This window comes from Vulpes lagopus, chromosome 1 (assembly GCF_018345385.1).
Source record: "Vulpes lagopus strain Blue_001 chromosome 1, ASM1834538v1, whole genome shotgun sequence".
Taxonomy (NCBI): domain Eukaryota; kingdom Metazoa; phylum Chordata; class Mammalia; order Carnivora; family Canidae; genus Vulpes; species Vulpes lagopus.
In genome coordinates this window covers 117,689,111-117,761,199 of record NC_054824.1, presented here as the reverse complement: position 1 = coordinate 117,761,199, position 72,089 = coordinate 117,689,111, and positions in this window count along the sequence as shown.

The following is a 72,089-nucleotide window of genomic DNA, read 5'->3' as shown; positions in this document are numbered from 1 at the left end:
TGGCTTTCATCTGGTGCAGGCTTTCTTGCTCTCTCTCTTTTGGACCACTTGTCCTGGGATAAGAAAACTGCCATGTTGTGAGAAGTGCTGTGAAGAATTGAAGGAAAACTGAAGGTAATTTCCATCAGGGAGAACGTTAGGCTTCCACGTGAGTTGTTTGGAAGCCCCTGTTGAGCTGTGAGATTACTCAGCCTTGGATAGCAGCTTGATTGCAATCTCCGAAGAGGTTCTGGCCAGAATCACCAGATGTTTCTTCATTCCTGACCTTCAGAAACTGCCTAATGTAATAAATATGTGTTGTCTTAAGATGCTTAGTTTTGGAGTAATTTGTTAAGCAGTAGTGGTTAACTAATATACCTGCCTCTGGAGGATCCTGGTTAATAAATATCTCAAATTAAAAGTGCTCTGTTCTGGTTTCTGGTAGTGATAGTTGTATAAGTATAATATCCATAGAGTCCATAAAAATTATAATTTGTAAGTTTTAGATTAATAGTATACTTACAAACTGCTAGCTCAAGAATGTTTTAATATGAGTATCAAAGTTTATAAATTTAAAGTGAATCTATGGATACATTAGTACAACTTGATAATTTTAGTTAAAAATATATCTTTTCCTTTATTTTTATCAGTTGAAAATACTAAATAGAGCACATTTTATTATTTTTAAAATGAGATCTTTAGGGATGTCTGGGTGGCTCAGAGGTTGAGTGTCTGCCTTTGGCTCAGGGCATGATCCCGGACACCCAGGATTGATTCCTGCATCAGGCTCCTTGCATGGAGCCTGCTTCTCCCTCTGCCTATGTCTCTGCCAATCTCTCTCTGTGTCTCTCATGGGTAAATATATAAAATCTTTAAAAAATAATAAAATAAAATAATAAAGATTTTTATTTATTTTTTCAAAAAGAAAATAGTTCATTTGAATTTTCTCAACTACTTACACTGGCTTATTGATAAAATTAGTAAACAGTAATCTTATATAACATTTAAAACTATAAAAATATAAATTTGTGCCCAACTAAATTGAATGATAATTCTGAGAAATTTTTATAACAAAACTAATTATTTTTTCTATACAGCAGCTTGATCTTTTCCAAAAACTGTTAAATATTTTAAAATCTTAAAATCTTAAATTGAGTTAATTAATGACTAATCATTTGATACCTGGTTTCTAAGTAATGTTTCTGAATACAGAAACATTGATTACCGAGTAACATAATGTTTATAAATGTTAGCTCCTTTTTTATATTTGAGTAGACGATTGGAACATGTTAACAAATGGTTCATTTTTGTAAAGCAACATGTTTGGCTCTAGAAAATTGTGAGTCTTAATAGTCTTCTAAAACACTGGTGTATGAAAATTTTAATTACTAGGTTTCCAGTTTTTTTGTGAAATATTACTTTTGTTAAAATTTATAACTAATATGAGTATTTGAAACTAAGAGTGATATTGATAGAACATTACATTCTCAGATAGACAGATGAGACTTTGTTTTTCAGGGAATCAGAAAGTAGGTTTATTGCCCTAGGATATGAAACATCATAGTAAAAGACAAAATATGACTATTTCTTCCAAGTTTTAAAGGATATGAAGGAAAGAAATGGGATTTTCCTTGGTTTATAATATCCATATCCAAAAAAGAAAACTAAAAGATATGTTAAAAACTTGGCAACATTTTCTCAGTTTGATGGAGATATTTTCAGATAATTATTATTTTTTAAGTTGGGAGAGAGAGTCTCCTTAAAATCTTTACTGCTAAATATTGACACAAAACTGAATTTTGTTTTTTCTTTAAGATGAGGAATTGATGTGCCTTCGTGGGGTTAAGTCTCTGCTTTTAGCTCAGGTCATGATCTCTGGGTCCTGGGATCGAGCCCTCAAATTGGACTTCCTGCTCAGTGGGGAGTCTGCTTCTTCCTCTGCCTCTGCCTCTGCCCCTTCCCCTACTTGTCCTCTCTCTCTTTCAAAGAAAGAAAGAAAGAAAGGAAGGAAGGAAGGAAGGAAGGAAGGAAGGAAGGAAGGAAGAAAGAAAGAAAGAAAGAAAGAAAGAAAGAAAGAAAGAAAGAAAGAAAGAAAGAAAGAATTGGTTTAAAGCCATTAACAAAGGTAGCGTCTCATTATTCTTTACCAAAACATCGGTATAATAACAAAGTTTCCATATCTCACTAGAATAATTTTCTTTACTTTGAATTGCCTTTGAAATATTTTGATTGTTTCAAGATATGTTTCCTCAGTTGTGAAGAAGCCAGTATTCCTTACAACCATATAATAGTCTTCTACATCTTTTTTTTTTTTTTTTTTTTTTTTTTATTCATGAGAGGCAGAGAGAGAGAGAGAGAGAGGCAGAGACACAGGCAGAGAGAGAGGCAAGCTCCATGCAGGGAGCCCAATGTGGGACCGGATCCCTGGACTCCAGGACCATGCCCTGGGCGGAAGGCAGGCACTAAACCGCTGAGCCATCCAGGGATCCCTAACATCTTATTTTTAAATAACACTGATTAAAATAAGTAACTATTGATCATATTGCAATTAATACCCAAATCTCATTTGGTAATTCTTTTGAATTCCAAAACTAGTCCCTAAAATCAGAAAAAAATATTCAAAATGTCTTTGACACCTAAGATACCTTTGAAATTTCTTAAAGGTTCCCTGGAAGATAGTATCAATCTCATTTTTTAAAGCAAGATGCTATAAATGATGAAGTGTGCTGGGTATGTTTCAAGTTTTGTAATTGGTTCAACATTACTATAATACCTGTATATGAACAGTTGTCAAATTAAAAGAGATATTCAACCTTCTGTAGGATAAGATTTTGTAGATATAGTATTACACAAAATGTACAATTTTCAAATATTCAAACTGAATATTTGAAAGTTTATCATGAATATACTCACATGAGATTTATATTTATTTTTTTAAAGATTTTATTTATTTCAAAGAGAGTGCATGGGAGCACAAGCATGAGCAGAGAGGGAGGAGCATACTCCCCACTTAGCAAGGAGCCCTACCTGAGGCTCTATCCCAAGACCCTGGGATCATGACTTGAGCTACAGACAGACCCCTAATCAACTGAGCTATCCACACCCCAAGGTTTATATTTAAAAGCAAAGGCTATGGGGACACCTGAGTAAGCTCAGTGATTGAGTGTCTGCCTTCAGCTCAGGGCATGATCCCCGGGTGTCAGAATTGAGTCCCACGTCCTGCTTCCTGCATGGAGCCTGCTTCTCCCTCTGCCTATGTCTCTGCCTCTGTTTGTGTGTGTGTGTGTCTCTCATGAATAAATAAATAAAATCTAAATAAATAAATAAATAAATAAATAAATAAATAAATAAATAAATGCAAAGGCTATGGTGCAGAGGTGCAGTGAGAGTAAAGGTTGTAAACAACCATCAGAGGTCCAGGAACCATTTTACAACTCAGAAAGTTGCCCGGGGCCCTTCTGTGATCAGACAGGACTACTGAGGCTCTGATTTGCACTGTGAAGATCTATGCGAGGATTCTTGATTTCAGTAGGCTGAAAAAGTTCTCAGTGACTTCTGAAGTAGTGAAGCTAGTTTGTCAAACCATTTAGGTCAGTGGCAAATCATCAGTAAAGAAGCTAACTTTGGGGTCGGGGGGTTTGGAACCCCAATCCGGATATGAAAACTGCTCTTGGCATTGTCAGACACTAACAGAGAAAAGTACAACTTTTCTAAACCAGTTGCAAATTAAATCTATCTCCAAATAAAATATTATTCAAATAAAATTTGTGTTTGTATGTTTTTGGGGAAGGCCATGGAGATTTGTCAATGATCTTCGTGCCTGTCGTTATTACTCTTAGGAAACTATTGCTCAGAACTTTAAGAGATAGTCCGTTCCTGAATCCTAATAAGGAATTCTAATTTCTTCTATTCTGATATGATTGATTACTTAATAAATTATCTGTAGACACTCAGTCTCAATCTTGCAGAGGTTTCTACTTCCCTCTGCAGCTTGCTGAAGGCTTTGCCATAAGTGACAAGCTAGAATTTTTGTCTTCAACAAAGATGCACAGCCTAAGAGCCTCATGACAGGACTAGTTACTCTGAGCTATTCATATCTGTAGGAATAGTTCTTGAGTACCAGTTTCCTAATTGACACCATTTAAGCCAACTTCTGATTGTTACCAGTGGATCAGGTCAGGATTTCTGGGCTCTTTTCAGTCCTAAAGCAGACGTGTTGGATTAAAGGTTGGATTAAATTTATGACTCAAGATTGGGCAGAAGAAGAATTAATTAAACTGAACTGGATGAACAGATAGAAATTTTATTGTAGTCATTTGTTCAGAATAGTGTTGACTTCCAAAGGTTTATTGTTATGCTTACATGAGGAAGACTTGCCTTTCTTAAGCTATCTCTAGCTTTTAATTTTTTTCCTTTTGTTTTTGCAAAACAAAAAGAAACAATTTTAATGAAATTTAATTCTCATTGACATCTCTCCCTCATGCCATGAACTTAGAAACAAATACTTTATCCAGTTCCCTTCCTTACGTGTAATATATTATTTGTATAGGTTCCATAACAAATGTTCTCCCTTTAATTGGAATAAAATTGGAAAAAATTAATTATGTAATTGAGGCCATACCTAAAGGATCATACTTGCAGATCATAACTGTGTGGTACCACACTATTTACAATTGGTAAAATATTCTCACCAACTAGACAAGAAACTCTCTTGGATATGAAGGAGAAATTGAATGATGCTATAAAAGTGCTCCATAATGTCTGAGAAGTTTATAGAAGGATGAATTAGTGGAAACAAATATCCCTCAATCTCTCTTTCACATCCTTCACAGTGTAACGTGGATCAATGACATTTTCTGTAAAGGGCCAGACAACATAGATCTTAAATTTTGAGGATCGCTGCTGTTTCTGTTGCGTATTCTTCTCAGTGTTTCTTACATTCTTTAAAAATTCAAAAAACATTCTTGGCTCACAAGTTACACAAAAACAAGATGCAGCATATTGTTTGTGAATCCTTGCTATAACTTGCACAGTTTAAGGATTTGCCAGAGTTTGAGTATTCTATGCAATAGTGTTAGCCAGTTGATTAGCTAACTATTTTTATTTTCATTTTTATATTCTAGGACTATCTTACAGGTTATGTGGACTATCAAAAATGATTTGTTCTAAATGACTAGGTTTTCTTAAAAAAATTACACATTCAATTAGCTGATATTATAGATGTTCCTACTTAGAAATATGAAGATTACATAATCTGATTAACTCTTTAATGGAAGGGCAAACCTGAGAGTTGTTAGGTTTTCGACTGTATGGACAGAAATGTTAATTGATTGTTTGATTCACTGCCCATATGATCAATTTGAAAGCCATGGAATAGTCTTTCAGGAAGCCAATCTTTCTTTCTTAATGCTTCTGCAGTTAACTCTAAATTTAAATCTGATAATGTTACTTGCATGTGTGAAAACTATCAGTGACTATCACATTCTCATATGATCATTTAAAAAATCTTCAGTAGAGCATTCTAATTTCTTTATAACATGACCCAGTATTCATTTTGAGGACAATATTCGGCATATTACTGTATTTTAACCAAGGTAAATCTTTACCACTGTTCCATTATGCTAAGTTCTCTCTGTAGTGATGATTTCTTTGTTCATGGTATTTCTTCACTTTAGAGTGCTCTTTCTTCTTACCATAAATTTGTAACACACAAATATTCATGATTCAATTATGTCCTCATCAGTAAGTAAGTACATTGAATATGTGATATTGTTTTTCTTCTACAATAGAAAAAATTTCCAGATATTATTAATATACCAGACTGTGGTGAAATGGCTGAGTTAGCCATCTGGGTTATGTGCTCTAAGAGAACTATTAAACAAAATGCCAGCTCATCTGTTCTAGTGCTTGTTAGCTTCCCCATTAGATTCAGTTCATTGGATTGTGATTTTTGTCAAATTTACCATACAATAAAATTTGTATTTGTTTTGTAGAAGGCCCTACTTGAAAACACTGTGATTGTTTTCAATTCAATGGTTGATTGTTACTCATGAACATCAACTATTTTTACAAATTAATTAGTTGTCACCTAGCAATTGATAAGACACCATTGCATTTTAAGGGTGGTAATTCAGGAAATACCAGGAGTTTGACGGTATATTGCTCCATGGGAAAAGATCCAGAAGGCCCTTCATCATGGGAACTGGAAGTGGGAGGGGGTCATGGTGTACTGAAGGGAGGACAGGCAAGAAAGAGTTTTCAGTTGACTCTTGTATCATAATCAAAATATGCATTTCTGATTCTTTAATATGTAGTTACACAAGTAAATGAGTCTTAAGTTCAATGAAGATAATGGTTTAAGAGTAAATTTTCATTGTTATATCAAAGTATTGAAAATTTCAAGTTGGCAGATCTGGCTTTGGGGAGGGCTGGTGAAGAAGAGTTACTTGCAAACTAATAAGGAAAGTGAATTCAATTGAAAAGAGCCATCCTCATTTCTCTTCTTAAAATCTATAGTTTTTTCAATTAAAGCCTGCAGAAAATGTTTCTTCTTCTGCTTTATCTGTTCTTTGTAGTGAGATAAAAGACCTCACATGATAGTTGAGAGAATATAGAGATCTGAAGGCTACTGGCTGTGTCATTAATGGGGAAAACAGAATAAGGATTTGTAGTTCAGTTATATCATTTTCCACCATCCACAACTTCAAACACATCACAGAGAACAGTGGCTATGAGTAATCACACTCTTAATAATGCTTTTTGTACTAAAATAAGAAGTCTTACCAGAGGTTTTAACCTAAGTTTCATTATGTATCTCTAGATGTCATGTATATTTTCCTAATTTGTTACTTTCCATAAGAAAATGATAATATGAGTTATTCTGAAACCAAATTTCTCACTCTGTTTTGCTAGGAAAAGTGAAAAAGAAATCAGATTACTAACATTTGTCTGTGGAAGATCTATATATAAATGCTCTGTGTAAATGCCTTAGATACTGAGTAGATGTCAGTAAATATAATACATTTGTTGATTAGAGTTGGCATAGGATTATGGTATTAATACCATAACCTCCATGTTCTATTAATAGAATTATTTTCTAATTTTAATTTGGTTTTCTAAATAAATTGAGAAACCTCCATATTCTATTACTTAGAATGAATACATTCTGAAATTAAAAATTTATTTAAAACAATGCAATATTGTTTCTCTTAGGAATACAGCACAGGTCAAACATGCTTAACAATATTTTCACAGTACTTGGTCTTGAAATTTTATATAAACATATAAGAGAATTCATAGAATTTATATTTTACATAAATATAATCTGAAGTACATTAGATATATAGAACATTTTAAAGTGTGTAAACATTTTCCATGACATTAATTATTTATTTATTTTATTTTATTTTTAAAGAGGTTTTATTTATTTATTCATGAGAGACATAGAGTGAGACAGGCAGAGACACAGGCAGAGGGAGAAGCAGCCTCCATGCAGGGAGCCTAATGTGGGACTCGATCCTGGATCTCCAGGATCACACCCTGGGCTGAAGGCGGAGCTAAACCGCTGGGCCACCTGGGCTGCCCGAAATTAATTTTTTAACAAATAGACTTGCCATAGATAAGTCTCAAGTTTTACATGTACAACTTAATAAAATATTTTTTCAGAATAAATACCTTAAAAAGATAAACATTATATTATCCAGTTCAAAAAAGCAGGGATTTTCTCTCCTATAAAATATGAGTGGGCTACTCTCACTTTTCCCCAAATTTAGAAATTTTTTTAGATTGTAGGAGGCAACTGACATACTAAATAGACCAAAGGAGTTAATATTAAAGAGACCAAGGGAGGAAACTACAAGTTTCTCTTTTTCCTCAATTTAGGTTTTTTAAACAAATTTAAGTTGTCATGCTTCAGTTGGGTCAAGACTAAAACATTAACTGATCTGGAAATTTATGAGCTCTTTGTGTCACCTAATTTGGAAAGTTCTCAGGGCAGAAATGTGGCTATGCAGAGGTCATTCCCTGAAAATATTGAAAGGTAAATGGACAACATGCTTCTACCTGGGGTTAATGGTAATAATAATAACAATTATTATTATTATAATGATAATAGTAATAATAATAGTATTGTTGGGACAAACAATAAACACACCAAAAGCTTGAGAGAGAGATTCTTTGAAGAATTTAGGCATTGAAAACCTCCTGTGCATACAAGGGAATTTAGAAAGCCAGATTCATGCCCAAAGCAGGGTGCAAGTTTAGAAAATTACTGAGAAGACACTAATCTTTGACTTCTGGCTGACTGTTAATTCTAGTGCAAGCAGAAAATGAAGGCTAAAACAGAGTTGTAAATGGCTTTGGCTAAGTATTGAAAGAATGTCCTCAGAGCCAATCTGCAAAGACTAGTTGAGTTTTACTTTGTCTTTCCCCCATCCCATTTATTTGATTCTAGTTATTCAAGAAAATTTCTATAAAAACATTAGTTTATCACAAGCTAAAAGGATAACAATTTTGAATATCATGCACAAAGTAGGCGGTCTCTACAAAAAATTTTTACATAAGTCATTAAATGAACATTACTACTCATAATATACAAACAAGCAAACAAATAAACTCCAAGTCCTGAGGATGAAAAAGAATCTGATTTCTAGAATTACTACATTATAATATTCAAATTGTCTAGTTTTCAATAGAAAATTATAGAGCATGCAAAGAAGAAAGAAAATATAGCCATTTTACAAGGGAAATGAAAAGAAACAACCCCTAAGGAAACAGACATTAGACTTACTAAATGAAGAATTTAAATTAACTTTCTTGGAGCACCTGGGTGCCTCAGTCAGTTAAGTGTCCAACACTTGATTTTGGTTCAGGTGATAATCTCACAGTTGTGAGATCAAGCCTTGCATTAGGCTCTGTACTGGGTGTGGAGCCTACTTAAGATTCTCTTTCTCTTCCTCTTCTCCCTGTCCCCTGCCCCAGCCCCAACGGCTCACACTCTATCTTCTCTCTCTCTCTAAAAAAACGAAGCAAAAAAAATGAATTGACTTTCTTAAATATGCTGAAAGAACAAAATAAATCCAATCATGAACAAAAAACAAAAGGAAATCAGAGGAATAATGCATGAATGGATAGAAAATATCAATAAAGAGATAAAAATTATTTAAAAAGAACAAAAATGTGGAGCTGAAAAGTATATTAAATGAAACGAAATATTTACTAGGGGTTTCAATGGCAGATTTGAGCAGACAAAAAGAAGAATCAGGGGACTTGAAAATAGTTCAGTTGAAATTATCTGTATCTGATAGACATAGAAAGAAAAAGAATGTGGAAAGATAAAGCCTACCACACCTGTGGGATGCCATCAAGGAACCACATCCATAATGGGAAGAGGAGGGAGAGAACAGAGAAGAAAGAATATTTGAATAAATAATGTCAAAAACTTCAATAATTTGATGAAAGTTATTTAAAAAAGAAAGATAAAGTAGAAGAAATTCATAACAAGACATATTATTTTTTTTTAATTTTTTATTTATTTATGATAGTCACAGAGAGAGAGAGAGAGGCAGAGAAACAGGCGGAGGGAGAAGCAGGCTCCATGCACCGGGAGCCCGATGTGAGATTCGATCCCAGGTCTCCAGGATCGCGCCCTGGGCCAAAGGCAGGCGCCAAACCGCTGCGCCACCCAGGGATCCCAACAAGACATATTATAATCAAATTGTCAAAGATACAGAATCTTGAAGAGAACAACAACAATAAAAGCAATTTGTCACTGGAAGAGATCTTTAATAAGAATATTCATCAATCTCTCCTCAGAAACCATGGACACTAGAAGGCAACAGATGATGTACTTAAAATGCTCAAAGAGAAAAACTCAACCAAAAATTCTATGTCTGACAAAACTATCTTTCAAAAATGGGAGACACTGAAACATTCTTAAATTAAAGAAATTGAAGGAGTTTGTTGCTAGTAGACCTGCCCTATAAGAAATGTGACAAGGAGTCCTTTAGATAGAAATGAAAGAACACTCGAAAGCAACTTAAAACTATATGATGAAATAAAGAACATTGTTAGTTAACTAGATAGGTAAATATAAAGGCCAATGTTATTTTATTTTTGATTTGTAAATCTGTTTTTTAACTCTAAGATTTAAAATACAGATATAGAAAATAATTATACATCCATGCTAATAGGTAGACAAGGTATAAAGATTTACTTTCTGACAATAATAATGTAAAGAAAGGTATGGAACTATATAGGAGCAGTTTTTTAATACAGTTGAAGCTAAGTTGGTATTCATTTAAATTTGTTTGTCATAAGTTCAAAAGATTAATTCTAGTATCCAAAGTAATCACTGAGATTGACTAAAATATGTAAACAAAAGGAATAGGAAACCAAAATGATAAATTATGTAAAAAGCAGTTAAACATTAAAGAAGGCAATAAAGGGGAAACTGAGGAACAAAAAAAGAAATGACCTATAGAAACAAATTGCAAATTTCAAAGATAAGCTTTTTCTTATCATTAATTAATTTAATGCATCCAAGAGACTTGTGAACAAGTTCACAAGACACAAATAGGTTGAATGTAGAAGAGTGAGACAGATATTTCATGCAAATAATAACCAAAAGAATGCAGGAGTGACTATGCTAATATTAGAAAAAAAAATAGACTAAGTAAAAAACTGTTACAGGAAACCAAGAAGGATATTATATGTTGATAAAAGAGACAATCCATCAAGAGTATGTAACTATTATTTGGTTGAGGGGACAGACAATAAGAATTATATAGTAATCCAAGCAGTGATAAGGTTATGAGGAAAAATAAAGTATGGTAAGGGAGCAAAGATTGTGTAGTGGTGTGTTATTTTAGACAGTATAGTCAAGGTAAGGCTCCTAGTAGCTGGTAACATTTGATCAGAGATCTCTAAGCCATACATATATCAGGAGGAAGAACTGTTCAGACAGAGATAACAGTAGGTACAAATGCCAAATTCTTGCCAGTGTGAAAAGCAGCAAAGAGGTCAATGGCTGGAGAAGCTATCTTGTTTGAGAATAGATGAGGTCAGAGAAAGCCAGAGTACAGTTCAGTCAAGACTTGGTATCATAACTACTTTGACATCAACAACTTTGGATTTGTGATGGAGGAAGACACTAAATGAAATGATACTGAATGCATTCACTGCCTCATAAAATAGTAATATCTACTAAAATATTTTCTTTTAATAATATTTTGGAAATATTCCAGGGTCTTCTGTAGTTTCAAAAAAATATTGTGAATTTGTTTTTCATTATGCCAAACTGATTATCTACCAAAGATCTTTTACTGTATCTCATCCTCCACACAAATTTTTTGTTTTTGTTTCATTTTGCTTATGTTTTATGACTTGGAATTCATCCTAATCCATGTATACTCAATTTATTTTCCTGCTGTTATAGAAAAGGTTTCCAGAATTAAAATGGCATTAAGAGAATTCCATTTAAAAGTCATTTTGAGTTTAAAAGGAAGTAATCTCATCTTCCTGGCTAGAAAAACAATGAACTCATAGTAATAGATTATTCAGTTCATATAAATTTTTCAATTATCTAATATCATTTGGTAGATATTTACCAAAGGACATACAGCAACATCAGGTCACAGACATTTTGAATACAATATTCATCTATAAACAACTACTGAATTTGTTCTCTGGAACCTGAGAAATTGTCTCTGAGCACTGCCATCACCATCCATTTCAGAAAGTAGATAGGAATCACCCACTCTTTTTTTTTTTTTTGCAGGTTTTTATTTAATTTCCAGTTAGTTAGCATACAGTGTAATATCAATTTCAAGTCACTATAATATAGTGACTCAAACTTCCATTCAATACCTCATGCTCATTGAAAGCACACTCCTTAAAGTACATCTCCATCTCCTTTTTTCACCCCTGCCCCCACCTGCCTTCCCTACTCTTTGAGAAGAGCATTGTAAAGTGAAAGAAGCAAAGGAGCCAAATATTTGACTCAAATTTTAAAACAGCAGGAAAATATATACTTTTAGGGCAAGCTTTTCCCATGTGGGAAAAATAAAAAAGATAAAAAACCAAAATACACTCCATACTTTGGAGGTGGTGGAGCTTGGAGACTGGAGGAATCATATATAACTGAAGGGAAGATTCAGAGGGAGATAGACCTTTCACTGGGATAAGCAATGTGATTGCATCTCAGCTGCCAGTAAGCATAGGAACCGAGTCAGCTCTTAGGTCACCCTGTCTCCAAGACTGTAAACTCTATATATTATCTTAATCAAGGTGCTTTCTTGGCTATCTCTCATTTTAACCCCACTGTTAATCACTTTGCACACTTCTCAACTCTTGGCCGGACATACATTCAGACAGACATGTATTAAACCAATCTCAGAACTGTGATCAGGACCTCTGCAGAGCATAGGGCCCTGGAATCTCAAGGCTGGGCAGAGACCTTTTCCAGGTAATGTTGGATAAGATATAACCAGTTTGGGATCTCCCTCTAGGCAAGAACAGTGTGGTAATCCACTCTACTCTCAATACTGGTAGGGCTGTTAGTACTTTGAAATAGAAGATTGATGAAAACTCTGGAAACGCTTTCATTAAAATATTGCTAATGCAGTGAAATTTGCATTAGCAAACCCCAAAATATGTCTCTTTGGCATAATGATTATTTTAGGCTGATTATTTTTTTAAGAACCTGCAAACACCAGAGAAGCTCTGAAAACCAAGTACAAGTTACCCTTATGTCAGAGTCATTTACACATACAGTTGACCCCTCAACAACATGAGTTTTGACTGTGGGGGTCCATTTATACGCAGATTTTGTTCAATAAATACAGCACAGTACTGAAATGTATTTTCTCTTCTTATGATTTCTGTACTAGCATTTCTTTTTCTAGCTTCTTTTATAGAAGAATACACTGTACATACAATATACAAAATATATTGTTAACAGTGTTAATCAACTGTTTATGTTATTGGCAAGGCTACCAATAAATAGTAGGTTATTAGTAGTTAAGTTTTGAGGACAAAGTTATAAATGGATTTCCAAATGAGAGAAATCTCCATGTGTAGGGATGTCTTTCTCGCTGTGCCAGGAAGAGGGGCATGCATGACTACTCTAGAAACTCAACAGGTAACACAACTTAAATTTGCATAATAGTCTTACCCTTGTTTAAATACTTCTGCTGACAACTTCCCTTAACTGACTCACCATATTAACATATTCTTTTATCCTTAGCTGAAGGTGATAATTAAGGTGATGCCTTTGGCCATTTTTGATAGTTACTAAGTTTGGGGGGCAGTGTGTATCTTCCAAGTATACATGTCAATAAACTGTTGTTTGTTTTTCTCCTGTCTGTCTTCTATCAATTTATTAGACCAGCCAAAGAACCTAGAAGGGATGAAAGGAAAACTTTCCCTCCTCCATGTTACTTTATTATAGTCTGATTGTTTCTTGTGAAGTCTTTTCAATGTCAGTAGACTATATATAGACATTGAGTAAAAGAAGAAACTGAGATTCAAATTATTCACTTTTTTTCTTCCTTTTATTGGGAAGTGACTGATTTCATGCTACTCTTACTTCTTTTTTTTTTTTTTTTTTTTTTTGCTACTCTTACTTCTAAGGCAACTATTTGTGGAGGCCGAGAAAATTAAGGCCATTCCACTTTAAGTTCAGCGTTATCACAAGTACAACCATGCCAGGCCCCTGTGAATAAGAGCTGAACTTTACCTTACTTCAGTTACAGGAAGAAAACATCTTACAGCTTAACATCCTAGAAAGTCCCATATTAGAATAAAAACAGAGCCCAAGCCAAGGGCAGGAAGCCCCTATTAGAATGAGAACAGAGCCCAAGCCAGTGGCAGGAAGCCCCTATTAAAATAAAAACAGAGCTCAATGCCCTTGAAGGCCCCATATCAAAATGTAAACAGAACTTGAGGAATTGCTCCACCCCTTCTGGAGGTCCCCCAAACCAGTCTTTAAAACTAAACTGAAACCCACCTCCCTGCTCCGCTGTGTCGGGTATACTTGGACCCAAGCTCGAGCTTGTAAATAAACCCTCGTGTGTTTGCATGGGTGTGTCGGCTCCTTGGTGGTCTCTCGGATTCTTGATCTTGGGCACAACACTATTATTACAATCTTAAAAAGTAAATCACAAATCCAAAATGGAGTCATTTATGTTAAGACCCCGCATCAGCAATCCGAGACTTAGTACTTAACCTAACTGCAGTTTTAACCACCCCAGGAATGTAACCTTTAACCAGTCAACATGACATTTCCCGGTCAGCACTAGGTTATTTACTGGTAGACACCTTCTGTTCCACTTAGGAAGGTGACCTTGTCTAAAACAATGAATTCTTTGCTAATAATTTCATTTTCTCCACTCCCTCTCTACTGTTAAAAAGTAAAATTTCAACTGAATAAATTTTAAAGATCTCATTAGCTTTATTAAACAATTTATGAATTGGGCAGCATCCTATCTAGCAAACAGAGGAGAGCTCTGAAGAGTTATACAAAATGGAAGGTTTTTATAGAAAGGAGGATGGGGTAAAAAAAAGTTATAAGCAAAAGAAAAGACAAAATTGTTTCAGGCCTGATCACCTTCCCCTAGAGGGAAGGGTGGGGAGTATTATTATGCAGATTACCTCATCTTTCTTTGGGGGATGGAGGAAGCCCATCCAAAAGATTACCTCATTGGTGCTTATCAGAAAACTCCTAACTCTTTACTTAAGACATTTCTGGAGGAGGTTGAAACTGAAATTAGGTTTGGTATTAAGCCCTGGTTTACTGACTAGCAGTAACCAAAGTGATGCCACTTGGGGCCCTTGGTTTTCTTTTTAACACTATATTTAAAAACATTTCCTTTTCTTCAGCTCAGGGGAGCTCCATCTTATTTATTAGATCAGATGCTGCATGATTTATGAATCATTCAATAAAGCTAGTTTGATCTTTTAAGCCACTCAGTTGAAGTTTTGTTGTTTAACAATAACTATCAGTTACTACTATTTGAAATTAATAACTTATTCACTTGTTGTTTGCTACTTTCCCACGTTAGAAAGCCAGCACTATAAAAGGATAGACCTTTTCCGTCATGTTCATCACTCTGAGACTGAGAATTGGTACATTCTAGTAGCTAAATGGTGGGACCTGGAGTCACATTATCTGGTTTTGTACTCCAGCTTTGTCACATCCATAAACATTTTGTTTTAGATTTTTTTTCTATTGTACTTGTGGGTTGTAATAGTCCATACATTGTGGGTTGTTGTTGTGAGATATTAAAGTGACTCGTATATATAAGCACTAGATTGGTGTTTATTAGATAGATGGTATCCCTAGCACCTAGAATAAGACCAGCACTTGCATCTAATAAATACTGTAATATAATTAACAGATGAATAAATGGGCACTTTCAGAAAATGCAGATGAACATTTGATAGGATGAAAAACTATTAAAAAGGGAACCAATTAAATAATCAGCACACATTTTTCCTTACCATGTGGTAGAAAGAAAGTAAAGCATTAAGTCAGAATGAAGCACAAGTGAAAGAGGATGGAAATTGTATGGAACAGATCACAAAAGGTTTAGACCTGGGTTTTATTTCTAGCTCTCTAGGGTCTGTAGTAGTGTGAGGTTTTGAGCTTGTGAGTACTCTGAATAAATTGGATGGTTGATACATGCCTGGCGCTTAGTTCAGTGCTCTGTACTTCCTGAATGCCATGAAAACATAGTCCTAACTATATGTAGTATTAGTGCCCTAAGAATACCTCTGAATTGGATGGTTGATTTGATGTCTACCTTTCTACATCTGATTAGATACTTATTCCTGTTCTTAAAGACTTACAGTCACATTAAAATAGAAATGCCTTTAGGAATTATTACATTACACTTTTAACCTTATTAGTCATTTGCAGTTCACTTCAGTGGTGGATACATTTATGATATATTTTTTGATAACATAATTTGAGAAACATTCAGATTGGAGAAATAAAATTTGATTCTTTATTGGACTCTAGGAATGATGAAAACTTGCGATACCAACAAATTGAACTTACTTCAAAAAACGGTAAAGGATAGCACTAGTTAACAACTTTCAGGTCCTCTGTGTCTAGATATTAGGCTAGAATACATATGATGTCAGAGATTGAGGAATGTTTATTGGGTTCATGGGACATTTTAAAGTATTTTCATGTTAAGTAACCAGGATATATGCTTTCTGTTGCAGCTTTTATTTCTGTCCTTGCAACTCAATGACCCTGTGAATCACTAGACAGAATGTAAATAATAAAGCTGCTCTAGTGGGCTGCTTACTTGATTCTTTTATTTATCCCCCAGCAAAAAAGCAAGAAGTCATATATATTTTACTCATTATGGAATCCATGGATGAGGTGGTAAATGACCTTGAAAAATATACAATCAAAGTACACTGGCAATGAATCCTTCCTGTCCTGTTGAAGAAGTGTGTAACAGCTCTGGTTCTGTTTGCCCAGATCACAGATCAATACAATTTCTCTAAAAGAATTTGATTTCACCAAATCAGTAGACAACACATGTAATGGCCATGTGCTGGTTCTAAATAAAGGTGCTTATAGAGAAAACTCATTATATGGAGGTTTGATTTCAGCAACTGTTCCCAAGCAAAATGGTTATTAATTTAATATGATTACTTAGATTTCAAGACCCTTAGTTTACATTTTCCTCACTATTACCTTTAACTCTTTTTTTTTTTTTTTAGATTTTATTTATTTATTCATGAAAGACACAGAGGGAGAGACAGAGACATAGGCAGAGGGAGAAGCAGGATCCTTACAGGGAGCCTGATGTGGGACTTGATCCCAGGAGCCCGGGATCATGACCTGAGCTGAAGGCAGATGCTCAACCACTGGGCCACCCAGGTACCCTTACCTTTAACTTTTGTAGGGGAGAAGATTTTGCCACCCCAAATTGTGTCCCTTTAGTATATTGATTAATTTAAGGTAGTTATTTTTAAGGAACTACAGACACAAGGTGTGGCACAGCCAACTCCCACTCTCAACATCTTTTGTTTAGCTGAAGATATTATTTAAGATGATAGCTTTGGCCATTTGGGGAAGTTACTTAGTTTTCCTGGATGTGTATAGGAGATAATACATGTTAATAAATTTTGTTTGTTTTTCTTTTGTAAAATTGCTTTGTATCAGTGTAATTATTAGACCAGGCACAAAACCTAAAAGGAAAGAAAGGAAAACTTCTTTCTCCACACTCTTAAGATTATGTTTTTATATCTATATTTCCCTGATCATCATTCTATAGACCCAAATAACACCAATACTATTCGTTATGGCTTGTACTCTCTTACTTTGGATCCAGGAAAAATTTCCAAGTTACAGAAACAAGTGCTTTGTGTAAAGTCAGAAATATACTTTTTATTCCTATGGCATCTACTTCTGAACTTTTTTAAAAACTGATTTTATTCATGTATTTGAGAGAGAGAGACAAAGAGAAGTTGAGGGGAGGATAAGAGGGAGAGGGAGAAGCAGACTCCTCACTGGACAGGGAACCCAATGCGGAGCTGTATCCCAGGATCCTGAGATTATGACATGAGTCAAAGTCAGACACTTAAAAGACAAAGCCACCCAGAAACCCCTCTGCTTCTGGACTTCTAAATTTAAATAGCAGTAAGTAAAAAAATAAAAATACACAAAATATTTTTATATTTTAAAATATAAAAACTTATTTATACACAAGAAATAAGCCTACCTAATTAATCTTTATGTGGAATAGAAAAAGACACAAAACAACCAGCATAATACTGAAGAACAGAGTTGGAAGATTAATGCTACCATACTTCAAGACAGAATATAAAACTATAGTAATAAAGCAAAGTGGTGTTGGCCAAATGAGAAACAAGAGAATAAATTGAATAGAATCAAGACACACAAATTTAGTTAATCTATCTTTGACAGAAATAACAAGGCTTTTCAGTGGGCAAAGGGGAGTCTTTTCAACGAATGGTGCTGCAACAATTGGCCATTTAAATGTAAAGTCAATCAATCAATCTAGACAGAAATTACACCTTTTTTCAAAAATTAATTCAAAATGGTCCACATTCTAATTACAAAGCCTAATACTATAAAACTTCTAGAGTCAAACATAGGAGAAAATCATTGTAACTTTAGGTTTGGAGCATGAGTTTTTAGGTACAACACCAAAAGCATGACCCATGGAGGAAAAAAACTTGATGTTAGATTTTATTATAATTAAAATTTTCTGTTTTGTGAAACATACTGTTAAGAGAATGAAATTATAGCTATAAACTAAGAAAAGCTATTTTTTAAAAACACATATCTGGTAAAGTACCCAAAGTATATAAAGAAGACTTAAAATTCAACAAGGAAACAAATAATTTATTTAAGTGGGCAAAAATCTGAAGAGACACTTCACCAAAGAAGATATACAGACGGCAAACAAACATTAAAAGATACTCAGCATTATTTGCTAATAGAGAATTGTGAATTAAAAGGACAATGAGTGGGGTGCCTGGGTGGTGCAGTTGGTTAAATGTATAGTTCTTGATTTCAGCCCAGTTTGTGATCTTAGGGTCATGAGATCAAGCTGCACATTGGGCTTAGTGGGGAGTCTACTTAAGTTTTTCTCTCTCTCTCTAAAAATAAATAAATTTATGTAAAAAATATAAGGTCAATGAGTTACCACCACCCATCTATTACAATAGCTAAAATCCAAAAAACTGGTATTGCCAAATCCTGGTGAGGACACAGGGCAACAGGCATTCCTCTTGGGAATGTCACATGGTACTACCATTGTAAGAGACAGTTTGGTAGTTTCTTACAAAGCTGAATATAGTCTTACTGTTGAAGAACCCCCCCTCCCCCCTCCCCCCTCCCCCTCCCTCCCCCCCTCCCCCCCCCTTCCCCATGAGTAGGACCAGCCTTAATCCGGAGGCAGCCCATCCAGGTGCCTTCCTGGAATTTTAGCAACAAAAAGCATTCTGTTTGTCCAGGATAAGAAAACCATTTCCCCCCACGCCCTGATTGAAATGTCCCTGAATAGGTTCATGTTGACCTTCTGAGAAATCAATAACCTGAATGCTATGTGACTCCCACGATTCTTTTGTCTTTAAGCGGTTTTTTTGCCTTTAAAAGATACCTGTAATTGCTAATCGGGGCTCTCTTCCTCCTCAGAGGCGGAGAGCCCGTTTGCGCAAACGTTCAATAAACCCTATTGCTAATTGCATCTGCCTGTCTGGGGTCTGAGTCTCTGGGGCGTCCACCGGGACACGTTGGCACCCGTGAGCCAGGGTCCATCACTGTAAAATCCAGCAGGTAGCTGATTGGTGTTTACTTGATTCACTTAAAACGTATCCATACAAAACCCTGCCCTTGAATATTTTTATAAGCTCTATTCATTAATCACCCCAAACTGGAAGCAGCTAAGATGTCCTTCAATAGGTGAAGAGATAAACCAAATTATAGAATGCCCAGAAAATAGAATACTATTCAGTGATTTAAAAATGAGCTATCGGGATCCCTGGGTGGCACAGTGGTTTGGCACCTGACTTTGGCCCAGGGCGCGATCCTGGAGACCCGGGATCAAATCCCACATCGGGCTCCCAGTGCATGGAGCCTGCTTCTCCCTCTGCCTATGTCTCTGCCTCTCTCTCTCCCTCTCTGTGACTATCATAAATAAATAAAAATTAAAAAAAAAAGAGCTATCAAGCTATGAAAAATATAATGGATATTTCTAAGTAAAAAAAAAATCAGTTTGGAAAGACTACTTCTCCATAATTCAATTATATGACATTTTGGAAGATAAGTTATAAAAAAATTTAAAAGGTCAGCACTGACAGGGGTTTGGAGGGGGGAAAGGGGATCGAATAGATAAAGCACAGTGGAGTTTTAAGGCAGTAAAACTATTTTCTATGACAGTTTAATAATGGATACATAACATAATGCTTTTGTCAAAACCCAGCATGTTTTAGTACAATTTCTCTTAAATGATACCAATTCAAGAAATTATTTGGGAGGTTAGGGGATTCCAGGAAGGAATGCAGAGTAAGACAAAATAATCTAACTGTATTACAAATATAAGAAGCAACTTCATTGAAAAGAATGGCAGGATAAAGTGCTGAACTAAGTAACTCTGGAAATGAGAGGAATCTGTAAAACTAATGGGAAAGGAACTGTGCAAATTGTTAATAAAGTTTTTTTTCCACGGTGGTGCAGGTTAGCAATTCTGGTACTACTATATGTGTATATGAGAAATAGACAACTAAGTAAACAGATTGCAGATGGTGGGAGCTTGGTATCTCATTGTTAGGGTGGGACCTTACAGATAAGCAAGAGAAGGAAGTTAGAATGATTTATATGGTAATTGATTAAAGTCAGAAACATCAGTAGCTCAAGTTTAGCTAAATATTGATACAATTGGTTTTATATAGAAATATTGGTAGATGTACACGTATATGAGTTAGTATACACATATTTCCTTGTTCTGTTAGCTGACAAGAATGAGGCTTGTCTTTTCTTAAAAGAGTAACACTTTAGTGACAGCAAATTAGCCAAGTGCACAGGCTTTGGTTTTAATGTGTCCTCTTATTAAAGAGGAACCAGGGCTCTTTGGAGAGATGGTTGATTCTAGGACTGGAGCAGGTAATATACAATGTGACTATGGAACACATTTTAGTGCCAGAAAGCAAAGAAGTGCTACAAAAATTGATGACATGAAGGTGTGTCAAAGAGCACAGGAACCAATGTAAAAATTACCCAATGTCTATAACTGGAACAATTTGAGCAAAAGAATCAATATTGTACTGGATTATAACTTAAGTATAACATAAAGATCCATATTGGTAGAAATAAATGATTAAATAAATAGGGAGAAAAGACAAATCTCTTGCACCACATAATTCTAAATAATTTATATACTCTGTTCTCAAAGGGAGTATTCCTCCCCGCTCCTTAAACACATTGTGATTTCCTTCCTAAGAGACTGTATGCAGAAGAAAAAATAATAATTCTATAATAGAGAAGCTTGACAAGCACTGACAGCCAGTCATAAATTGTGTTGATTGTATTTACACTTGATATGATGTGATGACAGTGGCAATTTACCTCTGTGATCTTCCTCCCAAGAACCCATTCCGTCACTAATTATGAGAAAATATCAGATTTATTGCAATACAAGGATTTTCTACAAAATACCTGATTGGTACTTCTCAAAACTATCAAGGCCTCCAAAACAAGGAAAGTCTAAGGAACTCTCACCGCTAAGAGGTACCTAATGATACACAGTAACTAGAATATGTTGTGCCCAAGATTGCAAATCCGAGAAACCACCAAAGAGCCAACACCGATGCAAACACACGAGGGTTTATTTATGAGCTCGAGCTTGGGTCCAAGGATATCCGACACAGCGGAGCAGGGACTTGGACCTCGAAGTGGGTTACAGCTGGGTTTTTTATAGGCTGGTCTAGGGGATTTTCAGAAGGGGTGGAAGAATTTCTCCAAGTTCTGTTTACATTCTGATGTGGGGCTTTCGAGGGCATTGAGCTCTGTTCTCATTCTAATATGAGACTTTCTACCATGGGCGTGGGCTCTTTTGTCTTTTTGATATGGGATTACCTGCCAAGGACATTGAGGACATTCTGCAGTTTTCCCCATAAAGTTCAGCTCTTATTCACAGGGGCCTAAGATGGCTGTACTTGTGCTAATGCTAAACTTTAGGTGGAATGGCCTTAATTTTTCTCGGCCTCCACAGAATACATGGTATTGTGGATAGACTCCTGGAACAGAAAAAAAGACATTAGGTAAAACTAAATAAAACTCAATAAACTGACTTAAATTTATAATAATATTTCAATATTGGTTAATTATTTAAAAAATATACCATAGTACTCTAAGTTGTTAATAATAAGGGAAACTGGGTGCATGGTATATGGGAAATCTCCAAGCGATCGTCTCAATTTCCTATAAATTTAAAACCGTACTAAGAAAAAGTAAAGTCTATTTAAAAAAATAGAGATAAAACAAAAACAAATGGGACACTAGGTGTGAATCAATGAACAGTGTTTTGGGCAAACTGAGGTATATGATCAACTTACTAAAAATATCATTAGCTAGAAACTCAAAGCACACTAAACCATTATTATAAGGATTATTGTGAAATAGGTCAGGAAAACAATTATATAACAAAATATTCTGATATTCTCAAGTAGTGAGAATATCTACTCACAGTGTAGATCCTCTCATGTTAAACTTTCTCTAGATTGTTTTGGCTATCCTTATATACATTTTTATATTTATTTATGTATTTTATTTATTTATTTATTTGAGAATGTACAGTCAAGGGGTAAGGAGCTGAGGTAGAGGGAGACAGAAAATCTTAAGCAGGCTCCATTCCATGCTCAGTGTGGAGCACAGTACAGGGCTTGATCTCACCACCCTGAGATCATGACCTGAGCCAAAATCAAGAGTTGACTCCTTAGCTGACAGACATCCACACACCCTGATGCTTATGTGCATTTCTAAATAAGCTTGTCAATTTCCATAAAGAAATAATCTTTTAAAGCATAGTGTTTGTATGTTGAATCCATAAATTATTACAGGAAGAATTTACATCTTGATATTATCTATCAATGAACATTAATTTAGGTCTAAATTTTACACTGAAATATTTTGTAGTGCCTTATCAGCAGTATGATTTATAAATACTTTCTACAAGCATGTCTTCTGTCTTTTTTTTTTAAATTTTTTAATTATTTATTTATTTATGATAGTCACAGAGAGAGAGAGGGAGAGAGAGAGAGAGAGAGAGAGAGAGAGGCAGAGACACAGGCAGAGGGAGAAGCAGGCTCCATGCACCAGGAGCCCTATGTGGGATTCGATCCCGGGTCTCCGGGATCGCGCCCTGGGCCAAAGGCAGGCGCCAAACCGTTGTGCCACCCAGGGATCCCTCTTCTGTCTTTTCAAGTTGTAATGGTGTCTTCTGAAAGCAAACCATTTAATTTTGACAAAATCCAACTTTTATTTTTTCCCTATTATCACTTGTGTTTTTGGTGTCATATTTATGAATCTTTGCCTAACTCTAAATCATGAAGATTCATTCCTATGCTTTTGTCTTAGATTTTTATCATTTTTGTGCTTATATTTAGGTTTATGATATATTTTAAATTACTTTTTATGCATGGCATAGGAGAGCAAAATTGCCACCCCAAAATGCATCTCTTTGGCATATGGATTATTTTCAGCTGATTATTTTTAAGAAACAGAAGGCTCACAAAGTTTTCTTTTTTGCCTCCTATCTAACTGCCTAAAAGAATTTAGACAGAGGACCACAGGGGTAGCTATCACTATAAGTAACTATAATATGAACTAGGTATGGTAGACAGGGAACAATGTAGAAAGGTCTCTGATCAAAATCCTATGTCTCATTGGTTCTGGATGGCCCAGTAAACATTCGTTTACCAAATATCTACTCTTTTCATTATTTCTGTAAATTGTCTTCCTTCTCTTTGAAGCCTCAGATTCCTACCCTCTTCTCCTTAGTCCAAAATGATATATGTACCTCATTTTTCCTGTCTTTGGAATATCTCATGTGGATTCCTTATATATACATAATTAAATCAAATTTAATTATGTAAATTTGATTTTCTCCTGCTAATCTGTCTCATGTCAATTTAATTTTCAGACCAACTGAAAGCAATCTTGAAGAGTAAAAGAAAATTTTTCTTCCTCAACAATGGTGTGAGGTAATGTCTTATTTCATAGTTTTGCAAGTGAATCTTTATTCTTGATTTGTTTAATGTTAAGCTAATGGCATATTACTACAATAACTTCCACTTGATATATTACAGATGCTATTAATATAGATATATAGATAGGCAGAGATTTAGATAGATAGAAGCTATATATTATATATTATAATTATAGAAAATGTATAATTATATTAATGTATATATTGTATATATTTCCTTATAATTTGGTAAGTACTTTTTATGTTTATGAGAGTATTAATTTATAATGTTCTTTTCTTGTAATGTTTTTTGCAGGTTTTATTATAAGAATTCTTACATATCAGTCAAAGTTTTCTTTAGTCCTTGACTTTTATTTAATTTTTTAAAAAGATTTTATTTATTTATTCATGAGAGACACAGAGAGAGAGGCAGAGACACAGGCAGAGGGAGAAGCAGGCTTCATGCAGGGAGCCCGATGTGGGACTCCATCCTGGGACTCCAGGATCACGCTCTGAGGTAAAGGCAGACACTCAACGACTGAACTACCCAGGCGTCCCTATTCCTTGACTTTTAAAAAAAGTTTGTATGAGTTTATATTATTTTTTCCTTATATATTTGTTTTGTTTTGTTTTTTGTTTTTTTTTCCCTTTTTTTTTTCCTTATATATTTGAAAAAATTTACAAGTAAGCTATTTTGGTCTGGGTTGGAATTTTTCATGGGAAATTTTAAATTTTTTTTTTTAATTTTTATTTATTTATGATAGTCACACAGAGAGAGAGAGAGAGAGGCAGAGACACAGGCAGAGGGAGAAGCAGGCTCCATGCACCGGGAGCCCGATGTGGGATTCGATCCCGGGTCTCCAGGATCGCGCCCTGGGCCAAAGGCAGGCGCCAAACCGCTGTGCCACCCAGGGATCCCTTCATGGGAAATTTTAAATTACGAATTTGATTTCCATAATTGCTAAAAGGATATTCAAATTTTCTCTTTCTTCTTAAGTCTACTTTGGTAATATTTTCTAAGACCTATATTCATTTCTTCTAATTTGTCAAGATTATCAATATAATGTATAAAATATTTCCTTGTTTTACTGTAGATGTATATAAAATCTGTAGTAATATTCTCTCTGAATCCTGGTGCCAACATTTTTCCTCCTTTTCTTTGATTAGTTTTGGTAAGTATTTACTAATTTGGTAATCTTCTCAAAGAACCAACTTTTTGTTTTCCTAAATGTCTTTATTATTTATATTCTTTTTGTTGTTTACCTAGTTCATTGATTTCTTTCTAAACTATATTTAGTGTTTATATACTTATAGCTTTTTGAGGTATATGATTAAATACTTTATTTGTAGTTTTTCTTTCTATGCAAAATAAGCATGTACAGTTTTACATTTCCTCCAAGTACTGTGTTAGTTCAATTCATACATGCTGTTTCTGTTTTTTCCTTTTGTTACTCATTTGAAAGATTGTTTACTTTCTTTCTCATTCTTTTCTTTTTTGGAGCTATTCTAAATTTTATTTTTATTTGTTTTAAAGATTTTATTTACTTATTCATGAGAGACACAGAGAGAGAGGCAGAGACATAGGCAGAGGAGAAGAAGGTTGCATGCAGGGAGCCTGATGTGGGACTTGACCCTGGGGACTCTAGGATCACACCCTGAGTCAAAGGCAGATGTCCTGCTAAGCCATCCAGGTGTCCTTATTTTTAATTTTAATATTTAATTACCTTTCAATATTTAATTACCATATTCTATTATGGATAAAGAATATACTCTGTAAGATTTTAATGTTTGAAAATGATGATGTATACATGTGACCAAACTATGGTCTATCTTGATGAACATTCCATGTGTACTTGATAAAGGTGTTTATTCTAAAGTTATTTAGTCTCATGTTTTGAAAACATAAATGTTAATGAAGTCAAAGTGATTTATAAGTTCACTCAGATCATCTATATCTTTATTGATTATTTTCCCAATATCTAATATCTCAATGACTGTGCATTAATTATATCTCCTATTTGTTTCATCAGGTTTTTCTTCTTGTGCTTGGAAGCTCAGATATAAGATGTATGCACATTATATCATTGCATCATTTTAATGAATTGGCTGTTTTATCATTCTTAAAATAACCCTTTGCATAGCTGATTGTGTACCTTCTGTCAAAAGGCATTTTGTCTTATATTAAAATATCCCCTTCAATATTTTATTATTCAAGTTTGCATAGTATAGTTTTTCCATCCTTTTTGTTTTGCAACCTATTTTTGTCTGTATAACTAAAATATTTCTTTTGTAGATAGTGTATAGATTTGTCATTTTATATATTTGATCAGGCAGTCTCTAACTTAGGGGAATGGAGTCTACTTTCATTTAATGTAATTCTTTATATTTGTATCCTATTTGTAGTTATAAGTTTTTTTCTCCTTTATTCCTTTTGTATCAAGCATGTTTTTCTTCCTATTTATTTATTTATTTGTTTATTCCATTGGCTTTTAGCTATCCCTCTTTGCATTTTTTAGTGATTGCTATAGGTTTTACAATATGTACCTTTAAATTATAAAAGTGAACTTATAGTTAATATTGTGCTACTTTATATAAAATATGAGAAACTTTTAAATGGTTTATCATTTTATTGTGGTATTGTATATATATACACCTTATAAATGTTACAATATGCTGCTCTAAATTTTTTTTTAAAGATTTTATTTATTTATTCACGAGAGGCACAGAGAAAGAGAGAGAGAGAGAGGCAGAGACATAGGCAGAGGAAGAAGCCGGATTCATGCAGGGAGCCCAATGTGGGACTCGATCCTGGGTCTCCAGGGTCACTTCCAGGGATGAAGGCGGCACTAAACCGCTGAGCCACCTGGGCTGCCCTAAATGTTTTATTTAATAACAATATTTATTTTGAAGAAATTATATATATATATATATATATATATATATATAATATATTTGATATATGTTTTCTCATATAGATTCAAGTTACTATCTAATGTCATTTAAATTAATCTAGAAAAATGTATGTTAGTGTCCACACTAACAGTGTATTACTGGCAATTGATTCTTAAGGTTTCTAAGTATTCTTTAAAGGACAGTTTCACTGGGTATAGAATTCTGAACTGACTTAAACAAAAATCATCTGATTAACAGCTGAGCTTCACAATTTTTGATAAAAAGGAAATGATAATTTTTAATCACCCCTTTTTAATATAATTTGTCAGGAAATCTACTCATAGTCCTAAATGAATAAGTTGGTTGAATAAACTTTTTAGCCATGATAAAATAAAAAAAACTAGAAAATTGAACTAGAGAACACAGCAATTTTAGACAATAAACTGGAAACAAAGACAGCTATCTCTGAGGGTAGTAAAGTAATTTTGATGTGTCCTACCATCTCCAGGCTTTCTGTATCTTGGAAAATGGATTAAGGAGGGGAAATAGAAATAGCCTTTAAAGTCTGTTAAGGAGAGGATACTGCATCAGAGTGTGGGAAGGCCAAATTGGCTGGGAACTGTGAAACAGAATACCACAAAAGAGGGAGCTGCACGAAAAAAGAAATCCAGAAATTAGGATAGGATATCCATGAGGTTTTGCCTAAATATCCATGTATAGATTTAGAGAGTGAAATCCCACAAAGTTAGAAAAGGAAAATTTCTTCATAACAAACAATTGAGGAACTATGATTAGAAAAATTCTCTGAGCTCACAAAGTTTATGAATCCTTTGATTCCTTCCAACTAGAATGGAGAGACCTCATTAAAAGTGTAAGAAATTCAACAGACACACCAAAAGAATTAAGTCTTTGAAGTGGTATCTAAGGGAGGCCTATAATAAGAGTACTCTATAAAAGCCTTTTTAAAAAGCCTTTTAAAAAGCCTTTTAAAAACTATTAATGATATCAAGCTAATTTGTAAATTACTTAATTGCCTGAAAGTTAAACTTCAAAAAGAATACATCACAATCCAGAATTCAACGAAGTAAAATGTAACAATGTCCAGAATTCAAGCAAAAATTACTAGACATACAAAGAACCAGATCTCTACCATGATTCTCACAGTTTCCCACAATATCCTTAGGCATGGGGTACTAAAGTCACATTTCTAAATAAAGCCAGTCCCCTCAGGCAGAGCTGCAGAGCTCCTTGTTCTTATGGTCAGCTTTTCCTTCTGGGCAGAAACACTGTGTTACTGTACCAGAGCTTGGGAATGGGATCCACTCTTCCTGGACTGATACCTCCATTTTGCAATTGGTCTTCTGGGGAGAGGTGTGGAACTTCTGATCTACTCAACTTCCTTTTCCCAATGTGAAACCTCTATCTTATGGTGAGGACTTTCAGTGTCTCTCTATTCTCAGATTCCCATGCCTGGGGAAAGTTTTCACCCTATGAGCAGGAGAATGATGGAGGAAGGGATAATGGTGCTTTCTCCTGCATATCTAGAAAAGAACTTCTGAAAACCATGGCTGAGTAGGTGAGAAATGGCAGCAACTTCATGTTCTCCAATGAAACACTAGCACACATCTGGGAACTTGGAAGAGAGAGACCCCATATTTTTGACTGCATAGCCCAGGGTATAACTTTGACAACATGGAGATAAGGAGAGTGATAATCAATCATTTCATTAAATAGACTTCCATTGTTCCTATGAAAATTTAGTATTTTCATGAACAAATATTTGTCTGTTTGCTATATGCCTTTAGGAAACTCTCTAGAGATTTTAAATGATCTTTGAAAAATAACTTTTCCCAGTTAAATTGTTGTTTTTCAGGGTACAAGATTTTCTGAACAACTTACTCTGTCATTCTGGAAGTCCTGTCTATAACACACTTGTCAGAAACTACATAAGTCAAAAGACAATGGACAAAGACAAAGGAAATTGAAACCTTTTCTGACCTGATACCCATATAGAGTCTGAGCTTTTCTAGAACCACAGTTATTACTGTTGTTTCCTCTGATTAGATACTTTACCCTCCCCCCTTAATCTCTGAATATCTTTCTTATTCTTTAATTAAATAGTTGACTCATCAATCCATTTGGAAGTAATATATCTAGCCTTTTATTTATTTATTTATTTATTTATGATAGTCACAGAGAGAGAGAGAGAGAGGCAGAGACACAGGCGGAGGGAGAAGCAGGCTCCATGCACCAGGAGCCTGATGTGGGATTCGATCCCGGGTCTCCAGGATCGCGCCCTGAGCCAAAGGCAGGCGCCAAACCGCTGCGCCACCCAGGGATCCCTATATCTAGCCTTTGAAGTCCCACAGATGCTTTTTCCATTCTCTTTTGTAGCACTTGTTTCTAATGTTAAACATTTACTTTAATTATTCTCTTTTTCCATAGGGTCAAGAATCCTAATTTTAACAGACTGGCAATGAATCTAACCATAAACCTTCCATAGTGTGCTTCCCTACCACCTGGATTTGTGACTAAATGCTGTTAAATGAGATATAAATAGAAAACTGCCTAAAGCAAATGGAGTCAGCTGAGAGAGGTACACATTATCATTCCTATATTCATACATACTTTTTCTTCCTGAAACTCTGGTGTTTGCATGTTGAAGCATAAATTAAACAGAAGAGAAAGCTTGTGTAACAATACTGAAGAAAAATAGAAGTGAGGGAGTAATGAAATGAATCTGACAAACTGTCCCTCGATATTTACCTTAGAATCCTTTTATGTGATTGAGTAAAATTTTCATTTCAGTTCATGTGGCTTTGAACTTTCTGGTATATTAAGAAAAATCTAGGGTAAAACACCTGGGTGACTCAATTGGTCAAGTGTCTGATTCTTGGTTTTGGCTCTAATCACAATATCTCAGGGTTGTGAGATCGAGCCCCCACTCAGTGGGGAGTCTGCTTGAGATGATCTTTCTCCCACTCCTTCTCTCTCTCCCTCCACTTGCATGCATTCTCTTTCTCTCAAATAAATCTTTTTAAAAATCTGGGGTAAAATTCATATAGTTATTGACATAGTTATCTATGTGTATATTTTTTCCCTACTCTGTGAAATAAGAGAAATAGCATACATATATTAAAGTTTATAGAAAGCATATCAGTGATTGTCTAGGGTTATCAGGTAGGAAACGGAAGAGAATGAGGAATGACTACTAATGTAAATGGGATTTCTTTTTAAGAGAATGAGGAATGACTACTAATGTAAATGGGATTTCTTTTTGGTGTGACGAAAAGATTCTCATATTGGACTATGGCAATGGTTACACATTACATGAATGCATCCATTAGTCACCAAGAAGAGTAAGAACAGATGTATTTGTCCAACTGTAAAAATGTCACCATAACCGGGGAAGAATTAAGTATACATTTTATTCAGCACATGTAAATTCTCAGAATGTCAGGAAAAGAATGACCACTTCTAGTAAAAAAAAACGATCAATTATAGCAGATGAAGAAAAATTATTTCTAGTTTCTAGGAGTAAAATAAAATTCCATATTTTTCCCATGAATTGGTAGAAGTTATTATATTGATCAATTTTGGAAAAAATCATTTTATAAGGCATGCATTGAGATATTAAAGTCAAAAAACCCAATTCAAGACCTTCTGTCTCCTAGGATAATTTTCTGACCTGACTCCTTATTTCATGAGTCTGGAGTTTCTGATACAGATATTCACTCAACTGTGCACAAATTACCAGAGAAAAATGGTAATTTTTGTTATTACATCTTTCATTTCATATTAGGTGGTACAATGCATTGCATAAGTTGTATCTACAAAAATAAAAATAAAACTGTGAAATAACAACTTAAGTTTTTTAGAATTAGCAAGCAGACTTTCAGTAGCTTTATAACATTTATAATAAGGCTGTGTTTTAAAAATAATAGTAGAAAATTTGAATTCTGACTTCTTTTTTGGACTTGTGTTTTAATGCCTGAATTTCTGAAAGCATATGGTGAGTCTCAAAGTTGTCCTTATTCTACCTACTACTGGAAATTTCTTGTCTACTGATTTCAGCACTTCTTCATTGGTGTTAAAACCAATTAATGATACATCAGTTTGTTTTTTTTTAAATAACAAAGTTTAAACTACTGCAGAATGTTTGCACAGTCAGGCCTATGAAAACCTATGATCTTATGATCTTTGATCTGTTGTGTGAGGCTAAATTCATAAATGTGCTTTCATTACCAATTTTGACTCTCATCAGGAAGCAAGAACAAAAATAAATGATCTAACCTTACCTAGAATGGCAACCTCTGTGATTAAAGATTATAAGGCAGGTATGAATTTCTTAGCAGATATATTAGATCCTCCCTTCCAAGTCTTTCTGGCAGTGTAGTTAAAAATCAGTTACTTTTTAATATAAAAGACTATCAAAAACTAATGAACAAGCAGACAATAACAACTGTAACAAACAAGCTACATGTTGTCAAATGATTGCTTTTGGTATCATTTTCATTTCAAATATAATTTGAGATTGTACAAATGTATATTCGTTAATTTCTACAGACCACACACAAAAAATCTTGTTTATTTTACAAGTATAACTTGTATTTATTTACAGAACTATGGAGTTGCTTTGACACCAAATAATTCAAGACTAGAACAAATGCAGACTTGCAGTACATAATTTAGTTTATTGTTTAACATTATGAAGGAAAGTTTATAAAGGAAGAGAAATACTTTTTGGAAGCTAATACAGGCTTTACCTCATCTTTAGATTGTTTTTAATGTTACTCTTGATGCCTCCATTTCTTGTTACCTTTTCATTTCTCAGTCCCCACTTATCAAACAACTTCATATCCATACCATTTTATAGCCACTCTCTGGAAGACCTCTATCACAACAGAGGATCCAGTCAATCTTACATGTTTCTCCTTAATATGCTTTATATTGGAGAAAAATGTGGGCTGGGGTTGAATCCCAGCTTGACCATTTAATAATTGTGTTGAAGTTATTCAGTCTCTTGGAGTCTCAAATACCCTCCCCTTAAAAATAGGATTATAATATATATGTCATAGTATTTGCTACATATTGAATAATGAACAGTTAATGTCATGTTTTATGCATAAAGTATCAGTAAATGATTCAGTAATAATGCTGCTGATAGTGAAGACACCTGCAAATATATTTCAGAAAGAAATCAGGGGGAAAATGGTATTTAGCCATTAAATAAATATGAAATCCAAATGTAAAGACTGGGATCAGAATAGGTATGTCCAAATTATTTATATTTTCTTCAAAGTAAAGAGATAAAGGACAAAGATAAGGAAATAGATAAACAGATAAATAAGGCCCAATGCATGAAATAAATAAATCAAAAATCAAGTTTAGATCTGTACCCTCTAACAGAGCAGTTATTAGCCACATGAGGTATTCAGTATCTGAAATGTGACTGGTCCAAAGTGAAATGTGCTATAATGATAAAGTGCACACTGGATTTTAAAGGCACTTAGTAAAAAAAATAAATAAAGGATATAAAATCTCTCAATAATAATTTGTGATAAAAGATATTTGGACATTTGTGTTAAATGCAATGTGTTATTATAATTATTTTACTTTAAGTGTAGCTACAGGAGAATTTTAAATTACATGTGTGGTTCACACTTTTTTTTCTATTGGACAGAGCTGATTTGGAGAAAGAGATTGTCATGGGAATAGTTCTATACTGATTGACCTAAGTGTTAGGGATAATATTACTGGGTGCATCCTTATTCTCATGTGGCATTTGGAGAGGTTCTCAAAGTGGGTGGTATTTGGGTTGTACATAAGAATATTAATACATTTTCTGTAGATAATGGGAACAGTAAGGAAGACCTTGGTCACCTACCAATGATCAGGGAAAAAAATGTATGATGACTCCAGTTGGACCTGAAATTAGACACAGAATTTAGGTAAAAAAAGAATAACTTCTCAATTTCATGGCCAGAGAACATTTCAACTGCAATGGGCTAACCCAAGAAGTACCTGGTTTAACAAACTCTTAAGACTTGAACAAGACAAATCATTAATGTGTACAATAATAATCCACTAACAGTCCCTTAGTTTTAAACATACCCAATTGTTAATGTTATACAGATGTTGACAGGAAAGCAGAAGAAGAAAACAACTTTTTGCAAAACATGTTTCTTTTTCCAGAGACCTAAATAATACCACAAAATTCTTAATTATTTTCACTTGTAGACAAAAAATTCAAAATTCCCTTTTCAACATTTTATTAAACATTTACATCTTTAGTTTTGTTCTTTGTAATTTATAGTTCAAAACACAATAAAAAAGTATAAATTCTGGGAACATCAATTTAGGTTTTCATTTTACATACACTATTTTTTCATATTTTCTCAACTCAGCATTTATGACTTCAGTGTTTGTATCACTACTAACATCCTTCTTAAGTGTCACCTCCATTGATTGTAAAATTAATGAAAACAAGATTCAATAAGATGTCAATATCTCAAAACCAGTTTTGCTTTGGAATAGTGGTGATGCTGCTAAACTGCATTATTGGTTTGCAGGTATTTATTAGAAATATCAGTCATTAGATATCGGCAATTTTGAATTTTGAATATGAAGATCTAGGGATATTAATATATAAAGGATGAAGGTTTAAATTATTTGAAATCAAAGATATGAGTGATGGATCTACTCTGCACAAGCTAGGTCAGTATATCAACCACTTTATACGGTTGTCCTCCATTTTGGCGAGTGATAATGATAACATTTGTTAAATTAAATTATGCTCATGCTGACTGACACATTTGTCTAAAATAATAACTTATGCAAATCGTTAGGCACGAGTTTTGTGCTAAAATTATATATATAATTTTATTTTTGATGCCTTTAAACATATTAAAGTATATAGCTTTTTCTTCTTTCTTCTATTCTTAATTTCTTCTTTCTTTACTTTTCTTTTTCCTTTTATATTTCCATTACTTAGAGTGACACATTTCTTATAACATGGAGGGCGAGAGATTGCAATAACAATTACTGCATATCATCATAATTAATTTGGACATTGTGTTGTTATGTGAACCTTAATTCAAACTGCACTTTTAAAAATTTTTAGAAAATAAATCAATTTGAGGGGCACCTGGGAGGCTTAGTGGGTTAAGCCTCTGACTCTTGATTTCTACTCAGGTCATGATCTCAGGGCTGTGAGATCCAACCCTGAGTCAGATTCCATGCCCAGCATGTACATTCTTTCTCTCCTTCTCCCTGTGCCCCTCCTCTCTCTCTCTCTCTCTCTCTCTCTCTCTCTCTCATTCTCTCCCTCTCTAAGGAAAGAAAAAAAAAGAAGAAGAATCCATTTGATAGAGAAACATGACATTGAATGAATGCATGAATTCTATTTTTACAATGAAATTTAGAAAAGGATATATGTTTTCACAGGGACATACCAAATTATAAAATTGTATCAGCACTTAAGTAGCCAAAAGAAAGACCCTTAAGATTATGCATTTAATTATGCTTATCATACAGAGAATAAACTGGTGGTTGTCAGGGAGAAGGTAAGGGTGGGTGGGTGAAATGAAGGGGATTAAGAGGACACTTACCTTGACAAGCACTGAGAAATGTATAGAATTGTTGAATCATTATATTGCACACCTGAGACTAATATAACACTGTATGTCAATCGAACTGAATAAAAATTTAAAAATAATAAAAGTAAGTAAATTTTAAAAGAAATACAAAAAACATGCTTATCAAAATACATTTAATATTCCTGAAGTCATAAAAACTCCATCATTTAACAGTTTTAAATATGAAACAGACCTGTAAGAACTAAATGTAATTAGGGTCTTTCATGACTTTCATTTCAAATGTTAGTCTTTTGACATCAAGGGGAAAACCAAATTAAGGAAATCATGGGGCAACATGCAAAATCATAATAGGAATCAAGTAAAACAGAATCATTCATTAGTGCTTCAATTTGAGTGATAGTTAATTGAATGGGTTTATTGCCAAATTATTTTGCATTTGGTCAAAATAAAAATAGTATGTGGATCCTAAAATAGTTATTATAGTGCTAAATTTGATGGGATGCCTAAGAGAAGAAACCAAAGTATGGAGTTAAGTAAGGCATAGGTTTATAAAAGGTCCTGATTAAAATATGAAAGTGGAAGAAATTTGAAAGTGAAAAATGCAGTTGGAAAGAAAAAGAACTGAAAAGTATTTATTTATTAAAATTTGTCTTTAAAGAGCAATAGCACCTACTCTATGTGGAATACTGTGCCAGGAACTTTACAAGTGCAAATAAAATATTCACCAGTAATTGTGCTCCAGGGACCCCAAGATAGTGGGTGAATCCCAGGATAAACTTAGTAGGGAGACTTGTACCCAGAAGCAGTGACAAGTTCACTCTGCCCATGCAGTTGCAATAGTGAGGACATATCAGAGTGAATTTGGCCCACCCCTTACCCAACACATGCTGGCAGAACTCCAATCTGTCAGTAGACACAAGCATGTGTCTCCAAGCCCTTCATTGAGTCATAGAAGGCAAACCAGATCCAGTTTCTCCAGATCCACAACTCAAGGTCAGAGAGCGACTCAGACCCTGGTGCTCCTGGCCCTCTACCCAAAAGTGTAAGATAGCTCACATAGACACTTTCTTCCTCTCTTCCACACAACAGAGATATAATGGGAAACCCACCAGCACCCAGCCAGAGATCAGGGCCCAAGAGATTCTCTCCTGCTGATACATTATTTCCCATCTGACACCTAGTGATAACTGTTATCTTCCACTTCCATATGCAGTACCAGTGGGGATCTATCAGGTGCTCATTCAGAACCAAAAAAGAGAAGCAAAATGAAACATTGTAATGACTCAGAAAACTAAATTGGCATGGGACTACAACCCACAAAAGTAGACTAGAAAAAAGGGCATAATAAAAAATCACTGGTCATGTCAAGAACCAAGAAAATTGTAACTTGAATGATAAAAGACAAATCACATCAATACAGAGATGAATCAAATGTTGGAACAATTGTATAAAAATTCTAAAGCAGCCACTGTAAAATTGCTTCAAGAGTAATTATAAATTTCTTTGAAACAAATGAGAAAATAGGAGGCTTAGTAAAGAAATAAAAGTTATTAAAGAGCTAACTGGAAATTATAGAACTGCAAAATACAATAACTGAAATAAAAGGAAAGAAAACTTGCTGGATAACCTCAATTGTAAAGTAGGGATGATAGAAGTTAGAATCAATGAAGTGACAGATCAATAGAATTTCCTCAAACTGAACAGACAGAAATAGACTTTAAAAAATGAATAGAGCCTAGAGACCTATGGGCAACAACAAAAGATCTAACATTTGTATCATTAGTATCCCAGAGGGAGAAGAAAAAGAACGCAGGACTAAAAAAAGTATTTGAAAAAATAATGGCTGTTTCCCAAATTGGAAAAAGACATAAACCAAAAGTCATGAAACTAAGCAAAAGCCAAATAGTATAAGCCCAAAGAAATTTATGTCAAGACACATTATAAACTTCTGAAACCTAAAGACAAAGAAAGATATTAAAAGGAACCAGAGAAAATTATGACTTACTTGTAAGGAAAGGAGAACTGGAATGACAATGAATTTCTCAGCTGAGGTCACAGAGACCAGTAGAAATCAAAGAACTGTCAATCATTAATTCCATATTTAATGAAACTAACTTCCAGAAATGAGCAGGGCAAATGTATTTTCAGTCCAAGAAAAAGTAAAAGAATCTGTCACTAGCATATCAATCTTTAAAAATGGGCTCAAGAAAACTGTCCAAAAAGAAATAAAATGATGGCAGAAAAAATAAAATGATGACAGAAAAAATACAGCCCAGAAAGTAAAGAAGAAAAAGTGAATACTAGAAATAGGGGTTAATGCAATAGGCTACCTTTTTCCTATGAGTTTCATAAATCACATTTTATTCTTTTTTTTTTTTTTGATTTTTAAAGACTTTATTAATTTATTCATGAGAGACACAGAGAGAGGCAGAGACATAGGCAGAGGGAGAAGCAGGCTCCCTGTGGGAAGCCTGATGGCGGGACTTAATCCCAGGACACATCAGGATCACAACCTGAGCCAAAGGCTGAGACCCAACCACTGAACCACCCAGTGCCCCGACTCCTTTTTTATTTTTTAATTAATTTTTATTGGTGTTCAATTTACCAACATACAGAAAAACACCCAGTGCTCATCCCGTCAAGTGTCCACCTCAGTGCCCGTCACCCATTCCCCTCCAACACCCGCCCTCCTCCCCTTCCACCACCCCTAGTTCGTTTCCCAGAGTTAGGAGTCTTTATGTTCTGTCTCCCTTCCTGATATTTCCCAACATTTCTTTTCCTTTCCTTTATATTCCCTTTCACTATTATTTATATTCCCCAAATGAATGAGAACATACAGTGTGTGTCCTTCTCTAATTGACTTATTTCACTCAGCATAATACCCTCCAGTTCCATCCACATTGAAGCAAATGGTGGGTATTTGTCGTTTCTAATTGCTGAGTAATATTCCATTGTATACATAAACCACATCTTCTTTATCCATTCATCCTTCGATGGACACCGAGGCTCCTTCCACAGTTTGGCTATTGTGGTCATTGCTGCTAGAAACATTGGGGTGCAGGTGTCCTGAGTTTCATTCTATCTGAATCTTTGGGGTAAATCCCCAACAGTGCAATTGCTGGGTCGTAGGGCAGGTCTATTTTTAACTCTTTGAGGAACCTCCACACAGTTTTCCAGAGTGGCTGCACCAGTTCACATTCCCACCAACAGTGTAAGAGGGTTCCCTTTTCTCCGCATCCTCTCCAACATTTGTTGTTTCCTGCCTTGTTAATTTTCCCCATTCTCACTGGTGTGACGTGGTATCTCATTGTGGTTTTGATTTGTATTTCCCTGATGGCAAGTGATGCAGAGCATTTTCTCATGTGCATGTTGGCCATGTCCATGTCTTCCTCTGTGAGATTTCTCTTCATGTCTTTTGCCCATTTCATGATTGGATTGTTTGCTTCTTTGGTGTTGAGTTTAATAAGTTCTGTATAGATTTTGGAAACTAGCCCTTTATCTGATATGTCATTTGCAAATATCTTCTCCCATTCTGTAGGTTGTCTTTTAGTTTTGTTGACTGTATCCTTTGCTGTGCAAAAGCTTCTTATCTTGATGAAGTCCCAATAGTTCATTTTTGCTTTTGTTTCTTTTGCCTTTGTGGATGTATCTTGCAAGAAGTTACTGTGGCCAAGTTCAAAAAGGGTGTTGCCTGTGTTCTCTTCTATGATTTTGATGGACTCTTGTCTCACATTTAGATCTCTCATCCATTTTGAGTTTATCTTTGTGTATGGTGAAAGAGGGTGGTCCAGTTTCATTCTTCTGCATGTGGATGTCCAATTTTCCCAGCACCATTTATTGAAGAGACTGTCTTTCTTCCAATGGATAGTCTTTCCTCCTTTATCGAATATTAGATGACCATACCTTTCAGGGTACAATTCTGGGTTCTCTGTTCTGTTCCATTGATCTATGTGTCTGTTTTTGTGCCAGTACCACACTGTCTTGATGACCACCAGCTTTGTAGTACAACCTGGAATCTGGCATTGTGATGCCCCCAGATATGGTTTTCTTTTTTAAAATTCCCCTGGCAATTCGGGGTCTTTTCTGATCCCACACAAATCTTAAAATAATTTGTTCTAACTCTCTGAAGAAAGTCCATGGTATTTTGATAGGGATTGCATTAAACGTGTAAATTGCCCTGGGTAACATTGACATTTTTACAATATTAATTCTGCCAATCCATGAGCATGAAATATTTTTTCCATCTCTTTGTGGCTTCCTCAATTTCTTTCAGAAGTGTTCTATAGTTTTTAGGGTATAGATCTTTTACCTCTTTGGTTAGGTTTATTCCTAGGTATCTTATGCTTTTGGGTGCAACTGTAAATGGGATTGACTCCTTAATTTCTCTTTCTTCAGTCTCATTGTTAGTGTATAGAAATGCCATTGATTTCTGGGCATTGATTTTGTATCCTGCCACGCTACCAAACTGCCGTATGAGTTCTAGCAATCTTGGGGTGGAGGCTTTTGGGTTTTCTATGTAGAGTATCATGTCATCGGCGAAGAGGGAGAGTTTGACTTCTTCTTTGCCAATTTGAATGCCTTTAATGTCTTTTCGTTGTCTGATTGCTGAGGCGAGGACTTCCAGAACTATGTTGAACAGCAGTGGTAAGAGTGGACATCCCTGTCTTGTTCCTGATCTTAGGGGAAAGGCTCCCAGTACTTCCCCATTGAGAATGATATTTGCTGTGGGCTTTTCGTAAATGGCTTTTAAGATGTCGAGGAAAGTTCCCTCTATCCCAACACTCTGAAGGGTTTTGATCAGGGATGGATGGTGTATTTTGTCAAATGCTTTCTCTGCATCTAATGAGAGTATGATATGGTTCTTGGTTTTTCTCTTGCTGATACGATGAATCACATTGATGGTTTTACGAGTGTTGAACCAGCCTTGTGTCCTGGGGATAAATCCTACTTGGTCATGGTGAATAATTTTCTTAATGTACTGTTGGATCCTATTGGCTAGTATCTTGTTGAGAATTTTTGCATCCATGTTCATCAGGGATATTGGTCTGTAATTCTCCTTTTTGGTGGGGTCTTTGTCTGGTTTCGGAATTAAGGTGATGCTGGCCTCATAGAACGAATTTGGAAGTACTCCATCTCTTTCTATCTTTCTAAACAGCTGTAGTAGAATAGGTATGATTTCTTCTTTAAACGTTTGATAGAATTCCCCTGGGAAGCCACCTGGCCCTGGACTCTTGTGTCTTCAGAGGTTTTTGATGACTGCTTCAATTTCCTCCCTGGTTATCGGCCTGTTCAGGTTTTCTATTTCTTCCTGCTCCAGTTTTGGTAGTTTGTGGCTTTCCAGGAATGGGTCCATTTCTTCTAGATTTCCTAATTTATTGGCGTACAGCTGTTCATAATATGTTTTTAAAATCGTTTGTATTTCCTTGGCGTTGGTAGTGATCTCTCCTCTCTCATTCATGATTTTATTAATTTGAGTCTTCTCTCTCTTCTTTTTAATAAGGCTGGCTAATGGTTTATCTATCTTATTAATTCTTTCAAAGAACCAACTCCTGGTTCTGTTGATCTGTTCCACAGTTCTTTTGGTCTCGATATCACTGAGTTCTGCTCGAATTTTAATTAACTCTCTTCTTCTGCAGGGGGTGGGGTCCATTTGTTGCTTTTTCTCTAGTTCCTTTATGTGTAAGGTGAGCTTTTGAATTTGAGTTCTTTCCAGTTTTTGAATCGATGCTTGTATTGCGATGTATTTCCCCCTCAGGACTGCTTTTGCCGCATCCCAAAGATTTTGAATGGTTGTATCTTCATTCTCATTAGTTTCCATGAATCTTTTTAATTCTTCCTTAATTTCCTGGTTGACCTTTTCATCTTTTAGCAGGATGGTCCTTAACCTCCACGTGTTTGTGGTCCTTCCAAACTTTGTTGTGATTAAGTTCTAATTTCAAGGCATTATGGTCTGAGAATATACAGGGGACTATCCCGATTTTTGGTATCAGTTCAGACCCGATTTGTGACCCAGTATGTGGTCTATTCTGGAGAAAGTTCCATGTGCACTTGAGAAGAATGTGTATTCAGTTGAGTTTGGATGTAAAGTTCTGTAGATATCTGTGAAATCCATCTGGTCCAGTGTATCATTTGAAGCTCTCTTTTCTTTGGATATGTTGTGCTTAGAAGACCTATCTAGTATAGAGAGAGCTAGATTGAAGTCACCAAGTATAAGTGTATTATTATCTAAGTATTTCTTCAGTTTGGTTATTAATTGGTTTAAATATTTGGCAGCTCCCACATTCGGGGCATATATATTGAGGATTGTTAAGTCCTCTTGTTGGATAGATCCTTTGAGTATGAGATAGTGTCCCTCTTCATCTCTCACTATAGTCTTCGGGGTAAATTTTAATTTATCTGATATAAGGATGGCTACCCCTGCTTTCCTTTGAGGACCATTTGAATGGTAAATGGTTCTCCAACCTTTTATTTTCAGGTTGTAGGTGTCCTTCTGTCTAAAATGAGTCTCTTGTAGACAGCAAATAGATGGGTCCTGCTTTTTTATCCAGTCTGAAACCCTGCGCCTTTTGATGGGGTCATTAAGCCCGTTCACGTTCAGAGTTACTATTGAAAGGTATGAGTTTAGTGTCATCATGATATCTATTCAGTCCTTGTTTTTGTGGATTGTTCCACTGAACTTCTTTTTTTTTTTTTTTTGAACTTCTTAAAGGGGAATTTTAAGAGTCCCCCTTAAAATTTCTTGCAGAGCTGGTTTGGAGGTTACATATTCTTTCAGTTCCTGCCTGTCTTGGAAGCTCTTTATCTCTTCTTCCATTTTGAATGAAAGCCTTGCTGGATAAAATATTCTTGGTTGCATGTTCTTTTCATTTAGGACCCTGAATATATCCTGCCAGCCCTTTCTGGCCTGCCAGGTCTCTGTGGAGAGGTCTGCTGTTACCCTAATATTCCTCCCCATAAAAGTCAGGGACTTTTTTTCTCTTGCTGCTTTAAGGATCTTCTCCTTATGTTTGGAATTTGCAAGCTTAACTATTAAATGTCGAGGTGTTGAACGGTTTTTGTTGATTTTAGGGGGGGATCTCTCTATTTCCTGGATCTGAATGCCTGTTTCCCTTCCCAGATTCAGAAAGTTTTCAGCTAGGATTTGTTCAAATACATATTCTGGCCCTCTGTCCCTTTTGGCGCCCTCGGGAACCCCAATTAAACATAGGTTTTTCTTCCTCAGGCTGTCATTTATTTCCCTTAATCTATCCTCATGGTCTTTTAATTGCCTGTTTCTTTTTTCCTCAGTTTCCCTCTTTGCCATCAACTTGTCTTCTATGTCACTCACTCGTTCTTCCACCTCGTTAAGCCTCGTCATTAGGACTTCTAGCTTGGATTGCATCTCATTTAATTGATTTTTAATTTCTGCCTGATTGGATCTAAATTCTGCAGTCATGAAGTCTCTTGAGTCCTTTATGGTTTTTTCTAGAGCCACCAGTAGCTGTAAAATAGTGCTTCTGAATTGGCTTTCTGACATTGAATTGTAATCCAGATTTTGTAACTCTGTGGGAGAGAGGGCTGTTTCAGATTCTTTTTTTTGAGGTGAGGTTTTCCTTCTAGTCATTTTGCTCAGTGCAGAGTGGCCAAAAACAAGTTGTATTGGGAAAAGGAGAAAAAGAGAGAGAAGGAAAGAAAAGATAAAAAGAAAAAAGAGAAACAAGAAAAAAAGGGAAAAAGAGAAAAAAAAGAAAGAAAGGAGAAAAAAAGGGGGGTGGGGTGGGGGAAGCAATCAGAAATCAAGAAGAAAGAAAGAAAAAAAAGCACAAAACAAAAGAAAAACAAAAAAAACAAAAACAAAAACAAAAACAAAAAAACACGGGGGAGTATCTTCTGATTCTGTATACTTTAAGTCCCTTGACTTTGCCTGGAACTGGTCCTTGTCACTGGTCTTCTGGGGGAGGGGCCTGCTGTGCTGATTTTCAGGTGTTAGCATTTGGGGGAGCTGCTCTGCCCCTGCCTTGTGCAGGGCTCAGTGCGGTTGTTCACCCCGTGAGGCCCCGGGAGGAAGCCACAGTGGCGTGGCGGCAGCTCTGGAGCCCTGGAGTCAGCCCCCGCAGTAGCTCCGGGGCTCTCCGTCTGCAGGGCCTGGGGGCTCGCGGCCGGGGCCGCTGATCTGCTCAGCTCCGGGCAGGAGCGTCCTCGCTGTCCTGGGCCTTCCTGGCCTCTGCCTGTCCCGGGAGAGGGCGGATCCTGGGCTGTGTCCCGGGCCCTAATCACATTTTATTCTTAAAGCAAAAATTATAACTTCTATTATGTTTTCTCAAAATAGGCAGAGGAAAAACTTTAGATAATAGATAAAAATGGATAAAAATAAAAGGGCCTAAATGGAACTAATGTTTTAATAATTTGCTCAATCTTATAAAATTCCCACATCTTTAGGATGTGATAAGTTACATATGCATATTATTTTTTTAAATTTTATTTATTTATTTATTCATGACAGACACAGAGGGAGAAAGGCAGAGACACAGGCAGAGGGAGAAGCAGGCTCCACGCAGGGAGCCTGATGCAGGGCTCGATCCTGGTTCTCCAGGATCATGCCCTGGGCTGAAGGCAGGAGCTAAACCACTGAGCCACCCAGGGATCCCCTATATGCATATTATTATGCCTAGAACATCTGCTAAGAAAGCAATACAAAGTAATAGATTTTAAGAGTGTATAAATGAAACAAGAGGGAATTCTTTAAAAGTCTATAACACATAGGAAGGCAATAAAAGAGAAATAGAGGAATCACAACATCAAAAACGGGGAAAAAACAGAAAACATATAAACATGATAAAGTGACAAAAATAATGCCTAACATATCAATAATTATCTTAATTGTAAATGATATATGCACCAAATAAAAGACAGAAATTGGCAGAGTTTATTTAAAAAATTACCCATCTATGCTTTTAAAAGAAAAAACTTCCAAGATGATATAGGAGAGCTGAAAGTAAAAGGATAGATTAAGATATATCATGATAACATTACTGAAAAAGTAAAAAGCATGGTTATTTTTATATCAGATAAAGTGGACTTCAAAACAAAGAAAATTAATAGGGAAAAAAGATGGATATTACATACCAAGAAACACCACTGTTAATGTTCATACTTTTAAACAACAGCACTTGAAAAATACACGAACAGATAAAGCCAAAAAAGAAATCATTAAATCCACAATAATAGATGAGGTTTTTAACATCCACTCTCAACAATAGATACAACTAGTAGATTACAAAAAAATAAACAAAAATGAACCAAAAAAACCCCCCCAAAGATAGAGGAATTAAACATCATCATCCATCAAGATCTCATTGGTAACACATCACACATGGAACACTTCACTCAACAAGAGACAGATTTTTCAAGTGCTCATCAAAGAATCACAAAGGACACAAGATCTTGGGTCTTAAGTTAAACTTCCTCAATTAAAAATAAGTGAAATCATACAGACTTCATTTTCCTACCATAATAAAATCAAATTAGAAATCAATATGAAAAACAACAGAAAAACTTTACACACGTGGAAATTGAATAACACACTCTAAGCAACTCATGGTCAAAGGAGAAGTCTCAAATTAAAAAAAAAAAGAATATATAAAAGTGAGTGAAAATAAAGTTACAATATTATAATAGCCAAGATAGGGAAGCAACATAATAACTTATTAATAGATGAATGGATAAAGTTGTAGTAAATATATATATGTATATATACTTATATATTCCACTATATATTATATATACATTACATTATGTGTATTCCAATATATATTCAATTCCATATATATGTGTGGAATGGAGTGGAATATAATTCAACTGTATAAAAGAATGAAATATTGCTACTTGCGACAACATGAATGGACCTAGAAGGTACTATGCTGAGTGAAACAAGTCAGACAGAGAAAAAAAATATCATTTGATTTCACTTATATGTGGAATTTTAAAAACCAAACAAATAAACAAACAAAATAGAAACAGATTCATACATACAGAGAAGAGAACAAACTGATAGTTACCAGATGAGGGAGAATTGGGGGTGGGCAGAATAGGTGAAGGGGCTATGGGGTGTAAACTTCTAGCTATAAAATAAATAAGTCATGGGGATATAATGTGCAGCATAGAGAATATAGCCAATAATATTATAATAACTTTGGATGGTGACAGATGGAAACTTGATTTATTGTGGGATCATTTCATAATGTGTAAAAATATCAAATCACTATGCTGTGCACATGAAGCTAATAGGATACTGCATATCAATTACACTTTAATTTTAAAAATTGTGGAAAACAGCTTAAGTAGTCATGAGAGGGATATTTATAACTCTAAATGCTTACATTAGAAGAAAGAAAAGTTATAAAATCAATAATATAAGCTCCTAGACTTCAATAAACTAGGAAATCAGAGGAAAATAGACCTAAATCAAGCATAAAGAAATAATAAAAATAATAGTAGAAGACACTGAAAACAGAAAAGTGATAAAACATGGAAATCAAAATATATTTCTTCAAAAATAATCATTTAAATAGATGTCTCGCAAGAGTGACATATGTAGTTTGCCAAAGTTCCCAATTTAACAGAGATATCACTATAGATCCTGTAGACATTAAAAGAACATTAGGGGATACAATGAACAGCTTTATGCCCATCAGTCCATTAACTTAGAAAAAATAGGGCCAGTCACAATAGTTCTAGAATCATTAAATAAATTTAATTTGAAATTTAAAAACTCCTGAAAAATACATACCCATGCCTGGATAGCTTCATTGGATAATTTTACCAAACATGTAAAGAATGATTAAATACAAATTTTACACAATTTCTTCCAAAAAAATGAAAGAGGAAAGATGACTTAACAACTGACATTGCAAAATCAGTAGTACCTTGATACCAAAACAAGAAAAAGACATTCTAAAAAAGAAAAAGAAGTAAGGAGAAAGAGGGAGAGAGAAGAAAAAGACAGTAAGCAAGGAAGGAAGGAAAGATACAGACCAATATTTTTATAAAATTAGACACAAGAATTTAAACAAATTTAGTACATTGACTTTAACAAGGTACAAAAGAAATTATATACCATAACTAAATAGGATTTATTGCAGGTATATGAGGCTGAATCAATCCTCAAAAAAATCAGTATAATTCTCCATATTAACAGCCTAGTGGGAAAAAAAAATTGATGCTGAAAAAGCATTTGGCAAAATTCAATACCCATTTACCATAAAATCTCTCCAGAAAAGTAGGAATAAGGAACTACCTCTATATACAGAATCTACAAAAAATAAAAAAATAAATAAAATAAACCAAAAAACCCCACAAAGTAAAACCTAATAGCAAACATTATAAGAATAGTGAAAGATCAAATGTTTTTGTATCATAGTGATTATGTCTATGTGACTGAGCCCCACTAAAAACTCTGAAACCCAAGGCTTGAGTGAGCTTCCTTGGTTGGTAATACTATCATCACACATTGTTGTTGAGGAAAGTTAGTTTTGTTCACCACTCCACTGGTATAGAATACATGATACCACTGGGAGAAAAAAACTGGAAACTCATACTTGGAACTCTTCCTGGACCCATCCTTATGTTTTTTCCCCTCTGCTGTCTTTAATCTGTATTCTTTCACTTAAAACACTATAACCAGGAGTATAATGGCTTTCAGTGGGTTCTGTGAGTCCTTCCAGTCCTTCCAACCTGAAGATGAGACAGGACCCAGAACTCGGTATCAATGTTATACAATTTTAACAGAATGATAAATCACCGATGAAAGAAATCAAAGACCTAAATAAATTGATAGGTCACCTTTGCTCATGGATTAAACTACTCAATATTGTTTGGATGCCAATTCTCCACAAATTCATCTGTATATTCAATTCAAGAAAATCCAAATCAAAATTTCAGAACTTTGTGTAGATATTGACATGAAGATTCTAAAATTTATATGGAAATGCAAAGAATCTAGGATAGACAAAACAGTTTGAAAGTAAGAATAAGTTTGAGGGTCACAAAATCTACCTGGTTTTAAAATTCACTCTAAAGCTACAGTAATCAAGGCAGTGTAGATTTGTAAAAGATAGATACCTAGATGAAGAATAGAATAAGGTGTCAAGAAAAACAGGGATCCCTGGGTGGCGCAGTGGTTTGGCGCCTGCCTTTGGCCCAGGGCGCGATCCTGGAGACGCGGGATCGAATCCCACGTCAGGCTCCCGGTGCATGGAGCCTGCTTCTCCCTCTCCCTGTGTCTCTGCCTCTCTCTCTCTCTCTCTGTGACTATCATAAATAAATTAAAAAAAAAAATTAAAAAAAAAAAAAAAAAGAAAAACACATATGCAATTATGGTCAACTGATTTTTAAGAAAAGAGCAAATGTAAGTCAATGGAAAACTAACAGTCTCTTCAATAAATAGGGCTAGAAAAATTGGGTATCCAATTACAAAAAAAAAAAAAAATCAAAATGGATCCTAAAACCCAAACTTAAAATTTAAGACCATAAATATTTGAGGAGAAATCATAGAATAAAATTCATGTTACCTGGAGTTAGGCAAATAGTTCTTTTATAAAATACCAAAGCACTACCTATAAGATAAAAAGTTAATAAACTGGGGATTCCTGAGTGACTCAGTTAGTTAAACATCCAACTCTTGATTTTGGCTCAGGTCATTATCTCAGGGTCGTGAGATGGAGCCCCACATTAGGTTTCATACTGAACATGAGCCTGCTTGAGATTCTCTCTCCTTCTCTCTCTGCCCCTCCCCTTGCTTACACACTCTCTCTCTCAAAGAAAAAAAGTTAATAAGTTGGAATATGTTAAAATAAAAAAATATTTGCTTTACCAAAGACTCTATTAAGAGAATGAGAAGGTGAGTCACAGCCTAGGAGAAAATATGTGCAAATTTTTGTTTTTGACAAAGGATTTGTATCCAGAATACATTCAAAATGTTCAAAATTCAAGAATATGAGAAAACTTAAGTAAAATATGATCAAAAGAATTGAAGAGATGTGCAAAGAGAATATATGAAAAACAAGCATGTGAAAAGATGTTCAACCTCATTATTAGGGGAATGCACATTAAAACCACAATGTGATACCACTATATACATTAAAATGGCTAAAGTTAAACAATCTGACAGTACTGAGTGCTGGTGAGAATGCAGAGTACCTGGAAATCTCATACTTTGCTAGTGGGGATATAAAATGATACAATCTCTTTGGAAAACATTTGGCAATTTCTTAAAAAGATGAACTTACACTAACTAACCATTGCAAACCAGAAATCTCACTGATAGGTTTTTACCCAACTGAAATGAACACCTGTCTTCACCAACATACATGCAAATGTTTACAGTGGTTCTATTCTTAATTGCCACAAAGTGGAAATGACTCAAACATCCCTAAACTACAGAATGAATAGACAAACTTTGGTACATTCATAAAATGGAATGCTAATCAGCAACAAAAAGAACAAATTATACATGCAACATGATGAATAAATCTCAAATGCAATATGCACGAGCAAAAGAAGGCATACTTAAAGGCTACACATTTTGTGATTCCACTTATGTATTTATACAGAAAAAGTGAACATATCAGTGGTCGTCTGGTTTTAAGAATAGTGAGAAAACTTAAGTACAAAGTGGTAGCATTTGGAAATTTTGGGGTGGGTGATACATTTCTCTATATTGATGGTAGTGTTTGTGACAATCCTCTATGTGTTTATCAAAAGTCATAAAACTGTACAACAAAATAAGTGAATTTTGGTGTATGTAAATTTAAAAACAAAGAACATTCTTCATATATAACTGTGTCTAATCTTTTGTGGGTTTAATAAGGTAGAAACTGTTTTCCAAACTTTGTTACTATAGATGTGATGGTTGTATCCCTTTGGGACAAAGTGTGGCAATGGCAAAGTCTGAACCAAACAGAGATGATGCAACCAGAGTCTTGTGAGTAAAGATAACATAGAGAGAAAATGGTAGTTACTCTAGTTATTATCACTTTCTTGCCTAGACCTGTTCTTCATACCCCATACTTTCATTCTCTCATACTAGAAATTTTAAATTTATTTTGACATCATTCTCTCTTTCCCCTTCACATGTAAACAATTATCAATTGCTGATGATTGTCCCTTCCCAGTTAAACTTGCTCTACATTGCCTCTATATAATTCTAAGTCACAATTACCATTTGCCTGGAGTGAAGCAAGAACATTCTAAAAGATTTTATAATCTTTCTCACTGACAATCTTGTTTGACCACTTATGTCAATTTTTAATGGGCTAATTGATTTCTACAGATTTAAGCAAATATAATTAATATTGAAGAACCCCTTCCATTTGTTCTCCTTTAAACACCAACCTCTTGCTTAAACTATTTGTTTGCATGGCTTATTTGCCTAGGAACTATTGTTTACTTCTGAATAAAAACAAATAGGTAACATAACTTTTGCTTAGCATAACTTCATTGACACCTGTGAGAGGGATTTCAGACCTCATACTCTGGGGGCCTCAGCCAGTTTCTGTGTAATTGGTAAGCATTATAAGACAAAAACAAACAATAAACAAATAAGTTGGTTAAAGACAAGACCATCAGGGGCTCAGAGCAGGCTGAAGATTTGTATACAAGTGATTTATCAAGAAGCTTCTATCAGTGAAATTGATTAAGTATTTGGAAAGCCAGACGGGGAAGAGGAAGACAAGAAAAAATGGGATTTCAGGCAATTTCATATAGAGGATAATATTAATTATGTCCTGTAGAACTCTGGAGTAAAAGTTATGCCTCAAAGCTTTTCCCTAGCACAGTCTAGGGGAGCTATTCCCAGTACCACCAGTTATTTGCTATAGATAATCCCAGAGAGAATTTATACTCCCAAAAGCTACAGGCTCTCTATCTGTAGGAAAAGTGGTTCCATTAGTCTAAAGGTAGTCTACCTGACAGAAGTTCCAGGTAGAGGGTTTTTTTTTTTTTGGTATATTTTTTTATTGGAGTTCGATTTGCCAATTTATAGTATAACACCCAGTGTTCATCTCATCAATTGCTCCCTTCAGTGCCTGTCACCCAGTCACCCCATCCCCCCACCCACCTCCCTTCCACTACCCCTTGTTTGTTTCCCAGAGTTAAGAGTCTCTTATTTCTGTCTCCCTCTCTGATTTTTCCCACTCATTTTCTTTCCTTTCCCCTATAATCCCTTTCAGTATTTTTATATTCCCTGTATGAATGAAACCATATAATGATTGTCCTCTGATTGATTTACTTCACTCCGCATAATACCCTCCAGTTCCATCCACGTCGAAGCAAATGGTGAGCATTCATCATTTCTAATGGCTGAGTAATATTCCAAGGTATATATAGACCACACTTTCTTTATCCATTTATATCTCGATGGACACCGAGGCTCCTTCTACAGTTTGGCTATTGTGGACATTGCTGCTATGAACATTGGGGTGCAGGCGTCTCAGTCTTTCACTGCATCTGTATCTTTGGGGTAAATCCTCAGTAGTGCAATTGCTGGGTCGTAGGGTAATTCTATTTTTAACTCTTTGAGGAACCTCCACACAGTTTTCCAGAGCAGTTGCACCAGTTCACATTCCCACCAACGGTGCAAGAAGGTTCCCTTTTCTCCGCATCCTCTCCAACATTTGTGGTTTCCTGCCTTGTTAATTTTCACTATTCTCACTGATGTGAGGTGGTATCTTATTGTGGTTTTGGTTTGTATTTCCCTGATGGCCAGCGATGCAGAGCATTTTCTCATGTGCTTGTTGGCCATGTCTATGTCTTCCTCTTTGAGATTTCTGTTCATGTCTTTTGCCCATTTCATGATTGTTTCTTTGTTTGTTTCTTTGGTGTTGAGTTTAATAAGTTCTTTATAGATCTTGGATACTAGCCCTTATTCTGATATGTCACTTGCAAATATCTTCTCCATTCTGTAGGTTGTCTTTTAGTTTTGTTGACTGTTTCTTTTGCTGTGCAGAAGCTTTTTATCTTGATTAAGTCCCAATAATTCATTTTTGCTTTTGTTTCCTTTGCCTTCATAGATGTATCTTGCAAGAAGTGGCTGTGGCCGAGTTCAAAAAGGGTGTTGCTTGTGTTCTCCTCTAGGATGTTGATGGATTCTTGTCTCCCATTTAGATCTTTCATCCATTTTGAGTTTATCTTTGTGTCTGGTATAAGAGAATGGACTACTTTCATTTCTCTGCACGTGGCTGTCCAATTTTCCCAGCACTATTTATTGAAGAGACTGTCCTTTTTCCAGTGGATACTCTTTCCTGCTTTGTCTAATATTAGTTGACCATAGATTCAAGGGCCCATTTCTGGGTTTTCTATTCTGTTCCATTGATGTATGTTTCTGTTTTTATGCCAGTACCACACTGTCTTGATGATTACAGCTTTGTAGTACAATTTGAAATCCGGCATTATGATGCTCCCAGCTCTGGTTTCCTTTTTCAACATTCCCCTGGCTATTCAGGGTCTTTTTTGATTCCACACAAATCTTAAGATGATTTGTTCCAACTCTCTGAAGAAAGTCCATGGTGTTTTGATAGGGATTGTATTGAATGTGTAAATTGCCCTGGGTAGCATAGACATTTTCACAATATTTATTCTTTTAATCCATGAGCATGGAATATTTTCCTATTTCTTTGTGTCTTCCTCAATTTCTTTCAGAAGTGTTCTATAGTTTTTAGGGTATAGATCCTTTACCTCTTTGGTTAGGTTTATTCCTAGATATCTTATGCTTTTGGGTGCAATTGTAAATGGGATTGACTCCTTAATTTTTCTTTCTTCAGTCTCATTGTTAGTGTATAGAAATGCCACTGATTTCTGGGCATTCATTTTGTATCCTGCCATACTGCCGAATTGCTGTATGAGTTCTAGCAATGTTGGGTTGGAGTCTTTTGGGTTTTCTATGTACAGTATCATGTCATCTGCAAAGAGGGAGAGTTTGACTTCTTCTTTGCCAATTTATTTCTTTTTGTTGTCTGATGGTTGAGGCTAGGACTACTAGTACTATGTTGAATACCAGTGGTGAGAGTGGGCATCCCTGTCATATTCCTGATCTTAGGGGAAAGGTTCTCAGTTTTTCCCCATTGAGAATGATATTTGCGTGGGCTTTTCATATATGGCTTTTTAAGATGTTGAGGAATGTGGCTTCTATCCCTACACTCTGAAGAGTTTTGATCAGGAATGGATGTTATATTTTGTCAAATGCTTTCTCTGCATCTATTGAGAGGATCATATGGTCCTTGTTTTTTCTCTTGTTAATATGATCTGTCATGTTGATTGCTTTACAAGTGTTGAACCAGCCTTGCATCCCGGGGATAAATCCCACTTGCTCATGGTGAGTAATCTTTTTTTTTTTTTTTTTTTTTTTTTTTTTTGTGAGTAATCTTCTTAATGTACTTTTGGGTCCTATTGGCCAGTATCTTGTTGAGAAGTTTTGCATATGTGTTCATCAGGGATATTGGTCTATAATTCTCCTTTTTGGTGGGGTCTTTGTCTAGTTTTGGAATTAAGGTGATGCTGGCCTCATAGAATGAGTTTGAAAGTGTCTGTCCCTTTCTATCCTTCCAGATAGAGGTTTCTGGAAGCAGTTGTATACCTCAACTGAGAAGGCGCACACACAAATGGTCGAGGTATTGGAAGGTGTATTTGTCTCCTAGAGCTGCCATAACAAATTCCCACAAACTGGATGCTTAAAACAAAAGAAATGTTCTTGCACACACTTCTGGTGAATGGAAGTGCAACAGATTTGGTTTCTTATGGAAACTCTAAGGGAGAATCTGGACCTACCCTCTCTCTTAGCTTCTCGTGGTTGCTGACATTCCTTTGCATCCCTTCACTTGTGGATCTATCACTCCAATATAAGCCTCCATTCTTGTGTGGTGTTCTCCCTGTGTATTTTCACATCTTCCTGTGTGTTTCTCTGTGCCCAAATTTCTCTCTTCTTCTAAAGACACTGGTAATTGAATTAGGGCCTACCCAAATCCAGCATGACCTTATCTTAACTTCATTATGTCTACAAAGACCCTATTTCCAAATAAGTTCACCTTCATGGATAACTGGGGTTAGGATTTGAATATATGTTTGAAGGTGGCACATTTCTATACTCAATAGAGAGGAATTGGAATTATAACAAAAATGTTCACTCTAGACTGGGAAACAACAAACCTGCTTTTTCTTTCCTGTCCTTCCAATTCACTTGGACCAAGGGGACATTTGAATACTTCTGCAGACTTCATTGTCCTTATCTGTAAAGGTAAGGATTTGCACCATATGATTTCTAGGGACATTTTTAGATATATAATTCAGTGATTCTCCAATCCAGTGTCATTGGTGCTATTCTGCTAGACTGTTGAGAATAAAAATAAATAAATAATGAGTCTATGAATAAATATTAATTTCAACCATAGTCATATTTAAAAATTTTAGAGAAACTTCTGAACCAATTCTGCTTGAATTGTAGTTACAGAACTACTAGCCACTAAGGAGTTTAATAACATTTTTGTTATTTTGTTATCTGTTAAATTATACCAGTTACTCAGAAAAATAGTGTGTTGTTATAGGAAGCAGGACAGGTATTTTCTTTCTTTAAATCTTCACAAGGAATAGCCACAGATATATTATCTCTCTAGTAATGAGTTTTTTTAGCTTTTTTTTAAATTTTTTTTAAATTTATTTATGATAGTCACACAGGGAGAGAGAGAGAGGCAGAGACATAGGCAGAGGGAGAAGCAGGCTCCATGCACTGGGAGCCCGACGTGGGATTCGATCCCGGGTCTCCAGGATCGCTCCCTGGGCCAAAGGCAGGCGCCAAACCGCTGCATCACCCAGGGATCCCCCCTATTTAGCTTTTTGAATGATATTTATTTTAGAGAGAGAAAGAGAGAGAGGGAGAGAGGGGTGGGCAGAGGGAAAGAGAATCTTGAAGCAGACTCTTCACTGAGCATGGAGCCCGACAAGAGGCTCAATCTCAGGACCCCTGTGATCATGACCTGAGCCAAAATCAAAAGCTGGCTGCTTAACTGACTGAACCACCCAGGTGCCCCCAGAAATGCTGTTAAACAGGTGTTTACTTTAGTCACCTTTCTTGATAATCTGGTAAGTTATATAAAGAATAATAATCTTTCTCTACCCTGATAATGATAGAAATCCCCTTTTATGTGCTTATTGTCTGTATAATACAGTCAATATTTAAAATTTTTGATGTTCCTGTTTTCATTGAATGTCAGAGAATATGTATAAGGCTTTAAGAATTTAATGCTTCATTCCTTCTAAGATTGTTATACTTCCTTTGGTCTCACTGTCCCGCTAATATATTTTTAAAAAATCAGAATTGTTTATATAATGTTTTATAATATATGTGTGATGTCTCAATTATAATGCAGTAACTTTCTAGCACCCCTCAAATTCTTTTATATAAAATGATAATAATAGGCATTATATATATGATACATATATACAATATTTATAGTGTATACATATGTTAGAAATTCTTTCTACAAACTTAGTTCTAAAATATTTAAGGAGACCTTTTGATTTTGAGGAGTATTATTTTGACAAAGCAATAATCACTGAAGTTATGTGGCTTATTATACTTATTGAATAAATATTTTTTGTATCCTTTGGGTAAAAACCTAGTAGCACAATAGCTGGGTGGGAGGGGAGTTCTACTTTTAACTTTTGAAGGAGGCTCCATACTGTTTTCCAGAGTGGCTGTACCAGTTTGCATTCCCATCAACAATATAAGAGGGTTCGCTTTTTTCAGATCCTCACTATATGTGCTGTACCTGTGTTGTCAAATTTATCCATCTTACAGGTATGGGGTGGTATCTCATCATGGTTTTGATTTGTATTTCTTTGATGAAAATTGATGCTGAATATTTTTTTATGGTCTGTTAACTATCTGGACATTTTTGGAAAAATGTCTATTCCTGTCTTTTGCTCATTTTTAGCTGGATTATTTGTTTTTTGGATGTTGAATTTGATAAGTTCTTTTAAAATTTTGGATACTAACCCTTTATCAGATATGTCATTTGCAAATATCTTCTCCCATTCAGTAGTTTACCCTTTAGGTTTGTGGATTGCTTCCTTTGCTGTACAAATGCTTTTTATCTTGAAGAAGTCCTAATAACATTTCTTTTTGCTTTTGTTTCCCTTGCCTCTGGAGACATGTCTAGTAAGACATTGTTGTGGCTGAGTTCAAAGATGTTGCTACTTGAGTTCTCCTCTAGGATTTTGATGGTTTCCCATTTCACATTTAGGTCTTTCATCCTTTTTGAATTTATTTTTGTGTATGCTGTAAGAAAGTTTTCCAGTTTCATTCTTTTGCATGTTGCTGTCCAGTTTTTCCAAAATCATTTGTTGGAGAGACTTTTTTCCATTGGATATTTGTTCTTCTTTTGTCAAAGATTAGTTGACCATATAGTTATGGGTCCACTTCTGGGTTTTGTGTTCTGTTCCATTGATCTCTGTATTTGTTTTTGTGCCAGTACCATGCTATCTTGATAGTTGTAGCTTTGAAATATACCTTGAAGTACAGAATTGTGAGGCCTCCAGCTTTGCTTTTTTTTTTTTCAACATTACTTTGGCTATTTGAGATCTTCTGTGATTCTATACATATTTTAAATTGTTCTAGCTCGGTGAAGAATGCTATTGGTATTTGGACAGGGACTGCATTAAATATGTAGATTGTTTTAGGAAATATAGAGATTTTAACTATGTTGGTTCTTCCAATCCATGACCATGGAATATTTTTCCATTTCTTTGTGTCTTCTTCAATTTCTTTTGTAAGTGTTCCGTAGTTTTCAGCATACAGATCTTGTAACTCTTTGGTTAGGTTTATTCCTAGGTATCTCATGGTTTTTGGTGCAACTGTAAATGAGATTGATTCCTTGATTTCTCTTTCTGCTGCTTCATTATTGGTGTATAGAAATGCAGCAGATTTCTGTATGTTGATTTTGTATACTACCACTTTGCTGAATTTGTGTATCAGTTTAGCAATTTTTTGCTGGAATCTTTCAGGTTTTCTACATAGAGTATCATGTCATCTCCAAATACTAAAAGTTTGACTTCTTTGCCATATTAGATGCCTTTTATTTCTTTAAGTTGTTCGATTGCTGAGGCTAGGATTTCCAGTACTATGTTAAATAACAATGGTTAGAATGGACATCCTTGTTGTGTACCTGACCTGAAAGAAAAAGCTCTGTTTTTCTTATTGAAGATGTTAGGGTAGGTCTTTGGTATATGTCTTTATACTTCTCTGTGTTATGAAAGCCTGTTATGTTTCCTGCCCTTGAGAGTAATGGATTTATTAAGATGTGGTCATATAGTGTCTAGGGCCTGGCACTTCAAGAAGTGTTTCTAGTGTATGCTGCATGCACTTTGCTGCTGTATTTTGGTTTCTTTTTCCCTCAGGTCAGTCTTTTACAGAGTTTCTCCTTGCCTGCGGTGGGGAGTGTTTGGACCTTGTGCAGTGTGTGGTGAGTTTTAATGAGTTTTAGTGGTGAGGTGTGCTATGGTGTGCTTGTTAACACATGCCTGATCTCATTTCCACTAGAGCTGAAGATTTGTGGCATTCTATGGTCAGTAGACTTGGTGCTTGCAGGGGGTTTGTGCTGGTCTTCTAGGGGAGTGAACCATTGCTCCTCTGGCTTTCAGGCACACTCGCCCTAGTAAAGAAGCACCTGCAGAGTGCAGGGCAGTAGGGTTTGGTGTAACTGGCTCAAACTTTCACTGTGTACACTCTGCTGCTCACTGAAGTCCATCAATGCTGATGGGTGGGCTGAAAAATGGTGCCAGCCCACCCCCTCATACCCAGAGAGGGGCGTTTGCACCTGTCTAGGAAGCCTTCACCAAAGAGAAAACAATATTTCTTCATGTGCCCCAGGCTTCTGTGAGATCCCTGCCTTCACCTTGTCTATGTCTACATTGCCTGCCTGCCCTGCAGAGGCAGTGCTCTTGTGTGCCTGTGTTTTAGCTCAGGCACACTGACTGAGTTTCAAAACTCCAAATTTTAGAAACCCAGCATGAGCCCATGCTAATCCTCTGGGGGGAAGGTCTCCTCATACTGGGGCTGGTGCTAATTTTCTCAGAAGGACAGGCACACAAATACACAGAAGATTGGAGTTTAGAGTAAAGTGCAGCAAAAAGCCAGCATACATGTTAGCTGCCCTCAGCAGGCCTCTCTGCACCTATCATAATGTATGGGACAAGGCAATTGTGGCCTCTAGCTCTTTTGTCCCTTGAGAGGCAATGCCACCTCTCTCAGATGTACTCCAAGAAGGAGGAACTGTCTCTCCCAGTGCAAACCATGGAATCCTCAGACCATACTACCTGCTCCTCCCTCTCTGCCTCTGCCCTCCCTCTCCTGTGGAGTACTGCTGCACTCACCAGGCTCCATGGTGCAGACTTCTAAACCCAGATTTTGGGCTCCACTCATTGTAAAAACTCATAATGATCAGCCTTTCTCAGTTTTCCAGTCAGTCATTTTGGGCTAAGTGTTTTCCTTATGCAATACCCTATGCAATTTTCCCTTTCTTTCTCTCTCTCTTATCAGGGCTTCCTCCTCTCTGCAGCATCCATGATTCTTTTCTCCCCCCAATCATGGTTCTACACCTTCTACCTTCTACCATGTGGCCTCTTTCCTCCGTGCAGTTGTGCAGTTTGTTCTTTTAGTCCTCAGGTCAATTTCCTGGGTGTTCAGAATGATTTGATATTTATCTAGCTGTGTTTGAGAGATGAGGCATGCATAAGGTTCTCCTATTATTCTGCCATTTTAACTCCACACCAGATAGACTTATAAGTGTGCCTAAGCCCTCCAACTCAGGTTGTTCCAGTTCCAAATCCTTTTCTCCCCTGAAAGACTTACGAAGGAAATCAAGAATACACTGTTAGAAAAGGCATGAAGAGAAGCATGGTGTTCTGCTTTTCCTGAACAATCTACCTAACTGACATTATGATGTCATTCATAATGACAAGAAAGTACACGAATGATCTTTTGGTCAATCAATTATTGTTATTTTTTAAAGAATTTATTTATTTATTTATTTATTCATTCATTCATGAGAGACACAGAAGAGAGAGGCAGAGACATAGGCTCCTCCCTGTGAGGAGTCTGTTTCAGAACTCAATCCCAGGACCCCGGGATCATGACCTGAGTCAAAGACAGACACTCAACCACTGAGCCACTCAGGCGCCCCTCAATTGTTGCTATTTTTTTATTTTGGAGAAGGTACTATAGAATATACGTAGAGGTGAAAAGATCAGTCTGTGTTTTCATTTAGCTTAGTTGTATTATGCTCTAAATATTTTAAATGAAAGTATATGTGGAAAGTGCAAAAGGATTGGCAAAGAAGAGAAATATAAAGCAGCTCAGAGGAGCAGAGAAACAATATAGAATTGGACAATTGGAAAAGGCTTCCCAGGGGTGCTCTTAAGCTATAAGTTTTTAATTCATAGCACTAGTGTAGGAAAAGTAGATTTGGAATGTATTCTAGATGAGGGAAGAGGGATAATGTGATCAAAGTTTGAAGGCAATGGACAAGGAAGCTTTGGGCAACAATCAAAGAATTTCCCTGAGATTAGTTCATGTGACATTGAACAAGTCATTTTAAGTCTTCAGTTATCTGTGGCATAAATATATATATTAGGTCTCATAATTTTAATTTCTCTTAAAATTCTAATGATCACTTAAGAGTGCTTACTGTGTGAAAAGCACTGTATTAATCATTTTACATGGATTATCTCATCTACCCTCACAAGGACTTCATGATGCAGATTTTGCTACTCAAAGTTTGGTAATAACAAGCAGCTTTGACAAGCATCTTAAAGGTTTAAAAACGCACAATTAATGAGTGATAGAATCTTAGCAAGATTCTCAGATGATTCATTTGTGAAGTAACTTTTGAAAATCCTTGAATGTAGATATGTTGAGTATTGCCATTTTGTAGAAATTGAATCAAGGAGCTAAAGTCATTTGGACAAGATCATTTAGCTAATATGTGATGGTGACAAGTCTTAACCAAGGGAATCTGGCTTAGAAACTATGCTATTACCCACGTGTCTAATAAGCTTAGTTTTGATGGTTCTGTAGGCAGACGCATAGGGCATTGCTTTGGAAAAGGAAGCACAGCTCGCTGGGGGTTAGCTTGCTTTGCATCCTAAGGATTTAGTATTAGGGTAATTGATGTTTCCTAATTATCAAAAGTGGAAACAATAATAGAAAACCCTATGCTACTCAACTGAGATATAATTAAAATACAATAGGTAGTCACCATTAAAAGAATACTGTTATTATAAGCATAATATATGTATTAAGAAATGTCAAGAATACTTTGAGTGATTTTTCCAAATATATATGACAAGAATGTTAAAATTTGTAACTTCATCCTGAAAGGGCAATTTAATAAATGCACAAAGATATTTCTTTCTTAGATTTAAAATACTTTGAAATACTTAATATGCTATGAAAAAAAGAATATATGGATTTTCATATTCCCACCACATTTTCTATTTCAACTGTTATTTAATATAATGGCTTCATTTCTGTTGCTAGAATCTAGTTTTAGATGATTCAAAAAACCCAACTAGTCATTCATTCAGTGTGTTCAGATATCTTTTGTCAGTCAAACTATTTGTTTAGATCAAGCTGTTAGCTTAATCAACTCAAGGTCATCATCTTAGGGGCAGCAGTTTCTTCATGGTCTTTTATACATCTTAGTAATGTGATTACAACTTCCAGGTGAGAATGGCTGTCATGTAAATACTTAGTTCTCTTCTTTTCTTATAACAACACACTAGTCCTGAATTAGCTTCTTAAAATGTTTAATAATTTGTTATTCTTGTTTAGGAGGTGCACAGAAAAATTAGTTGCTTAGCAACAGGATTAGTATACTTTTAGCAAGTTCATTAACCTTATAGAATGTCATAAAGTAAATGGCAGCTGCGTTTTACATATGTCACTTGTCCTTAAAAAATAGTGGTCCCTACTTTTTTAACTTTTTGTTAAAAAATAGTGGTTCCTACTTATTGTGTAATGTAATAAATGTAATAAAATAAAACATTAAAACAAATAAAAATGTAATAAAATACACATTCCCATTGTTTATTCAATAGGAATGAATAAACATTCTTATTTAATGTTTCTGACAATGGTACAGATTTAGATATTAGTGCTTAGTTAATATAAATATATTCTCTTTTCAATACTAGTAGTAAGAATGAAACACTTCCAGAATTTCTGAAATAGTCAAATGCCATTCACAGACATTTTTGTTAGAGAAGTAGCATTCATTTCTTTGTTTGAGTTCTTCAGCGGTGACTATCAACTCAGGCTTTAAGACTTACTTAAAGTTTTCTTAAAATATCTATGCGTGGTCCTCAACCTTAGGGCATAGGATATACATAAAGAGTCTGGTGCTGGGATCCCTGGTTGGCTCTGGAGTCCTGGGATCGAGTCCCACATCAGGCTCCCTGCATGGAGCCTGCTTCTCCCTCTGCCTGTGACTCTGCCTCTCTCTCTCTCTCTTTCTCCCTCTCTCTCTCTCTCTGTGTCTGTCTCATGAATAAATAAATAAAATCTTTAAAAAAAATTTTTAAAAAAAGGGTCTGGTGTTGGACCAGACCATGTATATTTTTCAAAGCTCTCCAGGTGATACTAAAGTGTATACAGGGCTGAAGATTGCATGTAACACATATATGTATGAACTTCAAATAGAGATCTATTCCAAAATTGAGGTGGAGAAGTGTGAAGGAAGGAAAGACCAGAGAAGAAGAGAATGTAGAACAAGTTCCCTGTATTATAATCTTTCTTTCTTCTCATGTACTTATTTTTCATATTTTTCAGTGTTTCACTGTTTAATGTGTGGCAGGCAAGTCTCAGATGTGTTTATTTTGTTAAATAACAAATTAAATTGCTTCCCTTTCTTTTTTTTTTTTTTTTTCGGGTGCTTCCCTTTCTTTTGTGCTCAATACCAAAAATTTATTTGCATTGAGATATAATTCTCTTTAGATCTAACTAAATTAATTGCATTGACCCAACCAATTAATATTCTGAGTTTATGTTTTTTAGCTTAATAGGAAAAATGTTAGAAGAAGTGGCATTTATAAAATAGGCTAAAATAAACCTTTCCATCATTTTTATTTATGAAAATTCAGCAATTTCAATATCAGTATTTTAATGTTCAGGTCAATTGATAAATTAATTTGTACTATCTGTATTTTAAATATTCAGCTTTACTTGGTTTTGAATCAGCCATACTTTAACATTTTTCAAAATAATATTTAATATTTAATAAAGAATATTTAAAATATTCTTGATTTTTAATTCATTTACTTGTTTATGATCCCAAAGTACCTAGAATACATCGGATTATAGTTAGGCTAGCTTTTTTTTTTGTGGAATTTTATTCATGGAGGTTTTCCATAATTCAAGTGCTATGGAAAGCATCATGTTGTCAACACCTGCACAAATGATTTTAGATCCCTTTCTTTTTAGAGCTGGGTGCATAACCCAAGAATTTTCCATCTCTATCATCTCCTAAGAAATTGGCAACAAGTTCTTGCAAAAAGATTATAGTACTTTGTAATATACATAGCCCTGTTTTCCTGACCTCAGTTCTTAGAACAGGAATCTAAACTCTACTGGAATGTAACACTGTGGTCACTGAACCAATGAGAGGCAGGGATTTGGAGCATATTCACAGAGTGACTGAGGCATGGACACCAGACTCATCCACTCCACTTACTAGCGGGGTGGCTTTGGCATATTTATTTAACCATTCTAAGCATCAGTTTTCTTATTTATAAGAAGGGATATTAATTATGCTTATTTCATATGATTTTTATTAGGTTTAAATGAAACAATATATAAAAAGCACCTGGGCCCTAGTAAGAATTCAACAATGAACAATCAGTATTTCTATCTCTTAGAGGTTTCCATCCAACAAGGATTCTACCCTGGATAGATTAATCAAACCAATATGATTCTCCATCAGAAAGTTTATGTGTGGTGAAGAAAGAAAGAGCAATATGAAGCAGATGCAGAGGAGCTATATTACAATAATACAACAGTCACTAGACCAGGACAAATGTCAAAAGAGCTACTGCTACAGAAACTATAACTACCAGGACACAGAATGAGAGCCCCATTCTTCAGGAGGCCTAAGTGTATGACCAATGAAACGGTATTCTCTGTTCCCATGCTCCCAATAAATTCTCATACCTGAAGGCATTTCTGTGTGTCTCTATGATTTTTTTGGTATAGGCTTTCAAGATACTTTGTTAGATTTATTCCTGTGTATTATATTTTTTTGCCTTTCTGAATGATGTCATTTTCATTGGAATTCTTAATTTCTATCTGGAATATAGGAACATAATGATTATTTTGTTGATTTTATGCCCATGTATACTGCTAGAACACTATTTTAAAAAAGATTTTATTTTTATATTCATGAGAGATACAGAGAGAAAGGCAGAGACATAGGCAGAGGGAGAAGCAGGCTCTCTGTGGGGAGCCCAATGTCAGACTTCATTCCAAGACCAAGGGATCACAACCTGAGCCAAAGGCAGACACTCAACACTGAGCCACTCAGGCGCCCTTTGAATGCTATTATTAATTCCAATTTTTTCCATATATCTGTTGAATTTTCTATGCACAAACTGATACGTTGTCTATGAATAATGGTGGTTTTGTCTATTTTTTCCTATTCTCTATGTAATATTTTTCCTTTGGTTATAATGCACTAACTACAGGATACAATTCATTGTTGAAAGGAAAAAGTGTAATAGGAAGCCTTTGCTCACTGCTTAATTTTAAGAGGTTGCTCCTACAATTTCATCATTAATTTTAAATTCTGTTATTTTTTTTTTTTGTAGATTTCTTTGTCACATTAAGGAATTTCCTTTCCACTCCCAGTTTGCTTAGAGTCTTTAATGATGAATGGATACTAAATTTGAACAATGATTTTTCTGCATCTAGGGCTATGTTATTTTCCATTTATTCCTCAATGTGTTAAATTTATTCAAAATAATTTCTGTTGTTAAGTAATTATTGCATCTCAGCAATAAACTCTTCTTGGATATTAATATTTTAAAATAATATTTCTGGACTCAGTATATTATATATCTTATTAAGTATTTATCACATCTATCATCTATAAATGAGGATTGGGATTTTCCTTCTTAATTTTTTACAAATGTTATTGCAACCTCATTATCCCTGGGATAATCTGAATCTCTTTAATGATAAAACTTATTTTTAAGTTTTTTTTGCCAATCCCATGTTTGCCTCAACTAGTTTCACCACTGCAGGAAGCTATAATGTTAAATAATTGTTGCTGGTACTCTTTGATAGATAACTTGGGGAGGGGGGTTTTCCCATTTTCCTAATGAGAAAAATCTGTGTTCAAATAAAAATAAGTGCTTCGGATGGAAATTTTTCTAGACAATTGTCAGGCAGGTCAAATAATGACAATTCTCTGAAATAATGACAATTCTCTGGAATGAGGCTTTTTTGGGGGCTCCAAACCTGTTCTTGCCCCTATAATGCTTTAAGGATGCTGATCTTATAGCTACCAGGCTCACAAATCTGTTGTTTTTTAAGGCTACTGTGGAGTGAGGAAAGGAGGAAGGGAACAGTACAAGTTGAAATGCCACAAACTTGTTGTTACTCAGATTAAGTAATTTTTCTGGAACAAACACACCTTACATTATTGCAAGACGTTGCTTAATTTCCAGAAATACGAAAAAGTTGATTTTCACAATTTTTCAGTGCTTTTATAAAGGAACAGATTTTGGGGGTATCATTTCTCTACCATTCTTCTGGTGGGAGGCATAAATAGACTTTTTTTTTTTTTTTTTTTACAAATGTGTTCCTCTGGAAAAAAGTGCTATAGAGAGCACAATTTGGCAGGTGCTTCAGAGAACACATTCTTGTAGGAGTACTTTCTATATTCTTTTCTTGGCACACACTCAGTCCAAATAGGTAGTTTAAATGTGAAGTCCAAATTTGGGTGAGGTATCTTACACTCAGAAATTCTTAATGGAAGCCTTTTCTATTTAGAATCTAGACTAAGGCAGATGTGAGTCTTTGTTGCTTTCACCTGCTAGTTTTTTTCTAAACCACCCTCTCAGTGAGTATGGCCATAAGTGAAAAGGCCTCCCTTATGACAGATTGGGTAACATCACACCCTGTTCTCCTTCATCTCCAAATATACTATGATCACACTTCTCAAGACAAATCTGTTCTTTCAGGGATTTGTTCTTGTTAAGGGTAGCCACAATCTGCTTCAATTAATATAATGAGAGAGGAGGATACTGCTGTTGGTTACTCATTCCATTCATATTCACATGATTAATGTTATCTGATGACTCTGTTGAAGTTGATTATTACCACACAATCATGTATTAATCTAGAGGTCAGGTTGTTGGGTAGGGGGTGTATGCTTGATTAGTTTTGTTTTTGTTTGCTTGCTTTTTTATTTTTCCTTATTCTCCTTATTGGAATTCTGAGAATTCTGAATTCTACACCAAATGGAGTAGTTTGTGAGTGTTATGCAACACATATGCCCATCTATGATCACAGCACAATTGTCCTAAAAACATCATCCATCTTGGACTCACCCAGGAAAATATGAGGAAAATAAAGGTAATAAGTACAACTTTCTATCCCAACCCAACTGATGTCCTTCTGGCCCTTAAGTGTTCAAACTTTGAATTCTTTTTGTATAAAGTCTGAACTAATTTTTGGTTCTAAATTGTATCAACTTATTTGCATAACTTTATATTTCCATATTGGGATTACTGCTTAATTATGATCATATTTTCTGAAGACAATAACAAGTAACTTTGGCATAACCTTGAAATTTCATTTGGTTCTTCCAAAAACTTTTTGAAAAAGGAACTACCTATGAAGCCCATTTTTTAAGTAAAGAAACAGATTTAGTACTTTTAAATAACTTGGCTAGGTACACCAACAGCAAACTGCAGAGTCAGCATTCAGAATCATGTTTTTACTTTACTTTAAACACCTTACATGACATTATTATCTTCTCTCAGAATACAAAAATAATTGATATTAGGTCAAATTGTAGCAAAATAGGCAATGTGTGCTACTAGAATGGAAAGAAAATGGAAACACCTATTTATTCACAGATGATATGATTGTGTAGAAAATCCAAGGAAAGCTACCCCCAAAATCTGCTAATACTGAGTTTAACAAGAAAGCAACATACAAGCTCAATATACAGAAATCAATTGTATTTCTATATACCAAATAATCATATATAAAAATTTTGCAGTACTATTCAAAGTAGTATCAAACATATGAAATATGTATGGCTAAGTCTGACAAAAATATTAAAGGCCTGCATACTGAAAAACATAAACCACTACTGAGAAAAAGTAAATATCTAAGTAAATGGAAAAGTGTACCATCTACAGATTGTTGAGATGTAAATTCTTCGCAAATTGATGTTAAGATTTAATGCAGTTCCAATGAAATCTCAGTAAATTTTTGTGAGACTACACAAACTAATTGAAAATTAATGTGGAAATACAAAGTACCTAGGTTAGTCAAAATAAGTTTGTAAAAGAAAGAATAGAGTTGGAGAACTAATACTATTTAATGCCAAGACACTATAAAGCTATTGCAATCAAGACAGTTTCAGTATTGGCAAAGATAGATAAATAGATAAAAGGAACAGAACTGAAAGTTCAGAAATAAACACATTTATGGACAACTGCTTTTTTTAAAGATTTATTTACTTATTTATGATAGACACAGTGAGAGAGAGGCAGAGACACAGGAGGAGGGAGAAGCAGGCTCCATGCCAGGAGCCTGACATGGGACTCGATCCCGGGACTCCAGGATCCGCCCGGGGCCAGAGGCAGGCACTAAACTGCTGAGCCACCCAGGGATCCCTGGACAACTGTTTTTTGAAAAGGTGCAAAGTCAATTCAGTGGAGAAAGAATAGCATTCATCAAATGGTATTCAAACAGTTGGCTAACCATATGCAAAAAATCCAAACCCAAACCAAAACAAACATTGATCCATAACCTACACCATATGTTATAATTAACTAAAAATGAATTATTGGCTTAACTATAAAACTTGTAGAAAAAAAAGAAAGGAAAACTTTTGTGACTTTGAGTTAGCAAAGAACTCTCAGATATGGCAAGAAAAACATACACATAAAAAGATAAATTGGATTTCATTAAAAATTAACACTTTCTGCCCTTCAAAAGATGCTCTTAAGAGAATGAAAGGTAAGCCATAGACTAGAAAATATTTGTAAAGCATATATATGATAAAGGACTTGTACTCAGAATCTGTGAAAAACTAAAAACATAATAAAGAAATCATACAAACTAATAAAAAAAAAACTGGATAAAATATTTGGAAAGACGCCTTAGTAACCATCAGTAGTTCCTTGAGCATTGAGTGGAAATTGCTCACAGGCAAGAATAAACTTTTGAGGGGCCGGATGTGTTTATTAGCAATTATAGTGATGATTTCAAGAAGGTACACATATATAAAGCTATCAAATTACACATTTCAATATATGTAATTTATTATATTTAAATTAAATCTTAATAAAGCTATTTAAGAAAGAAAATATTCAAAGAAAAGTTTATTTTGAGAGCTCAGTCAAAAGGAAAAAAACAAATAATTCTTGAATTTTAGTCTAATCAAATGTTTGAATATTTTCTTCATGTAACATTACTTATTTTTTATCTCTTAGGATGAGAGGATTTATTTCCAGACTTTAAAGATCTATATTAAGAGAATTATTGTAGTTCTTTTCAGGGAAAGATTACTATATTTTTAGTTCAAAATTACCTTCAGGGAACCAGGAGGTAACCTATCTCAATGACCCCTCACATACTGATACTTAAGCTGATCTGATAGATGTCAAAAACAGGAGATAACTTGTTGGATGAAGATTGCTACTAGCACAATAGACTTGGGGAAAAAAAATAACATTTCAGCTTTAGTAGTTGCTCATGTAATTGAGCTTGCCTGTGGAAAGAATACAAATAGTTCTGATAGTTAACATTGATTTATAGATCTCTTCTCTTCCTTTCTTTATGCACAAAGGCAGGTTTCTCTATATTACAAAAAAAAAAAAAAAAGAAAAAGAAAAGAAAAAAATTAAAGTACACTCAGAAGCTATTTCAGGAGCTGTAGTGAATTAAGTAGAATGTACTTTCCACTGGTTCCTTACATAAGGTAAAGAAGAAATATATGCAGTATATAACTGACAGCAATTTTTAGTATTAATAAATACTGCATGGAGAATAAATGAAAGTCAACTAAAAATGATGATCAAACAAGAAAATAATAAAAGTATATACATTATATGATGTAGATGGAAGAAGAAATAGAAGTAGCCAATAAATACTTGAGAAAGTTCAATAAGCTCAGGGGTATACCAATAAAGCAATATTTTTTCTCCTATCAGTTTAGCAAAAGTTGAACACATGCACACACACACCTGAGTTTATACACATACCACATTCCTAACAATTGCAAAGATTCTTTCTATTGCTACACTATCCACCCGTGCTTTTTAGTTCTAGTGAACAGGTGTCTTTCTTGGAATTCTCATTGCCACTGTCATGGTTTACAGTCACTGCATCCTGAATAATTTTTTTTCTAGAATTTGGGGAGGGTTTAAACTTGAGGAAACCATGTATCAGGGCTGGAATCTCACTGCAAATTTCCCTCATTCAGAAAGAATTCTTGATTCTTAGCTGAGGAACATGATCATTCAAAGTTTTATATTTTTTAGCAGAGGACAGCTGCCAGAAAATAAATGCTATCTATATATAACTACAGCGAAGTCTTACTCTTTATCTCAAGCATTGCCAGATTTTGGAAAAAGTTTAAGTCCTCACTGTTCTCTATGAATTTAGAGCTAATCAGGCAGAAATTAAAAATCAATTGAATGAGATGCAATCCAAACTAGAAGTCCTAACGATGCGGGTTAACGAGGTGGAAGAACGAGTGAGTGACATAGAAGACAAGTTGATGGCAAAGAGGGAAACTGAGGAAAAAAGAGACAAACAATTAAAAGACCATGAAGATAGATTAAGGGAAATAAACAACAGCCTGAGGAAGAAAAACCTACATTTAATTGGGGTTCCCGAGGGCGCCAAAAGGGACAGAGGGCCAGAATATGTATTTGAACAAATCCTAGCTGAAAACTTTCCTGATCTGGAAAGGGAAACAGGCATTCAGATCCAGGAAATAGAGAGATTCCCCCCCTAAAATCAATAAAAACCGTTCAACACCTCGACATTTAATAGTTAAGCTTGCAAATTCCAAAGATAAAGAGAAGATCCTTAAAGCAGCAAGAGACAAGAAAGCCCTGACTTTTATAGGGAGGAGTATTAGGGTAACAGCAGACCTCTCCACGGAGACCTGGTAGGCCAGAAAGGGCTGGCAGGATATATTCAGGGTCCTAAATGAGAAGAACATGCAACCAAAAATACTTTATCCAGCAAGGCTTTCATTCAAAATGGAAGGAGAGATAAAGAGCTTCCAAGACAGGCAGGAACTGAAAGAATATGTGACCTCCAAACCAGCTCTGCAAGAAATTGTAAGGGGGACTCTTAAAATTCCCCTTTAAGAAGAAGTTCAGTGGAACAATCCACAAAAACAAGGACTGAATAGATATCATGATGACACTAAACTCATACCTTTCAATAGTAACTCTGAATGTGAACAGGCTGAAAAACCCCATCAAAAGGCGCAGGGTTTTAGACTGGATAAAAAAGCAGGACCCATCTATTTGCTGTCTACAAGAGACTCATTTTAGACAGAAGGACACCTACAACCTGAAAATAAAAGGTTGGAGAACCATTTACCATTCAAATGGTCCTCAAAAGAAAGCAGGGGTAGCCATCCTTATATCAGATAAACTAAAATTTACCCCGAAGACTGTAGTGAGAAATGAAGAGGGACACTATATCATACTTAAAGGATCTATCCAACAAGAGGACTTAACAATCCTCAATATATATGCCCCAAATGTGGGAGCTGCCAAATATTTAAACCAATTAATAACCAAACTGAAGAAATACTTAGATAATAATACACTTATACTTGGTGACTTCAATCTAGCTCTTTCTACCCTCAATAGGTCTTCTAAGCACAACATCTCCAAAGAAACGAGAGCTTTAAATGATACACTGGACCAGATGGATTTCACAGATATCTACAAAACTTTACATCCAAACTCACCTGAATACACATTCTTCTCAAGTGCACATGGAACTTTCTCCAGAATAGACCACATACTGGGTCACAAATCGGGTCTGAACTGATACCAAAAGATTGGGATCGTCCCCTGCATATTCTCAGACCATAATGCCTTGAAATTAGAACTAAATCACAACAAGAAGTTTGGAAAGACCTCAAACACGTGGAGGTTAAGGACCATCCTGCTAAAAGATGAAAGGGTCAACCAGGAAATTAAGGAAGAATTAAAAAGATTCATGGAAACTAATGAGAATGAAGATACAACCATTCAAAATCTTTGGGATGCAGCAAAAGCAGTCCTAAGGGGGAAATACATCGCAATACAAGCATCCATTCAAAAACTAGAAAGAACTCAAATACAAAAGCTAACCTGACACATAAAGGAGCTAGAGAAAAAACAGCAAATAGATCCTACACCCAGCAGAAGAAGTGAGTTAATTAAACTTTTTTTTTTTTTTTTTTATGATAGGCACACAGTGAGAGAGAAAGAGAGGCAGAGACACAGGCAGAGGGAGAAGCAGGCTCCATGCACCGGGAGCCCGACGTGGGATTCGATCCCGGGTCTCCAGGATCGCGCCCTGGGCCAAAGGCAGGCGCTAAACCACTGCGCCACCCAGGGATCCCGAAGTGAGTTAATTAAGATTCGAGGAGAACTCAATGAAATCGAGACCAGAAGAACTGTGGAACAGATCAACAGAACCAGGAGTTGGTTCCTTGAAAGAGTTAATAAGATAGATAAACCATTAGCCAGCCTTATTAAAAAGAAGAGTGAGAAGACTCAAATTAATAAAATCATGAATGAGAAAGGAGAGATCACTACCAACACCAAGGAAATACAAACGATTTGAAAAACATATTATGAACAGCTATACGTCAATAAATTAGGCAATCTAGAAGAAATGGACTCATTACTGGAAAGCCACAAACTACCAAAAGCAGAACAGGAAGAAATAGAAAACCTGAACAGGCCGAAAACCAGGGAGGAAATTGAAGCAGTCATCAAAAACCTCGCAAGACACAAAAGTCCACGGCCAGATGGCTTCATAGGGGAATTCTATGAAACGTTTAAAGAAGAAACCATACCTATTCTACTAAAGCTGTTTAGAAAGATAGAAAGAGATGGAGTACTTCCAAATTCGTTCTATGAGGCCAGCAACACCTTAATTCTAAAACCAGACAAAGACCCCACCAAAAAGGGGAATTACAGACCAATATCCCTGATTAACATGGATGCAAAAATTCTCAACAAGATACTAGCCAATAGGATCCAACAGTACATTAAGAAAATTATTCACCATGACCAAGTAGGATTTATCCCCAGGACACAAGGCTGGTTCAACACTCGTAAAACAATCAATGTGATTCATCATATCAGCAAGAGAAAAACCAAGAACCATATGATCTTCTCATTAGATGCAGAGAAAGCATTTGACAAACTACAGCATTCATTCCTGATCAAAACTCTTCAGAGTGTAGAGATAGTGGGAACATTTCTCAATATCTTCAAAGCCATCTATGAAAAACCCACAGCAAATATCATTCTCAATGGGGAAGCACTGGGAGCCTTTCCCCTAAGATCAGAAACAAGACAGGGATGTCCACTCTCACCACTGCTATTCAACATAGTACTGGAAGTCCTAGCCTCAGCAATCAAACAACAAAAAGACATTAAAGGCATTCAAATTGGCAAAGAAGAAGTCAAACTCTCCCTCTTTGCCGATGACATGATACTCTATATAGAAAACCCAAAAGCCTCCACTTCAAGATTGCTAGAACTCATACGGCAATTTGGTAGCGTGGCAGGATATAAAATCACTGCCCAGAAATCAGTGGCATTTGTATACACTAACAATGAGACTGAAGAAAGAGAAATTAAGGAGTCAATCCCATTTACAATTGCACCCAAAAGCATAAGATACCTAGGAATAAACCTAACCAAAGGGGTAAAGGATCTATACCCTAAAAACTATAGAACACTTCTGAAAGAAATTGAGGAAGACACAAAGAGATGGGAAAATATTCCATGCTCATGGATTGGCAGAATTAATATTGTAAAAATGTCAATGTTACCCAGGGCAATTTACACGTTTAATGCAATCCCTATCAAAATACCATGGACATTCTTCAGAGAGTTAGAACAAATTATTTTAAGATTTGTGTGGGATCAGAAAAGACCCCGAATTGCCAGGACCAGGGGAATTTTAAAAAAGAAAACCATATCTGGGGGCATCACAATGCCAGATTTCAGGTTGTACTACAAAGCTGTGGTCATCAAGACAGTGTGGTACTGGCACAAAAACAGACACATAGATCAATGGAACAGAATAGAGAACCCAGAAGTGGACCCTGAACTTTATGGTCAACTAATATTCAATAAAGGAGGAAAGACTATCCATTGGAAGAAAGACAGTCTCTTCAATAAATGGTGGTGGGAAAATTGGACATCCACATGCAGAAGAATGAAACTAGACCACTCTCTTTCACCATACACAAAGATAAACTCAAAATGGATGAAAGATCTAAATGTGAGAAAAGATTCCATCAAAATCCTAGAGGAGAACACAGGCAACACCCTTTTTGAACTCAGCCACAGTAATTTCTTGCAAGATACATCCATGAAGGCAAAAGAAACAAAAGCAAAAATGAACTATTGGGACTACATCAAGATAAGAAGCTTTTGCACAGCAAAGGATACAGTGAACAAAACTAAAAGACAACCTACAGAATGGGAGAAGATATTTGCAAATGATGTATCAGATAAAGGGCTAGTTTCCAAGATCTATAAAGTGCTTATTAAACTCAACAGCAAAGAAGCAAACAATCCAATCATGAAATGGGCAAAAGCCACGAAGAGAAATCTCACAGAGGAAGACATAGACATGGCCAAGACGCACATGAGAAAATGCTCTGCATCACTTGCCATCAGGGAAATACAAATCAAAACCACAATGGGATACCACCTCACACCAGTGAGAATGGGGAAAATTAATAAGGCAGGAAACAACAAATGTTGGAGAGGATGCGGAGAAAAGGGTACCCTCTTGCACTGTTGGTGGGAATGTGAACTGCTGCAGCCACTCTGGAAAACTGTGTGGAGGTTCCTCAAAGAGTTACGAATAGACCTGCCCTACGACCCAGCAATTGCACTGCTGGGGATTTACCCCAAAGATACAGATGCAATGAAACGCCGGGACACCTGCATCCCAATGTTTATAGCATCAATGTCCACTATCACCGAACTGTGGAAGGAGCCTCGGTGTCCATCGGAAGATGAATGGATAAAGAAGATGTGGTTTATGTATACAATGGAATATTACTCAGCCATCAGAAATGACAATTACCCACCATTTGCTTCAACGTGGATGGAACTGGAGGGTATTATGCTGAGTGATGTACGTCAATTGGAGAAGGACAAACATTGTATGTTCTCATTCACTTGGGGAATATAAATAATAGTGAAAGGGAATATAAGGGAAGAGAGAAGAAATGTGTGGGAAATATCAGAACGGGAGACAGAACATAAAGACTCCTAACTCTGGGAAATGAACTAGGGGTGGTGAAAGGGGAGGAGGGCTGGGGGTGGGGGTGAATGGGTGACAGGCACTGAGGTGGGCACT